The sequence below is a fragment of the Ptychodera flava genome, unplaced genomic scaffold (assembly GCF_041260155.1).
Source record: "Ptychodera flava strain L36383 unplaced genomic scaffold, AS_Pfla_20210202 Scaffold_61__1_contigs__length_779756_pilon, whole genome shotgun sequence".
NCBI classification, from domain to species: Eukaryota; Metazoa; Hemichordata; class Enteropneusta; family Ptychoderidae; genus Ptychodera; species Ptychodera flava.
The window spans coordinates 713556-780053 of record NW_027248383.1 but is presented as its reverse complement, the minus strand read 5'-3'; the positions used below and the strand labels follow the sequence as shown (position 1 = coordinate 780053).

At 38.9% G+C, this 66498-nt stretch overlaps 2 protein-coding genes and 1 long non-coding RNA gene across 3 annotated transcripts; 2 read left to right on the top strand and 1 right to left on the bottom strand.

The window, feature by feature from the left end:
• Window positions 1-25299: 25299 nt before the first annotated feature.
• LOC139128621 (uncharacterized) lies at window positions 25300-31731 on the bottom strand. The gene is made up of 3 exons (XM_070694361.1): window positions 31602-31731; window positions 27068-30189; window positions 25300-25812 (listed from the first exon to the last, which is right to left on the bottom strand). Exons 1-3 carry the CDS (start codon window positions 31729-31731, stop codon window positions 25300-25302), a joined length of 3765 nt encoding a protein of 1254 aa, XP_070550462.1.
• Window positions 31732-37298: 5567 nt separating this feature from the next.
• Window positions 37299-38171, top strand: LOC139128614 (uncharacterized). The gene is made up of 2 exons (XR_011551355.1): window positions 37299-37487; window positions 37961-38171. It is a non-coding gene; the product is annotated as an uncharacterized lncRNA (long non-coding RNA).
• A 23512-nt stretch (window positions 38172-61683) lies between these two features.
• LOC139128620 (radixin-like) lies at window positions 61684-62319 on the top strand. Its single transcript, XM_070694360.1, has one exon. The coding sequence runs from the start codon at window positions 61684-61686 to the stop codon at window positions 62317-62319; it is 636 nt and encodes a 211-aa protein (XP_070550461.1).
• The last annotated feature ends 4179 nt before the right edge of the window (window positions 62320-66498 follow it).

The following is a 66498-nucleotide window of genomic DNA, read 5'->3' as shown; positions in this document are numbered from 1 at the left end:
TTCTTTCTCAGAAACATGCTAAATTCGTGAAGTTTTAAACCTTTCACCACCATGGTTTGTCCCAAATCCATTGTTTTCTATGGTAAAGTTGGACCTGTATACAGGGAACTGGGGGTGAAAGGGTTAAGAAACGTTAATTTCTCTACAAGAGTTATATTTTAGCTTGTGTATCCTCAAATTAAAGCGGCCGATTCTCTTTGATTTAGTTATGTGGTTTATCTAAATCTTTGTGGCGGCGTTAGAAAAAAAGTGGAATGAGACTTCAACAGTTCGTTCACCTCAGGAAATCATAGCAAGTACTTCTTGTGCTGGTGCAAACTCTTCAAAATATTATGATGTCAAAGATGTTTGCAAATTTGCAATAATAATACTTTACAAGGTTTCTTGTCTAAATTAGCGGAAATCATCAAGAATATCAAAAAAATACTACACGTAATCATGACTACGTGTAGAAGTGTCGTTTGACGTTCTGAACGTCTGTTCTACACGTACGCGACGTCTGGTTGTCACGTGATAAAGACGCTACGCGTACTGATCGAACGTAATTTCGTGTAACTAAACCTCCATAGGCCAGCGTCACTTCTCAGCGTGGTCTGGTTTTTGAATTGCTCTGAGCTCCGGTCAGTGGGTGGAGATTCCAAACCAAAGCAAGGTCATTCGAACGTAATGTAGAAAAAAATCGACGTGTGTTACCCGGGCAACGTTTGCCGATCGGGTCCGAGCAGAGGTCGGCATATTTTTTCGCGCACAATTCGGGGGAATTCAAAAGAGTTCGTGGGGGATGTCGCCCGATATACTGTCAAATTGTATGACATCGCAACCATTTCCAAAATAAAACGACACTGAAACCCTTGGTGAGGTACGTGGACGTAATCTTTATTCACTGTGATTACGTTCAGATGCATTGAGGAAGGTGCATAATAAGCTTACAACGCGAACTTTACCAAGTTTGACCATGTATAAAACACAATCGATGCATCAGAAAACAGAATGTTCGTTTTTTTGGGCTCCAATTAATAGTTCGGAGCAGGTACAATTTTGGATGTCGGACTTTAGCAGGTATGCAAAATAAAATCAGAAACGGGCATATAATGTATTGTTTCGGCATTATAGGTTGGGATTCTGGGAACAGTTTTTGAATGTCAGACATTGTATTGACCGGCATTATATACCAGAAAAAGTCTCATTCAGAGCAGGATCGAAGAATTTTGAGTGTTGAACTTTGTGGCGTGTCGACTCACATGTAAAATGTTAACAGAATTGGATGTATCTTTTGGGTTTGAGGTAGTAATAGTAAGTTGGATGGAAAACACTGTTGGTTGTCTTATTTCTATTGGTATGGATAAGCTTAGACGTGAAACATACTGGTAAAACACATAGGTTTTAGCCGCAATGCGTTTTGAGCGGAAACACTTCTGTATGTCGAAAACTGACTTATTGGACTAGGCTTCAACAAACATTATTGTTACGGTTTATTGTTGACAGGCGGGAGTAATCCTGGATTTTGGAGAAGCCCAACAACCTCACTATGTAAATTACGCAACGCTGTGTCACTCAAGGGGGATTATGCAAATAGCAATGCAAATGTGTCCACAATGTTTACAAAAGCTCCCCGATTTGACCGGGATAGCCACGTGCATTTGTTTTGATTTTTAAAAATCGTGAATTACACGGAAACCATTACTTATTATGAATTAGTGACACATCTCAATGATGGGCCTGATTTCAAGGCGTATTCTCAGAGAATTTTGAAAATTTGACAGAAAAATGACCAATTTGGTATTTATCTACCTTAAATGACCTACACCAACCCAAGATATGTTGTGAGAGAGTTTCGAAGGCTGTGAACATAATTTTGTCATATTTAATATCAATTTGGAGTAAAATTTGATCCAGAAAACAAAGCTGAGGTAAATTTTTCATTTTGAACCAATTTTTGCAACATTTCCATGTAAGACACACTAGAACTGATGAGAAATTGGGATTGAGGATAATTCCAGATATCGTAATCACCCCCACAGTGGAAGGCATTTCACTATCTGTAACTAATTTAAGTGCTGTTTACATTCAAATGATAACACTCACAGCAGGGATCACTTTGGGCGCGATGACGTGATATTTACGCTCAAAAATCAGAAAAATCGCATTCAAAAAAATCAATTGGGCAAAAAGTCGCGCCGATAATTCAAATGGTGCGTACATGATACATTTACGCGATGTAAATTCATCGGTAATATTTTGCAGGTTTTCAGTACAGAACCACTCATTGTGTCGCAGTAGAGAGCACTATAATTACGCTAGAAAAACGCTGTTGCAGAGTTACCCGTTTGAACAGCATTTGTGATTGGTTGTCAACAGAAAGTTTTTGCGTTCATTGACAAATCATTGGAGTCGATACAGCAAGCATTCATTGATGATGTACAGTGTTTTGTCCTCACTCAAAATGGCGCTTTCGAAGGATATTTGTAGGTATACCACAAGACATGCTACGGCTTCTGAAAGCGCTCAGTGTGTAAGCGTGTGGGAATTTTCGAAGCATTTTTTCTCGTTTAATTTGGCAAATTATGAGCAAATACCTCAATACTTCAATACTTCAAGGTAACCCTCTCTTCTCAATCATTTCCTGGAGTTTCACGAACGAAAATGAGTGAAAAATTTCGATGCAAAAATCATGCAGTGGCCTCCATGTGTTCAACTTGCTATAATTAGACCACTGAGCCTGTGTATACACAGCCTGCTATCGCATTTGGGCGTTAGCGTTAAGAGACTGAAAGTATTCATATATAAATTAGCCCATGATTCGAGCTTTATTTTCGTGTTTTTCGTTGAATTTTGGCCAAATAGTCGTTTTTTAGTAGGTTTGGAATTTTTTAAAGCATCTAAAAACATTAAAATGACTTTTAATTAACAAACGAAAGAAAAAATTAAGAAATTTTATTAGTTATCTACAAAATGAAAATATTTTTGGCAAGCTGAATCATGCAGCTCAAAAGCGAACGATCAATGTTTTGGACGAGTGTGAGCGATTTTCGCGGGGATTCCCCAGACCTCTCGTTCATAGCTGCGGCGCTCGAAAACGCAGTCAGTTTCTGTGAAACGGGATGAAATTTTCTTTCAGGCGAGGCGTTGCAAGTCACTCTTGAGAAAAATGTACTTATTTATCAGTTGTTGTTTCACTGTTTCATGACAGATTTTTTTTGATTCAATCACATTTTAACCTGAAAAACAACGATATTTAGATACTCTTTTTCAACAGACTTACAGTCTGTTAGTAAGTAGCTGCCGGTATGGCTGTCAAAATATCATTTTCAAGTACATTTTGAGTGAACTTTGTAAATTAACACTCTGAACCATAGTGTGATGTTTTGCTTGGAATTTTGTTGCTATTGAGGTTTATTCGTGTTTTAAGCTACTATAGACTATAGTCTATTAGAAGCTATTGGTATCCGTCCGGCGTCCGTCGTCAGTCTGTATGTATGTATCTATGTATGTATGTCCGTTTGTGAGGTGTCCGTCCACTCAAATATCTCGAGAACCGCAGTACTTACTGATTTGATATTTGTTGTGTAGATGAAAAATATGATTTTGAGAAACCACTTTTTTAATTTTTTGATATTTTTGAAAATAGGCAAATTAATGCCAAAAAAGGCGTTTTTGGTAAAAAATCTTCTTCATAACCGCTGGTCAGACAGCTTTGTTATTTGGTATACAGGTCCCTAGGGATAACCCAACTTAGATTTGTTCAAATTGTGATGAAATATGCAAATGTGTATTTTTAAGGAACTTTTTTTGTCATTTTTGTCAAATTTGACTTACATTGTATGTAACTCTTGTACTGTATAAACCCTATCAATTCACCCAGAAAAAAATAATAATATGATTTTAAATAATTGAATTAATTAGGAAATTATCAAAGCCAAAATAATTTTAGTGTAGATTTATCAGAAAGTTCAACTTTTTTGACAGTTCATAGTGAAATGCTTACCATCTTGGAGGATTAAAACATGTAAAGGCAACTTTCCTGAATTCCAACTTTGACATATTCTGAAATGTCATTTATTGTGCCCGGTATGTTATCTAAAAGAAATTGCTCAAAATACCCTACACGATTGAAGTACTTAACCATGCCTGCGCGTTGCCCGTGCGTTTTCAATGGGTCACATTCGCGTTGATAACGTGTCCTGATAACACGTCACGCGGTTACGGATACGCATACACGTCCTAGTCAAACGTGTCCGTTGATATGAACGCGATGTTGCGCGTATTTGTATAATATCATTACACGTTATCAGATTTGCTTTGGCGCCACCTTGAGCCTGACAACTGCATGTGGCGATAGGGAACACGTATCAGCTCCAAGTAGCCTTCTTGCCGCATTGTGCTTGCACAGTGAGTCTAATTAAAGATCATGAAATAATTCACTAGTTCCCAGTCTTTTATGTTCATGAACGGTTTTCTTTGTCTCTGTGAACTCATATTTGTATTTCGCTGAGTTTGGCGTACGCAAAGTCCTCGTAAAATATCTTGTCGAGCGTCTGTAAATTTCACGTTCACGGTATTTTCACCGTAATTACAAGAGTAATATTTTGGCTGATTTCTTTTTTTATTGGGAAGTAAATGTGCCTGTGATAGCCCTGCGTACGATGCTGTGTGTTCCGCTACAGCTAATCGCCCCGCTCACCACAAGCGAGTGGAGCGAAGGTGAGCGGGGCGATTTAGCTGTAGCGGAACACACAGCATCGTACACAGGGCTACTCGACCCACTGCCTTTGACACACGACGACATGTTCATTGATTACAGTGCGAGCAAGGTCAAGCAACTACATTGTGTAACTTATTAAGTAATACCAGCGCTCAGTCAGTTCTGAAGATCTCTTGACGATAATTATAAACATATTCAATGCGTTTCGGTACCGTACATTCACTAGAAATTGACATTGTTGTGTCGGCCGTGAGCGGTCAAGGCATGGAGGTACGTACAAGAAGGGTAATGGTAATCTACAAAATTACCAAAGCAGAACGTGTGTGCATGTAAATTTTTCATCAATTAAACTGATTACCTGACCGCTTAATTTTACTGCACGCTGAAATAATCTTTCTGATGTAGTTCTCTTGGTGTTATACTCAAATAGTAACGAAATTCTGGCACAGTTTACTTTCAAAAGCGAGTAAACTGTCTAACATTGGTGCGTACTGCTGATGCTGTACGCGTTCTACCAAACTTCACAGCCGTGCATCGGATAAACGTCATTGTTTTAGTAAGTCATCAAACAGAAAATTAATAGGCATTAAAGGATCTCTTTCTACTAATAACAGTGTGTGATTACACTTATCTAACGAACTGAACAACATTTCCATGTTAACACGGCCTCCTTTGTTAAAGATACGAACGAACAGTTCTACACATACTTTACTATATAGTATGAGTATACGCCAGTGGTGCTGTGGCGAATATAATCGTGGACGTCCATGGGCGAATCAATCTAGTATGAGGCGAGATTTTCTCACGACCGCGCAATAGCACATTTCGGGCTATTGCCTGCCCTGCAAAAGTTACTGAAAGGGCAAAAATCGTGCTCGAAACACCAACGCGTGCGAAACACCATCTCCGAAACACTGCAAACAAAGACGTCCATCCGAGCGCATGTGCTGCTGTTGTTTCTGGTCTCAATACTCCCTCGGAAAAGACAAAATTACAGCTCTAATTCAGCTTTTGTGACGTGCCTGACGTGGAGTGTACGTATTGAAAAGAACATCCTACAAATACGACAGACCTACGTAGCGTAGTTGCGGTTCAGTCTCCATGGATACAAGTGCAATGTTATGTTAATATTTTGATAGCAGTAAAGTTTGAAGCAGAACTTTGAACACGGATTATGGATAAGGCACACTGCAGTCACGGTTATGGTCGCGATCTCGATCGGAAACGCAATCTTTTGATCACCGAATATTTTCATGGATTTACTGCAAGCTGCGAACGTCAAAATGAACCGGAGATCAACTTTGATAAGCCCAATTTCCCTCGCAGTCTTCCAATATCCCCTGGAAAACACCAAGGTACTTTAGTGTTGCCGATAAACAGGCTAATAAACATACAAGGCGCCTGCTGTGTTATACCGCCATTCGATCTGGCTCCCTTTCCGGAAGAAACTATTTTGAAGCCCAAAGTGGTGGACAAGAAATGAAATAAAGCATGCGCTTTTAAGACCTTTAATTGTAATAATAATTTCAAACTTGATTTTTCACAGAACTTGTTTTGCATAAAGGTTACGTGCGTCGATCCTGATATCGTGAAGTATATGTATTTCCTGTATGCAGTCATGTCACATGACATACTTTACCCAAACTTGAATAGTAAATTCCATGAGCTTGCAAAGCAAACAAATGTCAGCGTGTGAGTGTGAGAGCACATGGATAGGCAATGGCAATGTTTCAAGTACAAGTTGAGTTCCACGATAAAATTAGAAACATTCACACGGAACGACTGAGATACAGCCAGTTAGTATATCTAGTAAAAGACAATGTCGTTGTACTGAGTGAGGCCCTGATTTTACTCTCGGCCGGCCGGTGAATTTCTACTCGTGGAAATGCCCAGGTCTCCGGTATTTCATTACGACATCGTTCACAGTGCTGAGCATGCAATGCATTTCTGCGGCGATACTGGTTTGGGAAACGCCTGTCAACCATTTTTCTACGATGCTATTCTTGCCTAAAAATTCATTGTACAGCAAATCGAAATCGACAGAGAAAAAAATATTCTCACAATTTTATGAACTGGCATACCTTGATTACATCAGGGTCTCTCTATACCCTAATCCAGTGCACATACTGATCGACAACCATAGATAAGACAGCAAAACTCAGCCGAAATTTCGAGATGAACTGACACAGTGTTTTATATCGCTGTTTTAAATCAAACTGATTACACAATCTCTGGATACAAAAATGACATTTTGGTGAAATTCCAGCATCAAAAAAAATCCCAAAACGTGACATGAGGACGTCATGTGCCGATCAACAGCATTAGTCATGGACTAGTGACTGTAGAGCATAGAGAATCTGTCTATGATTGACTGCACGGAAAAGCAGTCTGCATCTTGTGAAACGAACATAGCAGTGAAAATTGTAATAGTGACCAGTAAAAACTCTTCACAGATGAAAGAATAATTGCTCCAAACTAAGAAACTTCATGTTCAGAGGATGGAAACTTTTATATCGTAGTCTTTGAATGAAAATAAACAATTCTTGACCGCGGAGTTACGTCACTTTCACCTCACGCACGCGAGTGAGGTGAATTGGGATTTGACTATACAGGACAGTGAACAATGCAGAAATTATGTTACAAAGGACAGAACTTAGTGTTTATCATTGACATAATGTTGAAACTTTGAATACTGGTGTAAAGGTTGAAAAATCCACACTTCAATATTTTGTTCTCACGGCAGTGTGACGCAAAAATGACGTGAAAAACCGCAAGTTCCCGGATGTCCGCGGTCAAGAATGGCAGATCATAGACCCTCGAGAAAGGGTCTATGGGCAGACGTAACCGTGTAATGAACTATACTATTTAAGTGACGGGGGGGAAGGGTCAAAGGATTAAGAAAGGACTGGGAAAACGTGTCATTTTCCTAACGATACGTTTCGGGAACTCCAGCGTCCCATTGTTTTGTAGTATATAACAAATGTGCCATGAGCTTCGTTGAATTTACTGATATCAAACAGCCATAGCTGTAATGGCGCAAAATGGTTTGATCCATGCAGAAGCTTGCATAGGAAGATCGAATGGAGATAGCACACCAGGCGCGCCGCATGTTCACTGACCAAACTACCTTGGTGTTTTCCACCGGATATTGGAAGATTGCGAGGGAAATTGATAGGGGCTTATCAAAGTTGACTACTAAATTCGGACCAAATCGTGTTCTAGGGAACAAAATAATGTCAAATTCTGAGTCAGGGAAACCTGCAGAGAGTGACAAATTTACAGGAGATGGAGAGCAGCCGAGCACATCGCAAGCTTGCTGCGGATCCGTAGCCCTACCATTCCCTTTGCTGGTTGTGTTGGGGACAACACCTGTCAACCATTTTCTACGATGCTCTTCTTGCCTAAAAATTCATTGTACAGCAAATCGAAATCGACAGAGAAAAAAATATTCTTACAATCTTACGTAGCCCTACCACTCCCCCAACACAACCAGCAAAGGGAGTGGTAGGGCTACGGATCCGCAGCAAATCGCAAGCTAGCTCTGCGTGGCGGGGCTGTGTGTTACCGGCGTTATAAGGGTGGGAGGTTATCACGATTGATAGGTTGCTGCATGCGACAAAGACAACACAACTGAACTGGGTGACGACCGATCGTAATGATGTTGGGAAGCGCTTCCCGGAAGGCAAATCAACATCAACACTACTGCTCCCTACAAATGTCAAGCCTGCCTCCTAATTTTGATGAATGGGGCACTTTTCAATGAACATGCAGAGAAAACACTGACGATGTATGCTAATAGTGATGTAACACAAGAATATATATCCGAACAGTTAAAAACAACTCTAGTTACTAAAACATCGTAGTGAAGCCATAAATTTGAGATCTGCGACCTCCCAAATATTACCGCCAACATCACCATGTAGGCTAAAATTAAGTTTTATGTAAAAAAGACTCGTTTGTGGGTTTTTTTTCATGAAAACGGGACTGTGGCGATGACCCCAACTTGAATGACCCGAGCGTGTTCGATATAGGCCACAAGTACCGCTGCGATATCACAGCTAGCAAATGCAGTTACGTTGTGTGTCGGTCAACGAACTTTTCAGGGAGGCAACGAACTTTATGTAGTAATAAAAGTTCAATATATTTTAATTTCAGAGAATATAATATTGCCCCATACTATTGTCTTTTCGGATAAATCCCATACATTTGGTGTAATTTTCCATGTTCAACGAACCCTGCTGATACATGTGAAGAGAACATCGTCAGTCTGCCGTTTGTATGTTCGACAGATGTGTCATGACGTTACCTCAAACATGGTGAGGAAGGAATGTGGACAATGCTATCGTCGAGACCGGCATGTGTCACAGTGAATGGAGATTCTGCTGCGATATCACAGCTTGGGGTTCAGGGCGATCAAACACTGGCCACATTTCCAGAAAAAAATATATCATACATATAAAAGGAATAAAACATAAAAGACGTCCTCGTTCAATCAAAAATCAAATGCCAGGTAACGAACATGTGATTTTACTGTTATTTTCTTTCTTTTTTTTACTTTCGTATTTACGTAGCTCTAAAAAGTTCAGGGTCGGCAGGCAAAAAAAGGGTAGGTCGGGTTATCGGAACAGCACAGTTTTTTTCCCTTTGGCCTTAAACTAGAGTCTGAACACAGCGTATTGCAGGCAATATTCGTCTAGGAGTTAATGTCATTCATGTATTAAAGTTTTTTCATGGCTTACCAGTATCGTGTCGGTGCCTATCACTTTAACCTCACTATCTTTGTACAGTATTTTCAAGATTTAACAGTACACATCTGGTCATTGCCCTCCCTAATCCCCTTATTTTGTTCTACCGATCACCAACGCGAGGCTCACTGCCTTGAGCAGTCCCTGATAGTTATCTTGTTAGCAGGTAAAAAGTAAAAAACTCTCTCTCTCTCTCTCTCTCTCTCTCACACACACACACACACACAGCTACCCTACCCTTTTTGTTGTTTTGTCGACATTAATATACCGGTTTGCGTTCGCTGCTCGATGTTCACATGTCGCGAATATCAGCTGCAGATATACGCCCGTTTATTCTCATACTCAGACAATCAAAACTTGGACGACAATGGTAATATTGCAGCTTGAGTCTCAAGGCAGGATAAACATCATATTGAGAAAATGTAACGGTTTGGAGTAAGCCATTAGCATAGTTGGCAAATATTGTTCCGCTTCCTAAGGCACTTTTTAAAATGTACAGGCAATTTATTGAATCACCATAGTGAAAGTTGTATGAATATCCCTATAGCACTAAAGCTGGTCGTGCTGCCAGTAATGGACGTGATGGAGTGATGCAGCGAACCACAGAAAAGACATAATTTTTTCATCACTTCCCCCGACAAAAGTGAGTCATACAAATTTTACATTCTGTTTTGAATTTAACTAACCGGACCGGTGTGCTAATGTAAATGCAAGAACATTTTTGTAGTCTCATTTTTAAACATTTTAACCCGGCATATTCGAACTTCGGAACCTCAATGTTACTAGTCCGCAGCTCTGAGACTGTTCGTGAATATCGGTAAACTCAAGGGCGGGTGACCCATAGTAACTATGGAAACTGGTGGTTCTTTCCGAGAACTGCATGCAACATACTGCATATTGTTCCCTTTGGCGTTGGTCATCAGTTTGACTCAGCAGCAAATAGAGTTTGTACTCGAGCGCTCTCAGAGAGTACGTGTAAACTATAGACATGTAACAAAATTCAAAGTATGAGAGTGTTCCCCTGTTGTGTTTATCGGCATTTAAACTAAAACTTTGTGGGCATATTACGGGGCATTCACGCAATATCGTTGGAAATATGTGATAGACTGTGTGTAACATTAGCTTTTCTTCTTTGCTTTAATTCACGAGCCACCAAAACGACGACTACTTACGAATTTCATCATTTATAGCATGTTTTTTGAGATTCGAGAAAAGCGGCTCTTTAGGCAACGGAATTCATAATTGCATTGTTTTACCGTTGAATACATGGTCCTGATCAATAGAGAATAACTTATGAACGCCTATTAGTGAATCAGTGAAAACAGAGGCCTGAATGTCACATGGGATGAACTGCCACCTTTAAAAAAAACTGGTTTTGGATCCGAAAGATTTGTACTTCTGTACTGTCAGATTTACACCCGTCCTTGATCGTAGAAATCAATGGTTTTGTTTGTATTCAAAGTTATCGCTCCCATGCCCTAGTAAATATAATATTGGCATTCACATACAACATGTACACAGGGGTTTCATTAAGAGCCGCAGCCGGCGAAATTGACCGGTTACTCTCACGATTTCACCGGCTACTTTTCGGAAAATTTGAACTCTTTCATAGCTAAAATATGTGTTACCTTCTGAAATGATACGGAAAAGTTTCACAAGCTGTGTAATCAAACTTTTCAACGGCTTTTGTGTGAAACAAAATTTAGAAGACGAGCGACTATTACGATCGCCTTGTACTACGATGCAGCACGGTGTTGAGTATACTGCCTCAATACAAATCGGAATTGCAACGGACGATTCTATTGGCTACCTGAATTGCTGATTCCTATGTGGTGACCTTTTTATACGGCAACGAAAACGTGCATACTACACCTGTCGGCTGTCGTTAGCTCAACTCAAAATGGTCGATGAACAAATGAAGACGGAAGCGATCGCAAGGTCAAGCTTCGCTATACGATCTTTGATTTTGAAGTGGACCAAGAAACAAACGAAGGATAATTACGTGGATTTAAACTGTTTTCGAAGGCAATGACCTGATTTTTTAATCAAGAAAAAACTTCCCGATTACAGTTCAATTTTAGTAAGCCGACGTGCGTAAATGTGAAGGTATATAACCAGCTGGACGTATGATATGTACTGCTTTTCGGTCTATCGACGCCAATAAGAATGTCGCCCAGAGTGGTTTAAAATACGATCAGACCTCTAAATTCACTTCAAAAACGGTCGTCAGGTTAAATCCAAATGTGAGCTTCTGAACGTACAAATTTTCATATCCTATATCAAGGTTCTTACTTTGCATACCCATATAGTCAGATAACTTTGAGGGTCTTTGATTCTATTTGCGAAATATGGTAATGATGGTCATTTTTTATCATTATTGTGATACAAATTATCCTTTTTACCTCCCCACTAGTGGTATAAAAGTCCTTCATCTACAGATTTCAATACCAAACATCAGGGTTCTTAATTTTAAGCATAACATTATACATTAATGAAAAGTTTCTCATTTACTGTGCTTAAAATATGAGTGTTTCATCCAGGATGGCATCAACAAGGGGGATTTTACCCCTTTACCAGAAATTTCAGGGACATTTCATCAGTTCATGTGTTCTACTTGTACCTCTAAGGTGTGACTGGCACCATTTCATTGGGGGTGGTCCCCTATGACAAATTGGGGGTGCCAACATTTCAACAGAGGGGGAATCCCCTATCCCCCTGTCTAGATGTAACACTGTATAATATCATCTACATATCAAATTTATATCATTAATAATAGTGAATTATTATAGTTTACCTCCTAAAAGCATAGAGGCTCTAAAGACTTCAGTTTTCTTTGTTCAAAATATCGTCAACATTACCACATTTTATCATTTTTAATTATGAATTATCATATTTAGGCCTAATCTCCCAGGAAAATGGCTTTTATGATATGAACACAAATTGCCCTTGACAATTCTCCTGAAAATACTAGAAATTCAAGTGACTGTGAGCTGTAAAAAGTGAATTTTAGCTCATTTATCAGGGTTTCCGGCCTTCGGCCGGGAGGGGGAATACCCCCTCTCGGACCCTCCCCCGACGACGACCGCTTTGTGGTCATGGCAGCTGCAAGCCGCCTACTTTTCCATTCTGGCCCCCTACTTCAAAACTTAATGAAACCCCTGGTACAACGATTAGCTCTGCATGGCCGCGAAGCTCAGTGTTCTGTGCACATTGGCTAGCATTGGCTATAGGCAACGTTTCGAGCACCCATGATTCTGTCGTGTTCGGTGAGTGTACTATCGAGTAATACGTTGTGCGATAACGCGAACAAAGTAAACTGCACGGTATTCTCGAGTTGTCTTATTACGCCGCGGCAGTGCCCTGGCATTCAAACAGCATATCAAATACAACTAGTTTTATTGTGTTGGTAAATAAGAAGGCTGTGACATGTAGCTAACATTGGATATGTGGCAGGTATTGCTTTTTTAATAGTTTTATTTACAATGAGTTCGCGATCTCTTAATTACAGACATTATGATCACCCTGCAAAATCTGCCCAGAACAAATGCCATAAGTACACACATATCCACCACTTGCAGGGGACTGTGTTGATCGGGTTGCGAGTGAGACACTACTGCAAGACTCACAGATTGAGAAGGATGAAATGAGGGACTTCAAACTGGTTGTATAATGCCAACAATGAACGTGACAGAGCGATAAGATAGCCCTGCGTACGATGCTGTGTGTTCCGCTGTGGTGAGCGGGGCTATTAGCTGTAGCGGAACACACAGCATCGTATGCAGGGCTAAGCGATAAGACTGACCCGAGTCCAGGGACTGCGTGTAATGCTTTGATCGCTAATGCTGGCGAGTCATCAGTTGAAATACACACTGGTTTTGGCTTTACATTCCTTAAGTTATCTCTGTTTGCAAAGTCAAGACAAAAAAAATTGAGCATCCTACTTATATCAAGAAGCATTTTAACACAGAATATTAAGATATCTAAACCTACAGTTGTAAAGTTATTCTCGGTATTTGTCAAAGACGCGTGGTGTAAAATAACTCGCATTCCTTAATCAGAAAGCATGTATTGGCCTGCATATTGCTCCTTTGAGCCTTGGATTTCAATGGCCCGCCCGTAAACGTCAATTAGCTACCAACCTGAAGATAGTTCAGCGACGTTAATCTTGTCATTTTGATACAGTATAATCTATCAATCATTAAACTCAGCATCAGATTGCATCAACAAAGTTCGCAGTTTTATGCCCCTCTCCATGTATTTTTTAAATCAAACACGTTTCCAGGAAAACTGGCCCACCAGCGAGACAGCGCACTGAGCCCGAAAGCCACGCAAGAAATGCTATATCGAATCGGTGCCAGCGCCCGTCACGTTTCCCATGCACACATTTCTATTGGTCATACAATCCAAGTTTCCTCTCCGGCTTCTCGTCAAACCGTATTTGAAGATGCTCTCTAGATGGGGCCGGGACCCAATGATGATGAAGTGCACAAACCATGCGCATGGGAAATTGCCTGAGAGTACTTTCTGACATTTCAAAGAGAGTCAATGTCCAAAAGAGTGTTGTTTTTATGTGTGGACATCGCCTTTCGGAAATACCATGCCATCAATATCTCCCCAGCATAAATCGACCTTGTTAGGCGCCGTAGTGCTGACAATATTTGTTGACTATTTCTCATAACATCTTGTCAACTATCCGCGCTAGTACACGGACCACGTCGTTACATGTATAGGTTGGCGTTTCCCTAATGACAGTACCCATAGGTTCGGTATTAATCTGTCAATTTAGGATGGATGTTTAATATGACAATACTTTGATTTATCAACTGATAGAGTGGAAAGGATCACTAAATTTTAGGCAATGGAAGATGACAATATTCCGATTGATTCACATCATAAGAAAGACTGACAGTAATTTCGGGAGTCGTTTTTCTTTCCAAATACAGGATGAGAAAATCCTTATTTAACAAGTTGACATTGTGACGTCTTTTGAGTGGAAGGACACTGTAGAAGGGGAAGATGCGACTCTTCAAAATGTAAAGTGTTTCAACTCAAAACGAATATCTGATCAGCAAAAAGAAAAGAATGCCGATATAAACCCAAGCTGAAAAACCTGTAAAAACCGAAATTTTGGCATGCATTACACAACAACAGCGTTTTGTCACAATAACTGACCGACGTTAAGACGTATCGCGCTATCAAAAGTCTTTCACCTTTGTTTATCGATGTACCTTTGTTTATCGATGTAAAGCAGAATGATTTTGAAAGAAACTAAAACACCTAGCGGCATTTTGTTCCGATACACGATAATCATTCACTGCTGGAAGGATGTTCATGTCTTACCGGAGCACAGCGGTCGCATACTTTCATTTTCCCATACAGAAGCAAAAAAGGGGTCAGTCGGAAGGACACTCTACATAAAAAACTCACCCTTAAACCATGTTGATGGGCTTTTTTCCCATTAATTACGTGCATTTACAAAATTCTGGGATTCGAAACTGCATGGTGATTATGAATACGACATTTTCACCTGTTAACGATTTCAACTACGACGACAACTCAATTTCCGAGCGTCTAACGAGTTGCTTTCGAGTCAGCGCGAACTGTGAAACCTTGACGCCAAAAGAGTAATTCGACAAAACTCTGCCGTATTCCAAACCCATCATTCTAATGTTTTGCGTTTCAACACTTTTGACTCAATTTGCAATTATTTTCCAATATCATTCCGAGACTTGGTACAGAGACTTGAACACGCACTGTACCGTGTGACTCGCGCGTCCTGTCACTGGTAAGAGAGACTAAAATGTCATCGGAGAGCGAAACATATTTGTGCAGTACCACAGTGGAAGATCTATGTCACAGGTTTTGATGTCATATTATTAGCATCCACTTATTAACGATAACCCATGTTTGACGAAATAATTTTGGTGACAGAAAATAAAACAGGTAGGAGTTTGGAGGAACCGGTAATTACAAAATTACTAAAAAACGTTTCCTCGGCTGCTGATTTTCCTTTTTGACCACTTCTGAAGTAGGAGAGAAAAACAGAATGTACAAGGTCTATATTCAGAAAAGAGTGTGTGAACATGGAGACACGTTCATATAGTTTTTAACGACTGATACGTGTAACCCTTGGCTATGCGTCTTTTTTATTAAATAGAAACAAAAATATCGATACTTATTGTCATGATTGAAAGCATTAACCTTGACAATGTGAGGAAGGAGAGAACTTCAACTATATGGCAAGTTAACTTTGTATACCGGTATGCTGCACTGGAGACGTGGATGTGGATACATCGCCCGGCGAAACTCGATAGTACGCGTGTAGAACATGTCCAGAGGCCTGGCGATGCAAATCGTCAGTAAAGAGAGGCACTTGTTTTCCGTGGCGATCTCATTCATGCTTAGACTTGGTTCCAGTCGATGAATTTAAAAAAAAGAAAATCATTTGTAATAGTTTCTCTTCTGTCTCTCGCATCTCATACAAATTTATTTGGAATTTGGCAGTCCAGGCCATGATTCCTAGCGATTGAATGCATTAACTTCGAGTATGCGCAGTATAGTAAGTTTTCTGCCGGATTCACCTATATGATTTGGGGAGAAACTCCCCTGTATATAGCGTTCACCCCACTCACGCGTTTTCACATGAAACATAACACAAATCATCACGTTAACCCCATTCAACATTCACAAATCACCGACTTGCACCAAGTCTAATTCACACTGTACAATACAGACATCATCTGAAGAGAGGCACGTCACAAGGCGTCTGACATAAGCCCGACCACAGTCCCTCTGTGCCTCGACATACTTTTGACGGCAGTGGCTCAAAAGCCGCTATGTAAGTGGTAATAAGCAAAGTCCCAAATCATCACGTTAACCCCATTCAACATTCACAAATCACCGACTTGCACCAAGTCTAATTCACACTGTACAATACAGACATTGTCTGAAGAGAGGCACGTCACAAGGCGTCTGACATAAGCCCGACCACAGTCCCTCTGTGCCTCGACATACTTTTGACGGCAATCAAAAGTGGCTATGTAAGTGGTAATAAGCAAAGTCCCTCCCTTGACACAATACTGAACAGAAATAAATCGGGACCTTTAAATTATGACATGGCACAAAAATACGTTGCGAATGGTAAGATATCAGTTTATTATTGTCTGAAAAGTATGAGGGGTTACCACAAAAGTTTAATTTATAGAAAATAACTTGGTTTGTGACTTTGGCTTCAACCCCACTAACCATTTGTATTATTTAATTTGAGTCATAGAAACACTATAATGAGATTAAAGTCATTGAGATTGCTAACACAATTAACAAATGTCCCCATCGAGCACAACAACAACAACACCATCGTCATGATCAACAACGACAGATTTTATAATTTTAATAACAGGTACCAAGCAAAAACCGCAAACCTCCTTTTTTACTTTTGCATGCTCCACCAATACAAGGAGAAATTACCCAAAGCGCAGGTTCTAAGCGCATATAAAGTATTAAATATCAAAACACTATGATCAGGGTAGGAAAGTCGACCTTGAATTTGGCAAGGAAGGCAGCGGCATAGTGTCAAAAGTATGTGCCGTAAAGCTTATGGCTTTTCAAGTTTTAGAAAACGTAGCTAGAGAGCATCATGGAGGTCTCTTCCTACCTCAATGGAGCGAGTAAGGCACTCCTTGACAGCGAAAATGTTCGTGGTGTATTGCTGCCACAAGAAAATATCTTTGCTGACAGTTAGGGATAGGAATTTTGTGAATCAGCTCTGTTAAAGTAAAATTCGCGAGTATTTTCGGTGTATTGTACATTGTCAACAAACCAGATCGAGAAGACGCTCATATCCAATCGAGTCTGTGTACTTCCGCATTCATATGTTTCAAATAACACGCAACTCTTATCGCGATAATTTCGGATTATGAGCATTTAACTTGATCGTCAGTGAAATAAAAAAGTTGTCTCTCCATATCAACAGGGTGTACATACGATAGTTTATGGGTCCGTTTACATAATAGACGTGAACATTTGGATTCATGATCCCGTGCCCGGGATCCCGTGGCATGACTCACTGACGTCTTTTAGTGTATGACCCCTGACCCGAGCGCTACCCGAAGACGCGCGCGTGAGCATCGCCTACTAAATTCAAGCGTAAATCTAATGTATAAGCGTTGGAAATCAACCATATTTAACTTAAAATCGAAAGTCTAATTGCACATATTTTTCATGTCTGAGAGTATTTTGCTTTTGAACTTGCTGAACCAGACTTTTGTGCTGTTGTCTACAGCGCTGATCGCGATTTCAGGTTTGTTACTATAACTGCACACGCTCGACTTTGTTGGTTGTGCGGCTCCGCGACAAACACGAGTATACGATGACGTCAAACAGAAAAATAGCATGGGATTATATATTTATCACATGAACAGTCCTACTGTTCATTTGACGTAGTGGATCAAAGTTATTGTAACAAACTGCATGAATTTCGTCGCGATTTGTGTTTTACTTATGCGGATTACTCTCATTTAACGAGTAAGGTGTAAACTCGGAGATACGTCATAAAACCCACCAAGCTGAAATTTCGATAAATCGAATGGTATCTCCACCACCAGACGTACGAATTCGGTCACGTGGACGAGTAAATCAGTTATTTAGAATATTTAAAAATAGATTGATGAAGTAAAGGCAACGACACAATCGAAACAGTATTTCTCATTCTCAGAGATGCCGTAGTGAAAATATCATACAAGTTTACGACCTTGGCGAGCGCAAAATTCCACTCGATGACACACAGAGTGTACTGGTCCTTACATGTTTATGCCTACAACGGTGCCGTCACCGGTCTCTGCTGGTGTCAGCTCGTCCGATCCCGATCTCGGTCCTCAACGATTTCGTCTTACGGACTTTGATGTTATCTCGCCGATGAATACATCCTTGATTTGTTACTTGACGGAAACTCTGTTTTAAGTGTTGTCTGAGTCAACTTTCAAAGTACATCGGATTCCACAGCGCTGCACTGCTTAGCCCCACAGTGCTGCACTGCTTAGCCCTACAGCTCGACAGAGCAAGTATGTCTTCGCTGCAGCCTTTACTACGCCGTGCTGCAGGTTTGATTCCTCGAGCGAGAATTCAGGAATTTTTAGTGTGATGAAAGAAATTTATGCTTGTAGCTCCAAAGTCACTTTCCCGAAGATTATACTGTACTTATTTATAGTATTCAGTTGAACTTAAGCTGAGGTGTAGATTTCGGGTTTATCGGCAACCGGGATCGCCCATCGTCGTAAACCACGCGCCTCTTTACGGCAACAGCTCAGCGCTACCCGTCAAGATTTTTGCGTAGGTCAGCGGAGCGGAAATTATTGCTCTGGCTTGCGAGAATGGGATCGCCAGGTACGATATCCACATATTTATCGAGCCTCACGACTCGACTGGAGCTTAGCCGCGACGTTACTGAGCCATTAAAATAAAACGATCGACGGTATGCCCATTTGATTCTCAGGAAAAGCTATAGTTTTAGCAACTCAAAATGTCATGGACAAATACATGTGAACTGGCCCGAATCGCCCCCTGTGTGACATAGAACAGGACGGATAAGAAATCTGAATTACTCCATGCAGTTCCCGGCCCCATCCACGTCATACCGTTGATACATGCAGGTTGCGACACATACCGATTTGTTGTAATCGATGCCGTGCTAGCTCTAATGACGTTTTTACAAAAAGGTGACCCGATAAATCCAGACATGGAAACATAGGAGCATATTTCTGAGAAAGCTCTAGGTGCAATCATGGAGCTAGAAACGGAATGAACTGAACGCGGAAGTACTATCCGAGAGAAGCGTGGATCGGCATATGACTAAAAATGAACTAGTAGTAGTATTTTATTCTTGTTTTACCACTTTGCTGGGATAAAAATCCATTTCGCCACTTCAGTTTTCAATTCACATTGGTGAACGTGACGAATGTTCAGCGCTAGTATCACATTGTACTGCATACCAAAAGACACACATCACACATCACGGTCCGGCACACGTGTACGTACATATTCATAGGTTTTCATTCTATCGGCACAACAAATATCTGTCAAATACTTACGTTTATTCCCATTCTTATATCTTTAAAAATGTCGGTATTTACTGAGATTTGTCAGCGCAAAGGGCAATTGGCAATTACAATACAATGTCCATTAGTCGAAATATCATTATAAACTGAAAAAAATATTACCGTAAATAGTTTTCATTAGAGCCGTTCAGGCAATTCAGTCCAGTCGGCCGTATGAATGTTCACGTCACCTAATCCCTGTGGAAAACGATCAACTAGTATACCGTGGGACGTATACCGGGTAACACCTTTCTGAAAATGACATCTTCCATTATAATTCCCTCTATCTAGGTCACATTCCCGGGCCTGGTTATGCCAAAGTTTGGCGAAACAAGAACTTCGTCACTGGCCCTGACTCTTGTAAATTTGTCTTACCACGACAGCTGCTGGCTTTCCATTCAGGCCTTGCACTTGCAGAAAGCAGGAAGCGAAAATCTAACAGCACGTGCAATTCCATGCATAGTTATTCATGAAAATGTCATGGACTTAATAAATTAAACCGCGACGACACGCAAAGAGACACGGTGTAAGCTCAGCAAGGTCGGTTAAATATTTACTTCAGCCCTAGGCCCTGGACAACCGTGCGCCATGCTTACCGTTCCAGTTAAATATTGGACGGCAGAAAATATTAAACCCCTCTCGTGTAGAGACATCTCACTGTCACCTCGCTGCAGTACAGTAGCTCGAGGTTTTGCCTGGGTATTTGGGTCGGACGGCAAATATATGGTTTTGCCGTCCGACCCAAATACCCAGGCAAAACCTTGAGCTACTGTACTGCAGCTAACTGTCACCGTGACTTCCCCTGGGGATTTCACACAGACTGTCTGTACTTGTCGTGAACACACATTATTACTGCCAATGTCATAGTGAGCGGAGGTAACAAAATTACGTCCATGCATAGTGAAAACTGAACGCAATAAACAGACCGTCTTTTAGTACGGCACTACGCGCGGCATTACTGTTTATTTTTCCCCACTTCTGTCAAAACACGCAAACAGTAATAACAGCAATATACAAGGGATAAGCTATTGCTTCACAGTGAATTATTCCATGGTAAAACTAGTGAAACAATTACACCCAAAATTGTTGCTTTTGTTACAGCGGGTGGAGGAAGTTTTTAGGCTGCTAGAGCTAACACACACAGCATCGTATGCAAGGCTAGCGAGAGAGTTTGCCGACATCGACGGTTATTTACGAGAAGTGAATAAAGACTGGCATTTTTGGAAGCGATCGAGTAGCTGAGGTAGGCAGGGATACGACTTGAGCGCAATAAACGCTGAATTTCTGCAGTAATTTGGCTTTTTACGTCAAGTCCAACAATGGATTTGAAGTCACCGCCCTACGTACGGGTCTTTGCAGGGCTGTGGTGAGCGGGGCGATTAGCTGTAGCGGAACACACAGCATCGTACGCAGGGCTATGGTTCGACCATGAGCGTTGAGGGCGCAGTCAAATAAAATCTGGAGAACAATAAACAGACATATACGCGAGGGTCAAAGTACACAATGTTAACTTTTGAGCGAACCGACCCGCGCGTGTCCGTCTTATCACACAAGCGCGTATACGCTCGCGTTGCACTGATATTTTGGATAAGAAACCGCGCGTACAGGTAAAAAACTTCAATCACGTAGGGTAGTCAATAGAGATAGAGATAGAGATAGAGAAAGTTCTAATTTCCATTTATGGTTGACTTGGTAAGGATAAAATAAAATTACTTTTTGAGGAAAAAATAGAGTGGTCAATTAAAAGAGTGGTCAAAGTGATAGGTTTTTATGGTAAAGCTGGGCTGTAAGATTCCTCATGTGCTATTTATAGCAATTATGCAATCTGTGTAAACAGTGCAATGAAGTTACATGATTCCTTATAATGCTTTTGATGACCTTGAACTTCTTAAGTTTCAAACATTTGTCTCTTCAGTGTGCTTTCTCTGAGAATGTACAGTCTCAACTTATTCGACAGAACTTACTTACAATGTTAATTTGAAAGTTAAAATGTGCTTGGTTAATAGGATGAAATTAGTCTGATAAAGGTAACCAACTTAAGATTCTTTATAACCTGACAGATATGCTGTTTTTTTATGACGTAAATCTTGATTTAAGCAAGTCGTGTTTGCGTTAATTAGAATGTAATTAACTCTCGTTTATTAGCTACTATAGACTATAGACTAATATAGTCTGTAGAAGCTATTGGGATGGGTATCCGTCCAGCGTGCACCGTAAGTCTGTTTGTATGTATGTATGTATGTATGCAAATTAGCGCCAAAAAGGCGTTTTTGGTAAAAAATCTTCTTCATAACCACTGGTCAGACAGCTTTGTTATTTGGTATACAGGTCCCTAGGATAACCCAACTTAGATTTGTTAAAATATGCAACTCTGAATTTTTACGGATTTTTTTCCATTTTTGGTCAGGCCATCCTGAAATGAGCTATCAAAGATATCCACCTTCTTCATCAATACATGTGTCACAAAAGGTTATTCTCTACATAACACAGCAGAGCTCTGTCAACTGTTGAGTTGCTTGTTTTTTCAAAACCGCTGGTCAGACAGCTTTAACACTTTCACCGCGGGAGGGCGCATTCTTCGCCAACGGCCAGACTGCGGGAGGCGCGTAAACGCGCCAAGAACGTACGCGTTTATTTGCGTTCGATATACGTTGGCTTTGTTTGATCTACATCATGTTTGTTGACTATTTCCTCAAGCCTAGCGTAGTATACGAGGTAGAGGTCAAACCTAAATGAGCATGCGCGCCAAATTTGTAAACAATGCCGCCATATTCGGTCATTTCTCGGCCGTGATTTGTAAGGATCGTGTGTTTTTCTCTCAGAGGGTATTTAAAAATGGCGATGCGGGCACAGTTTAACACCGACAAAGCCCTTGAGCATGTTTTTCTAGACACTAATAGTGGAATTGTCACTGATCTTGAAACTGAACTCGACGAGATGGCGGAAGTCAAATTTCAAATTATAACTCTAATACAGAACTTGAATATGATCCCAAACCAGTTGAGCAAACACAGAGATCGCAAGCAAGACACTGACAGGAAGGTAGGCAATCTGAGCATGCGACAAAGTGCGACAAAGGACCGATGACTGACATCACAAACGTTGATGGGGTATCCTGTGGATGTTGTACGACATCAGTCTACTAATGACAATTACACATCGGACTGGCTACCAGTATATAAGCTTAAATAGAACATAGCTCTCTTTTGAATGTCAGATGATACCTGTTGTTCGAAGATAAACCTGTAATAAATATGCATATTAATCTCATTTACGTGGAATATGTTTTAGCGTATGTGTTCCTCCTACTGAATTTAAGTTGATAAAACGTAGGTGGTAATTTTTAAAGTGTTACGCCGAGAAAATACATTTATATATTGAAATAACAAAAATGCAACATTTTTTTGAATTTTTTTTGTAAAATCCAATATGGCCGCCATGATCACGTGATCTTCAAGGCGTGTCACATGACCTTTTGTGCATTTTTATGATGCTCTGTCATATTGCAATACTCACTGAAAAAATTGTCCCGAATACTCAAATAATTACAAAGATATAGCACATGCATGTAAATCAATATTTATAAGGCCATATACCCATAGAAAACTACGCACAGGAATGCACGTATAAAATTAATTACGCAGTGAAAGTGTTAATATTTGGTTTATAAGTCCCTAGGATGACCTATAGTGAGATAATTTCATACAGTCAGGAAATACTTAATTTTGTATCCATGTCTATAGTAGCTTCAGGGACTTTGGCCTTATGTTTTATAATGATTGTTTAAGTTAGTTATTTTTTGTGTTCCTTTCCATCATCAAACATCAACAAGTATAAAACTAGCCCTAATCACTTAAATGAGAATTATGTGTTACTTTCTGGTTTTGTAATATGTAAAGAAATAAATATGTTGATTTCTTTTGATCCTTTCCACTTATAGGTATTTTTTCCTGGTTGAAAATTTACTAATATCCTTAACCCTTAGTCTCTACAATCTTAGAAAAAATGAAACGACTGATAATAAATAAAACTTTATTGTGACACAGTTCAGTCATTTTCATAACTCTGAAGTTCAAAATTCAGTGTGCTTTACTCATATCTTGGCAGTGCTGAACTCTTCTGCCGTAGTATCTGCAATTGAAACTACTTCACATAGAGTAATTAAAAGCATTTCATCAACATTTTTCAAAGTCCACTTACTTTCAATTTGAATATCCCAACAACCAAAAATATAGTGGATCATACTGAGATTAAAACTTCACGTATTCTAAGGTACAGTAATATCTAATTACATGATTTGGGGTGTTCCAAAAAAAATGTTCAGGAAATTATGAAAATGTAATCAGAGCTGTTGAAGATCATTTAATTTTCAGGTTGTTGCCAAATCATGTGTGTATATAAGTATGTCTGGATCTGAGATGAGCTGTATTGGCATACAAAATGAATTTGTTGATAACTGACAATTTAATTAAAATAATGGTTGCCATGGCAACACTTGATGTAGGTTATTTTTGCTAAAGTGGATATTCCTTCATCAAAATTTTATGAACTTCATAAACTTTTCAAAAATTTCTTAAATTTTCGTAGCCTGTGGTTAACTAACAAAAGTACATTCATGCAGGCTCTCAGTAGGGGGGTCACATGAAATTTTTAGAAGATAGATGTGGATATTGTATTGTTATTTCCTGTTAGATCTTACAAAAAGAAACAGAAAGCTTTTTGTTTGATCAAAATTGACCCAGAAATGGCCGAGATATCGCCAATTGAAAGTGAAAAAAGTTGTGAATTATTTTGCGTAAAGTGTAGTAAAAATGCTAATTTGCATAAATTAACATATTTAGGCCGCTCTTGTTTCGAGAGGAATTTAAAAATTTCTGATATAACATCAAAATCACATTCAATTTTCTCCATATTTTCAAATTCCAAAATGATATTTGTTCACTGAGACACACTTTTCTCGTTAAAAAACTCTGAAATTCATAAAAATTGATAAAATCCACCATGGGCAAATGCTGAAAACTTAGGATATGGTAGCTTGCCATTGGTCAATTTAAAATTCTTAACAGTTTCTTCATATTTTAACCAAAACAAAGGATTTTCCACACATTAAGGTTTCTTGGGGTGCTCTTTACAATGGTGGTATCAGAATTTGTCAATAATGCCAAATTATACGATTTCTATGGAAACGTTATATTATAAATTGGTTTCCATGGCAACAAATACTGGTTTGATGTAAAACTTTCAAATATTCATATTAAAAGCAAAAACAATGTTCAATTGAGTTATTTTGTTTGAATATCATTGAGAGAATGTTTTTATGTAATTATAGGTGTTTCTTATCACCATGACAACAGAAATGACATTATTAAAGAGCCATAGTATTTGCCATTTTTCAGTGATTTCTTAACCGTTGCTGTGAGTGTCAGTAGGCCTACTCTGGAATCAATTTGTTGTGTGCAGACTACTGTAGTGTTCCATTGAAAATGTACGCGGAAGAAGTCATGTGATAGGGTACAAACAAAAAACATGTGAGTGAGCATGTACACAGGAATACACATATGTCTATGGTCGCTTTAGGCTACATAGGTTTGTTTGTACCAAGGTTACTGTAAGCATGCGCGCCTTAGAATTCCCTTCACTGGGTCAGCCATCATGAAGTTCTTTTGGAAATACATAAAACTTGTCCAAGAAGTATTAAAGTGTAATAAAATAAACAAATTATTGTACATGTTTCTTTTTTTATCACTCTGACACTCACCATCTACTTTTTCTTTTGTAACTGCTTATTACTTAAAGCAAAATATTTGTTCCAATATCTGTTATAAGCTTTCTCTATGCGTTCTATGTCAGTTACACAGAAATAGCGCAGATTGTTTCCTGGGACAACCTCCACATCTCGGCACAATACGAATTTCACATCAGTGTCAGCGACATCATCTTTCCTTGGCCAGATGAAATGATTTGTCTGTGACTGGCATCTTTCCATGTAGTTAACTGTAACTGTGTTGTCCTTGGTGTTTCTCACTTGACCTACATACCAACTGTTATCGAATGCAACAGCCACCATTTCACCGGTATTTACAGTCAGCTGACCTGTCAAAGAAACTCTCATTTTCTTTATTTTAGGTTCACAAGATTCATGACTTGAATCTGAATCACTGCCATATTCCATACTACTATCCTCCTCTTCCTCCTCCTCCTCCTCCTCCTCCTCATCATCATCATCATGGCTGTCATCGTTGTCAGTGTCATTGGTTTTCCTTTCCGTCTTGCTCTTTTCATTTGCATTTTGTGTGGCTTTGTGTTTAGGGACTGGTCAGTTTCTTCGGCCTGGGGGGGGGGGGGGGGGCGGTGATTCATGGGGGGGGGGTCACCCTGTTTTTGACTTTGGTGATGGGGGGGTCACACTGTTTTTGAAATGCCTAATAGGGGGGTCAGTGTGTTTTTGAATTTCGACACAGGCTAATCATTGCCTAAATTGCATCGTGTCAGCCACAAATTTCATCCAGTTGCATTTTTCGGCGCGCCCTTCGGGCGCTTAACTTTAATAATCAGACATATTTTTCAGCACGCCCAACTTTAACATATCAGGCATACATATATCAGAGGTATATGTATGTTCAATATTTTTCAGCGTGCTCTCGAGCACATTAATATAATATCAGACATTTTTCACACCCTTCCTGTGCATTACTTTAATGTACAAGACATATATATCAGAGATATCAGGATGTTTCATATTTTTCTCCGCGCCCTTCGGGCGCCATACTTTAATATATCAGAGATATATACCAGAGATATCTTGATGTTTGTTAAGTGAAAGTGTACTATTATGAAATCTGCATTTCATATGAAAAGCATGGCAAATTCCTGATACTTTTCTGTTCTCTCTATGAGAATTCAGTATGAGAAAGTAACATGCACAAGTATCAATGTTACAAGAAAAGGTCATCTCAGACACTGCACAGATCAGATTTGGCTAAAATGCCTGTCTATGGCTCCTCAGGAGATTTAATTGGATGGCTGGCAAGTCTTAACACGCATCAAAATTTTTGATTTACATCTTTTTCCTGTTTGATATTAATGATTGACATCCATTTCAGTACAACAGTTCAGGACATCTGGTTATAAGCATAGAAAGTGTGAAATACATTCACAGCTCATTCAAAATGTACTGTATTCAAACTTTAAGATTGACACTTTGAAATTCCTATCTTACAACTGACATGCCAACAATTTCATTAAAACACTTAATGACTTAAAATATAAATGTATGTAAAATATATATATATATATATATATATATATATATATATATATATGTATTACAGTATTACCGGTATATTTAACATATTACATATTACAGTTGTCGCGTGCAGGGGGGGGGGGGGGGGGGGTCACCCTGTTTTCAAACTTTGGAATAGGGGGGTCACCCTGTTTTCAAAATTTGGAATAGGGGTGGTCAGCCACTTTTTGACGTCGGCAAAAAATAATCCACCGCCCCCCCCCCCCAGGCCGAAGAAACTGACCAGTCCCTTAGATGTTGTGTTACGTGACTGTTGACTTTGTCTTGCCTCTACTACATGTTTTGCATACTGAGCCTTTATTCTGTCTATCATGTCCTGTACGTCTTCACTATCAGCTGCATCATTTTCATTATCATTCTCTGCCTTTCTGTCATATGTTTTGCCATCATCTGCCAGGACAGTTTTCAGGTTTTCTTTCAGTTCGTCAACACTCAGATTGATGCCACTTTTAGAAAATTTAAACAGGTGAGCTGCATAATCTGCATTTGCTGTGCATTTAGCCCTTGTGTATACCAGGTGAGCTCGAAGACCTTTTATCTGATTGGTTTTTGTTTTCAATGACTGGCAGAACTTATCTACATCATCCGCAGTACGGCAGGGACCACCATGGTTTTGTATAAGTTTCAGCCGATCTGCTTGCTGTTGCAATTTTCTTTGTTGTTGAATTTCATACTCCTGTGCTTGTATTTTCATTCTCTCTTCTTTCTTCTGGTCATTTTCTTCCTGCCACTGTTTATATTTTACTTCCCACTTCTTCCTTTCTCTTCTGGCTTGATTGAGAACTCTCTGAAATTCTGTTGGCTCATTTATTGACAGTGCATCCAACCATGCACTTGTGTTGTTGCACTTGTACATTGTTGCTCCCTCGGCACTAAACATACCAATAGAAGGCTTTACTTGCTTCAGGTAGGACCAGTACCCAAAGTCATTCTCTCCTCTCCTATTTGACTTCTCTGTATGTTTCAGTTCTGTTCTTCTTTGCTCTGATGTATTGTTCTTGTATTTTCCATGAAGTTGATCTTGAAACCGTCTTTCGAAAACAACCATTAGTCCACAGCACACGGTTTCGAGTGCCTGCTTAGTGAGAAGGTTGACTTCATCAGTATGACTATCATACAGGGCGTCAAAGACATGGTCTCTCACGGCTTGAATTGGTTTCCCATCAGGTAAAGAGAATATGCTTGGTAAGTTGCTATCAAGGAGAGGTGTGGCGTCTCTACTCCAGGGTTCAAGCTTGGTGTATGCTGCTTGAACTTGAGCAGACATATCCAAGATATGTACCTGCTTATTCTCAACGAGTGACCAAAATGGTGTTGTAAGTTGTTTGTAGAGGATGCCAAGTGCTCTGCAACCAGCCAACAGGGGAGTGGACTGTATATCTGCCCAAACAGCACGTAACAACTTGTTGCTTGCTTTGATGTACCCATCATTGAACATAGCAGCTATATGTAGCCTATGGTAGTACACTCCTGCAGCACACTCAAACAGGACATTAAACCTATTTGCCCGGAATGCCTTCACTTCACATCGCTGAATACCATTGATACTGCAGTATGTTTTGAAATGCCCTATGACACCAGCTTGTTGATTTCCACCAGGAGCAATAGCATCACACACAGTGCGAATTAGTCGTTGAGTGGCTGAATCACCATGCTTCCATGCATACTGCCCATTTCGGTCTTGAAATTCGCGGACATTTTCAGCACCAAGTTTTCCATATTTTGACCGCCACACTTCTTCAAGTAGCTTCAATGCAGAGTCTCCATATGTTGCACAGCCAATGAGGGCATGGAGGTTACAGAACATGTGGTTCATCGATAACATCTCACTTTTTGTTTCTTCATTGAGCTGATCCCAGTTTTTCACGACTTCGGGTACCACCTCTGCTCTGAATTTTTCCAGTTGTTCATTGAAGCTCTTCTGAGTTGCAGCCTGATCTCCCATAGTATTCTTAATTTTGCTGATAAACTGTTTGGAAAATGTGTCTTCAACAGCATCAGGTTTGGTGTGATCTACATGGAGCTCTGCAAGCTTATTCATCACAAATTTAAATGCATGGAGTTGAGTAGCAGCATCCCCCGCATGCACTTCTAAGAGTCCTGATGTCCTGGTATCTCCGTCTCTAACAGTCACTTCAAAGTCAACAACTTTAACACCATCTCTGGATGTCCCATCACTATGCTGGGTCACATAGGTTGACTGCTCAAGTTCAGTGGCCACCTGGATTGAAGAAACTATGTTTGCTTCTGCAGGAATTAATTTACAGAATGTTTCAGCAGGCAAATCACTCTCCTGGATGTCAAACTTTCCGAGAGTTTTCAGTACCGTGGCTGCAACTTTGGACATATTTTTAGCTGACACTCCAAGACTAGACAGTGACATGTAACAAAATCTGACATCATTTGAATATTGGCCAGTTGCACTGTCTAGATCTTTTAGGTGTAGCTGTCTGCCTTCTTTCACTTGCTCTTCCAGGTTTTCTATTACTGAGTTCATAGAAGTCACCTTGGCTTCAAATATCTTTTCATTCTCTCTGGCTCTGGTAATATCTGTTGACATTTCTGTTCGCTTAGTAAGTTCCTTACTCTTAAAATAATGTCTGGATGCTCTAAGTTGTTCTGTTTTGAGTTTTAATTGTTCATTCTTTCTCTCTGCAAGTACGAGTTTGTCTTTCATTTCAGTAAGAGTATTTGTCAAAGTTTGTATTGTACTGTCTCTCCTCTCTTCTCTTCGATCTACATTTCTTGGTTTGTATCTCTCCAGTCTATCACTTAGTATTTCCTCTTTCGCTCTCAAATTTTTCTGTAACCTCTGAATATTCTTCATTTCTTTCTCTGACTGTCCTCTTATATACTCAAGCTGTAATTCTGTTTTTCTGCATTCAATGTATGCTTTGGTTAGAGCATCATCTTTATCTACAAGCATTTCTTTCAATTTTTTGTTTTGTTTCAGCATTGGTGTAAGTAGTTTACTTGTTGTGTTTCCACTGGATGATGGTTCTCTTTTAATTGGTAGATAGTATTTTTGTTGTTTCATCTGCTCTATGCATGCATCATTATGGTTTCTTTTTGCTTTGTCTCTTTTTGCCTTCATACTCTGGAAAGAAGTTCGCAGTGACTGTTGAAGGATGTTTTGCTCTCCATACAAATTGTCAATCCAATTGCAGACTCTCTTCCACTCTATCCCTTCTTTGGCTCTATAAATCTCCAGCTCAGCTACAACCATTTCAGTTATATTTTCTACAGCACAAACACCATTTCCTTCCAGTATCTCTCTTGTAATCCCTTTTCTGTCACACTCTTCTCCAATTACATATATTTTTCTTGGTTTATCTTTGTCATGACCTTCAAGCAAAAATAAAAAAAAATATATCATATTTTTATCTTTCAATACTCGTAATGATTACTATATTTCATTTCATAGATTGCATCATGCCATACCAGAGATTGGTAATCATCAGAAATTACCATACTTTTTTTACAGAAACGAATATTTTTGTTGTTGTTGTCATCATCATCATCATCATCATCATCATCATCATCACTATTCATCATCATCATCATTGTTATTATTGTTATTATTATTATCATTATTATTTAGATATAAGTATTTACAAACAGGATAACTATTACAAATAAAATATCTGAATGCTAGCTTCATATTCATCAGTACAGCAGTGAGTAATAGTCGCAATACATAGTAAACATTTAAACTCAATGAGCCACAGAGGGTTTAAGCAGAATGTAAGCATGACCCTATTGGTCGGTCTTCATGTTATAAGCGATACAAGATCGTCATGAATTCAATTTTATGTCATCAAAATATTAAATACGGCTTGATCATTTCATTACTGCTTCATACTGTTGAATTTTATCATTTAGAAATGAAAAACACCGAGCGTTCGCATTGCGACACCACGGATGTATAAACCGGAAGTTCCGCACAGATGTCTACAGTAGCTATTTTTAGATCGCCCAGCTGATTCATGCTAACTTGACCACTGTGAGTCTTCCAGCTCCGACATTTAGTTGCTTTACGTACACGTTTATCTGACATCGACAGAATAAACGGTGAAAAGTGTAAACTAAACTGCTCTGTACTGGGAATTTAGTTCAAGAAAGTAAATCTGCAGTTGCGATGTTACCGTCCGCGATGTAAACTGTATTGCGACACCGCCGTCTCGATCATTCATGTTTACATTCATAATTCAGTCACGGTAAATTTTATTTTCGCGCGGTTTGGCAAACGAGAATTTCAAATTCTTCGATAGTACATTTTTGCCGAGTGGAACTTCTTTTTAAATTGAAATCATGACAAAAATCGCAGTTACATAGATTTTACATTCCCTATTCTGAACGCTCGCTCGGACCCCGACCTATGTTACCGGTACTTCCGGGATCAAATTGACGGATACATCTGAACGGTACGAGGAAAACGCGAATCGCAAATTTTCCCGCAGTCCAGTGGACGAACACACAGCAGCTACAACGTAAAACTTGGCTACCAAATATTTATTTCAACATTTTATAACTTACAAACATGTATGACAATCATTTGAACGCCGCTGATCGAAGTCCCGGGACTTCAGCACACACGTAGTGAGAATTTAAAATCGTTCGATTCGACAACGCGATGTCAACAAACTGAAAAAGATCGTAACATGACAACAAGTACAGAAAAGAATGAACATTCTAATTTCGAACTAAAAATCAGATCGAAACAAAAAAAAACAGTTAAAAAGCTTATTTTGACTTACCTGAAAACTTTCCCGAAACTTTATCTTTGTGAGAACTTGAAATATTTGCATATGAATCAGCCGAGGCTCCATTTGAGGTCAGAAAACTCTTGGGCGCCGGGTCGGCGTCATTGTTCGAACGACCCGCCATGACAACTTGCACTGATTACGCTCTGTCACAGAAAGTATTTTGTAATTTCCGGAGACCATGTTCACTCGAATCCGTAAAATTTGTATATCATTAGAAAGCTGAAATTTCAAATTTTCATGAACTGGCTCCGTATACTATGAATCATACGGAAGAAAAAAAGGAAAATCAAGTTTTAAATCTTTATTTTGATGTATTTTTGCGGTCATTTGGCCGATTTTCGATACGTAACCACCATCATGTAGGTCGAATTTTGGTCTATAAAATAAGACATATAGGGTTTTTCTACCTAGAAACGACGCAACGACGTAAATCAATGCGCCGTTTTTTAGCGCGCGTCAGCCGGAACCAAATTTCGCTGATTTTTCAGCGGAGAAAACCATTGCTCAAAATAAAAATTGAAGAACAGAAAAGAACACACACAAAGTTTGTAAATAATTTTATTTTATTACACTTTTTTTTTCTTCTTGAACGACGACTTCACCCTCTTCATGATGACACTTTTTCATGCGTATTTCAATGAGCACACCCCAGTGAAGGAATTCAATTGAGCGCGCGACCCCCCTAATAGAAGATTGATGAGGTAGCGTTACTTTTTTACCAGATCCCTTGTACATTTTTTCCCACTCTTTATTTTTTCCCCACTCTCCAACCTTTTCTTTTTGTCAAGCTTCACTGGCTAATTTTTTTGTTGACATTTGCGTATGTATTTAGGATCTGCTTGTCCATTGCTATAGAAGTTGATATGCATGTTCCTAAAGATGACCTTATTTGCTTTTGTCATTCTTGTTTTTCAGGTTTAAATATTTCTTGAATTTACCAATTCAAACTGAATGTGAGCACACTGTCCTTGACGGTATTAATTTTTTTATTTGAAGCAAGCATATTTTTCATAGAAATACCAACAACCCTCCCAAGCAAGTTGTATAACTATTATATATTTAATATTGTGAAAGGTGACAATGTCGAAGTGAATCTTGTACCGGGGCTTGGTCCAGGTGACCACAACCATGACACCAGTATACTTTGGTCAAAACAGACAGGGCAGTTTACCAGCCCTGCGTACGATGCTGTGTCGTACATTCCGAAATTGGACGAAGTACAAAACTGAACAATTTCGAGGGGACAACAAATATCCAAGTTGTAAAATAAACAAATTGATTAACAACGCCGGGAGCATACAGCTACAGCATCGTAGCCAGGGCTGTAGTTACCTGCTAGTGCAGGAGCAGCGGGCCTTACGACGAGCACAAAACAGGGGACCATACATCTCTGCATAAAACTCATAAGTCACCATGTTTAAAAGTAAAGTTCATGTCTTGATCACTTCATTTATTACGTTTTCTATTACTAGTAATACATATGATGACTCTTATCGTCCTCGACGTATTGTCGATGCAAATTGGAGGCCCTCTAAGCTGTATGATCAGCCTAATCATCTACGTCTTCAATTGTTTAAGTCCGATAATTAATGCAGAGTAATTTAACACAAAAATTAGGTAAACAGCGAAATCCAACCAAGAGGCGAGTTTGCTATTGGACTTGCCAGCTCGATGCATACGGATAAAGTTTTTTCGTTTTGCCTGTGGTACGTACTGTGATCACTGCACATTATGGAAGCTGGCTTAGGTTCGGTGGTTGCAATGTAGCGAGGCTACGCCGGCCGGCTGAAATCTGTAAGTCTTGCGTGGACATCATTGAGGTAAATGTACTTGGTACGTTTTACCATTGACGTCTTTCTTACCGTCCGTAGTTCTACCTTTATGTAAGAGATCCGATTCAGCTTCCGCATGGCATGGCTGTGTGCTGGCTATGCCACACGGCTTGCGGGGCAGCCGGTAATAGTAACTCAGTCCCTTCAAATCTTACTGTCTGGTTCAGAGATTTTTTTGCACATGAAAAGTACAGGGGATCTTCAACAGGCCTTCCCCACGCCCGGGTCGCTAGAATCATATTGAAATGACAATTACAAGGCAATAATCTCCACTTGCAAAGTTCAAACTAACTCACATATACATATAAACTCCTATTCTCCGTGTATGCTTGACTGACAAACTCCAAATGCTGTGTTTTCGACCAGTGTAGAGGGGTTGATCATGATCATTGCAAGTAGTACCAAGTAGTTGCAATGCAATGTACATTTAGTTTTGCTGATGAGGGCGCATTGTGCACGGGATTTATAAAAGTTAACTCGAAAATTACCCTAGAGGGAAATGCCCGGTAAAGGCATGGTCGAGTAAAACATCCGCAGGTTCGTGTGAAGGCGCGCGCATACATGGGTCGAGTACTCAAATTTGCCATGCAAGCGAAGGTTAAGTTTCCCGATTCTGGTAGGGTAGGCACCACTAACCAGAATGAGCATAATGTCAACAGTGGTGAACCCACTCTCCCGATGGAGAAACTGGAACAGGTTTGTGTCAAATGATGTCTTGCAAAGGTTGGCTGCCATATGGCACCTGTTGTTTTGTGCTTGGAAGGCAGATCCTTCTACCAGTATTTGCTCCTGCGCTACATAAACCAACAAGAAGACCATTGAAGTAAATCTTGTTCAATCAAATCTGGTAATATCTTGCAAAACTGAATTAAAGTGTATGTCCCGCATAAATTCCAAGTTAATTTTTTTTAAAATGAGCCATGCTATATGATTTTGCCATCCCTACGTTATCAAGTAAATGCATCATACAAAGCAAACAACTCAATTAAACATCATAAAAATGCGATATTTTGTGCGATTTTGAAGTTGGCTGCCATTCAGGTTGTTTCGGAATTCGCGGGCATTGCCACTGGCAATGACGTTTCTAATTGAACATTCGAGTGAGCGTGTTCACTACGGCCATAGCGAATGCTTACCGCAGTGGCTTCAACATGATGAGAAGTAATCCTTTTGGTGGCTGAAGTAACCGGAGCCATTGCCAGTTGAACATGCAGTTTAGGATGCCGTATAGCTGTATTTGCCAAAATTACAAGGAAAGGTCAGAAAAGAGGCATTCAGACAAACGTTTTCTGCGGTGCACATTCAAGTGCCTCACATGCAGTGCCCTGGTCTTGTCACTTGTGACTTCGCATCAAATAAACACGATTCGGAAGCCAGATGTACGGTAAGATAGAATTTAATTCCTGGAGCTACTACATCGATTATGTGATCGCAATGCTGTACCAGTACAACCATTGTCACCAGAAAGCATTCGTGTGTATCATCATGAACTGTGGACAAGAGCGAGAACAGCAGCAAGACTGCAACAGGTTGCCAAAAACATGTCGAGGGGATGCGGGACCCGGAGAAGTATATGGCCGTGTTTACATCCACCAGTACTGAACACTGATTGAGCTGCTTTACAAAAGTGATTGTAAATAAAAAAACACAGGTACTACATCTCATGTATGTGTTACTCTATAATTAGTAACATTGGGAAATATCTAACTTATTCCTGATTGACTGACTCTTTGCGAGACTGAACGATAGGCAGCACGGCGCTGCCAGTAACAGTAACACAAAGTGTAGCACAGAAATTCCTAAAATATTTTAGCATCTTTGAGAATTTCACAGTCATGAAACAATGAACACTGCTTTATATCGCTGACACTTAATCAAGAAAATAACCTTGGGAGCATAGCTGATCACTCCTGTCCATGGTGTAGTACTACCCATTGTTTCCGTTAACGCAAAATCCTGCGTATTTTACGCAAAATTGTTCGGAAATACGCAAAAAAATAGCGTCAATGACACTGTAGCTCCCATCCTGGACTATTTAGTGTTTGTTCTCTGGTCAGATATTTGAACATGTGTGAAAGGCATAAAGTGCATGAAGTGAAAATACTTAAATGAAATGTACTGGAGACAGTGAAATATGTTTAATGTAATTATTCAGAATATAAAATGGAAAAATACAGAATTAGATATATCGAATACTGTGATACAACCATTAACTCAACAAGTCATTTACAATGACATAGTCCCCACTTGTAATAGGAGTATTAGTCTTGATGGGGCAGGAAATGTGGTCATTAAGAAGTATCACTGGAGTGTATATGTTGAGATCTATGGGCACATAGGTCTATGTCGTTGTTCCCAATTTGAAACACATGAGGCATGTCTAAGTCATGGTTCTAAATCGGGAAAAAGATCAGACCTCTAGCAGTATTGGCCAGCCAAGAAATACATATGCGCATTATAAATGAGGTACAAGATGTGACATCTTATGGTCTAATATCCTATCAAATTGGAGGGTATAGAACTTGTGGTTACTGAAATATGCATATATATGTATAATCAAGGTCAAGGTCATCGAGGTCACATGACATTTTGAAAAAAAAATTATATTCCTAATTAATCCCTATATGCCAAAAAATCAGATCTCCAGCTCTATTCGCTTGCCCAGAATTAGATGTGTACATAATTAATGAGGTAAAGCGTGTGTTGTCATAAGGTCTCCCATCCTACTAAATACAAAGGACATAGCACTTGTGGTTACTTATTTATTGACATAAACATATATTTTAGGTAAAAGGTCATCGAGGTCACATGACATTTGGTCAAAAAATTGTATTGCTAAGTTATCCCTATATACCAAAAATCAGACATCCAGCTCTATTGGCTCGCTCAGAATGAGATATGCGCATAATTATTGAGGTACAGTATGTGGAGTCATCAGGTGTCCCATCATACCAAACATGAAGGGTGTAGCACTTGTGGTTACCGAGTTATGGAAAAATATGTATATTTGAGGTCAAAGGTCACCCAGGTCACGTGACATTTTGTCAAAAAAATTGTTTTGCTAAGTTATCCCTATATACCAAAAATCAGACCTCTAGCTCTATTGGCTCGCTCAAAATTAGATATGTGCATAATTAATGAGGTACAATATGTGGCGTCATAAGGTGTCCCATCATACCATACATGAAGGCTGTAGCACTTGTGGTTACTGAGTTATGGACAAATATGTATATTTGAGGTCAAAGGTCACCGAGGTCACGTGACATTTTGTCAAAAAAATTGTATTGCTAAGTTATCCCTATATACCCAAAATCAGACCTCTAGCTCTATTGGCTAGCTCAAAATTAGATATGCGCATAATTAATGAGGTACAATATGTGGCGTCATAAGGTGTCCCATTATACCATACATGAAGGCTGTAGCACTTGTGGTTACTGAGTTATGGACAAATATGTATATTTGAGGTCAAAGGTCACCCAGGTCACGTGACATTTTGTCAAAAAAATTGTATTGCTAAGTTATCCCTATATACCAAAAATCAGACCTCTAGCTCTATTGGCTCGCTCAAAATTAGATATGCGCATAATTAATGAGGTATAATATGTGGCGTCATAAGGTGTCCCATCATACCATACATGAAGGCTGTAGCACTTGTGGTTACTGAGTTATGGACAAATATGTATATTTGAGGTCAAAGGTCACCGAGGTCACATGACATTTGGTCAAAAAAATTGTATTGCTAAGTTATCCCTATATACCAAAAATCAGACCTCTAGCTCTATTGGCTCGCTCAAAATTAGATATGTGCATAATTAATGAGGTATAATACGTGGCGTCATAAGGTGTCCCATCACAGTCTGAACGCTAGGGGTGCAATTTGCATATGCAAATGCCATTTCCTTTCGAACGGCACTCAGCAACTCAGTCTACACTGTGACCGTTGGCTGGCTAACACAGTTTTTCAGTCGCTCCCAAATCCTCATTTTTTCGCCGATAATTATCATTGGAGACCAACTTCATCTCTTCAATTGGATTTTCTGAGAAGGTAAGTGACTTTTCGGGGCTCTGTTTGAAAAATTAAAGTGAATTTTGCGATTTCAGCGATTTTTCATAGTACGATGTTATATGTCGAGCGCGGACTTGTGTTGCTGTACCAACTACGGTAGCATGAAATTAAGGCCCAAATCAAGCATAGTTCGTGGAATTATACTATAAATTAGCTTTTTACCGCAGAATTTTGTCTGTTCATGCCAGGAATTTGATGTTGGGCGGCAAAGTTCGCCGCTGTGTTTTGCCGCTAAAATCCAATATGGCGCCAAATCAACATTAGTGTACTGTACGTTTACACGTACACTGCGTACGCACATACGCTCATAGTGAAATAAATCCCCAAATGTGCGTATTTTTAGGTCAAATGTTACTTTTTTGGGGAAACTATCATCAAGTGACACTTTTAGGTTGTAATACGTAAAATTCGTGTCACAGTTGTTTTAATTATTTTCCTCTTTTTTTTTTCAGGGTCATCACAGTCCGAGGATGGCTTCGAAGCTTCCAGCCGGGGCTTCCCATAGAAAAACTTGTGCATGTGACCTCATGGTTGTTCACTTTTAACTTTTTTGACGTAATTTTCGCGTCTGATTTGTCTCAGTTTGTTGCAGTCAAGTCTCTGAGGCTTAAGTATTGATCAAACTTCAGGTTTATTTAGAATAAAGCTGTTGTATTTGCAGTATATTGAATTCAGAACTTATTAATTTTCTTTTTAATTTAACCAACACAAAACCAACCGACACGTTCCAAATTTATTGAGAAATTCGTGTCACCCGAGCGGCACTTTCAAAGGCTTCATTAAAGGTGAACTTCTCCGATATGCTTGCACATGCAACAACGACATGGACTTCATTGAAAAGGTCACTTTCTCACACGCAAACTTCAACAACAAGATTATAGAAAAAAAGATATATCTTGTATAAAGAAAGATGTTAATCTCACCAACCATCGACGATACCTCACCGATAAAGATAAGAGGAATATGACATAAGAACAAAACTGGTTTACACAACGACCTTCAGTCCATTCATCAAAACCAGGCAATCAAACAATGTCTAACAAAAAATTGGAAATAATAGAAGCCGATCAAACACTGGTCAAAGTTTTTCCAGAAAAACCTATCATAGCATACAAAAGGAATAAAACTTAAGAGACATCCTCGTTCAGGCACAAATCAAGCACGAGGATAAAAATGAACACGAATGGTCCGACCAACAAACCACTCAAAGTTCAGACCACAACATAACACCATACTAGCATCTCTATTTGATGAACAATCGCTACTATCAAATTAACATGTGGGATAAATAACTCCCGGGGACCCAGATCACATGACCAGGGTCAAAGCACTATCGATTCACCGGTGTCTCGCCATGTTTCTCCATATCATTAACCCTTTCACCCCCAGTTCCCTGTATACAGGTCCAACTTTACCATAGAAAACAATGGATTTTGGACAAACCATGGTGGTGAAAGGGTTAAACCACATTGATCGAATCAATATACCGCATCACTATCTAAGGTAGAAAACGATGTGTAAAGTTGCTCTCATTTTCCTATATATAGAAACAGACTTCAAGATACATAAAACAATTTATAAATTCTAAAATTCTGAGAAAAAAATATACCAAAAGAACTGTAGTTGTAGTTAACATAAAATTATTCTCGTTTGTAGAGGCCATCTAATCTGTGGTGAATGTATAATGCCCACTGTAACAAGTACTAGAAAACGGCATTCATAGGTGAAATTTTTAGACGAAGTTTCACCAAGGGTCTATTGAAAAGTGTACCATTTCCAGTAAAATAGCTCTGTGAAGTTAAAAATTGGTATACACAATCAATTGTTACTGAAAAAGACACTGCTGAAATTTGATCGGTGTTCAAGACCCGGAAGACCATTTACTAGCCCCGTTTCTCCTTCATAGACAGACCCAAATCGTGTTATGCAACAGAAACTACTCAGTATACACATCGACAATCTTTTGAAGGTAGGTTTATTTTTACATGACAAACTGTTTATATCAGAAACAAATTCCTAAAAAACACATATTACCTATAACATTCACTCAGGTCCGCGGTATAGCGTGAATGTAGGCATGTTTAGGCGACCCATGCTTGTGTGACCCCTGCGTACTACTGCGACCTTTGTTTTGAAATGAAAACGAGGCTATTTTTCTGAGGGCGCTGTTCAAATTACACCCCCAGCATTCAGACTGATCATACCATACATGAAGGCTGTAGCACTTGTGGTTACTGAGTTATGGACAAACATGTATATTTGAGGTCAAAGGTCACCGGGTCATGTGACATTTTGTCAAAAAAATTGTATTGCTAAGTTATCCCTATATACCAAAAATCAGACCTCTAGCTCTATTGGCTCGCTCAAAATTAGATATGCACATAATTAATGAGGTACAATATGTGGCGTCATAAGGTGTCCCATCATACCATACATGAAGGCTGTAGCACTTGTGGTTACTGAGTTATGGACAAATATGTATATTTGAGGTCAAAGGTCACCGAGGTCACGTGACATTTGTCAAAAAAATTGTTTTGCTAAGTTATCCCTATATACCAAAAATCAGACCTCTAGCTCTATTGGCTCGCTCAAAATTAGATATGTGCATAATTAATGAGGTACAATATGTGGCGTCATAAGCTGTCCCATCATACCATATATGAAGGGTGGTAGCACTTGTGGTTACTGAGTTATGGACAAATATGTATATTTGAGATCAAAGGTCATCAAGGTCATATGACATTTTGTCAAAATATCCGAGATATCTGTGTGAACGGATGGACTCATGGATGGACGAACAGACGGACATGACCCAATCTATAAGCTCCTGGACTTCATCCATGGGGACTAAAAATTGTGTCACTGCATCCTTTTTGCAATATGAATACGATGAGAAACTAAATTTTTATTTTTCGTGGCCTTATACATGGGAGTCTATGGAGATCTGCCTTATACATGGGAGTCCATGGACGTGTAAACTAAAAATATGCAAATTTCACCACGATTTGCCCAAATTTGGCAAAGGTCACTCCTATGCACTTCCATACCAAGTTTCAAATCAATCGGACTTGTGGTTTCAGAGCAGGAGATTTTTTGACCAAAAATGGGAGAAAATTACAAAAAAATTCATGAAAAATAGCAAGTCCAAGATACTGACCCAAGATGTGCACAATCATTTCATGTCAGCCCAAAGTACTTACATGCTAATTTTTCATGTAATCTGCTCAGTGGTTATTGAGTTTTTTCAATTTTGACTGTTTTTATATTTTTTCACTTAATTTGCATATTTTTGGCAATGACAACTTCATTTGAACAAAATCTCATCTACAGCCCATCATCCATGTACACACCAAATATCAAGATGAAATGTACAGCGGTTTTGGAGTTTTTGATGTTGACGGACAGACATACAGACATACAGACATACAGACACACAGACATACAGACATACAGACATACATACATACAGACATTTCCCTAGCCTATAAGAATAGCTTCCATTGCCATATATACATATGGCTATGGGAGCTAAAAAATCATGACTGCGTAAACAAATACGCATTGAGAAATGCCGCCCAATGACACGACGTACTTGGCCCGCACTACATTGCCTGAACGTGGTTCAATACAGGACAAAAATAGAACATATGCACCTGCTTGCAAGTGACATTTCCCTTTATCATGATATTTCAACATTTTAGACTTTAGCAGACCGCAGCACTTTATGCAACATTGTATTTCATCATCACAAAACGTCATGTCAATCAGTTCTGTACAGACAATGGCACTAAAGATGCAAAAAATTCGAGAATCGATCGAGTCTACGTTGTTGGTAACACAATACAGTTAATGGTCATTACGTCGCATGTTATTTGGAAAGTGTTTACGGGTGACCATTTAGACTCTGTCGGGTTGCATTCTTGAGAGGTCCCGCTGGACTTTGAACAGTATCTGCTTTTTGTTGGCCCTTTGAAACACTAATTTCGTAGTCAGAAGGTATTTTCTTTGAACATGAATTCATTGGGCTGCTCAACGATCATATACGGGACATGCATCACGGCATGGCAAACGTTCAGCTACACCTTGAAGCCCCCCAGGTTGTTGTTTTTTGTTAATAGAGCATGCGCATTACAGGAACCCCCCCCCCCCCCTGAGTTCTACAGAAAAGACTGCCCAGCTCACTTCAGATACTGCTTCCTACTGTACGCATTTTGAATACATTTTACGCAAATAAAAACTCAGTTGCGTAAAATCGTACGCAAGTTTTGAAATTGTAACGGAAACGCTGACTACCTCCATGCTCGGTCACAGAAATGGCCAGCTGAGCCGTCCGGCCTCGGGTGCCAGTGTGCTCGTATTTACATCTTATCAACTTTAATTTATCTCTTCCGAGAATTTGGCTGGACATGGTTTTAAAAGTGCCAAACTTCATGTGAGGTTTTATAACGCCAAACTGAAGATTTTGTGGTGAGAATACTACTTTGTTTGTTATGCTAACATGACCCTCAGCTAGTTCCACTTCCAGCTGTGGATCGACACTCGTCATGGTGTAATTCAAATTTTTGTAAACAGATTTTGAACGAGGCAATTTATATTGAGAAGTAATAATGAGGTGGGATGGCAACTCCAGACTTTTATTAGCTCCGCTGTCAGCGGCGCGGAGCTTATCAAATCGGTTGATTTTCCGTCGTCGTCCGTCGTCGTCCGTCGTCCGTCAACAATTGCCTTCTCCTCTGAAACCGCAAGTCTAATTGCTTTGAAATTTTATATGCAGTTCACTTGGGGTGACCTCACTTAAGTTTGTTCAAATCGTGGTGAAATTTGCATATTTGTATTTTTGGGGTATTTTTGGTGTTTTTGGTAAAAAAATCTTCTTCTCTGAAACCGCTTGTTCGATTGCTTTTAAATTTGATATGCAGTTTACTGAGGGTGACTTCAGTCAGATTTGTTCAAATCGTGGTGAAATTTGCATATTTGTATTTTTAAGGCAATTTTTGTCATTTTTGGTAAAAAAATCTTTAAAAATCTTCTTCTTCAAAACTACAGATCAGATAGCTTTGATATTTGGTACATATGTCCTTAGGGATGATCTATTTTAGATTTGTTCAAATTGTGCAGAAATATGCAAATTTGCATTTTTAAGGCAATTTTTGCCATTTTTGGTCAAAAATGTGTATTTCAAAAAGTACTGGTCTGATAGTTTTGAAATTTAGTATACAGGTTCCTGTAGTTGAACTTAGTAATATGTATTGAATTTCTGATGAAATCTGTAATTTTGTATTTTTGGGGCAATTTTTGCCATTTTTGGTCAAAAAATGTGTATTTCCAAATCTGCTCATCTGATAGCTTTGAAATTTGGTATACAGGTTCCTACAGATGAACTTAATGATATTTATTGAAATTATGATGAAATCTGCAATTTTGTAATTTTGGGTTAATTTTTTTCCATTTTTGGTCAAAAAATGTGTATTTCCAAAACTGCTCATCTGATAGCTTTGAAATTTGGTATACAGGTTCCTACAGATGAACTTAATGATATTTATTGAAATTATGATGAAATCTGCAATTTTGTAATTTTGGGGCAATTTTTGCCATTTTTGGTCAAAATGTGTTTCTCAAAAAGTACTGTTCTGATAGCTTTGAAATTTGGTATACAGGTTTCTACAGATGAGCTAAGTAATATATATTGAATTTCTGATGAAATCTGTAATTTTGTATTTTTAGGGCAATGTTGCCATTTTTGGTCAGAAAGTTTCAGTCTTAAAAAACTACTCATCGGATAGCTTTGGTTGACATGTTCTTAGGGATGATCCGATGTGATATATTCAAAGTATGATGAAATTGTGTATTTTTGCAGCTTATTTTAGCCACTTTTTTCTGGCCATTGCATTGAGCTATCAAAGATTTCCACCTTCTTCATCAACATGTGTCAAAAATAGTTACTCTCTACATAAACACAGCGGAGCTATATCGGCCGCTAGGTCGCTTGTTCATATTTTGGTAGCTTGCGGTTGTGTGTACGGTAGTACACTGGTGTGTTTGACTGTGGTCAGGGTGGCCTCGTCATAGACGGTCAACAAGAGTTCTGCTCTTGGTCTCGTTTATGTTAAGGTCCCGACTGTTAAAATTTGCAGGCCTTGAAATTCTGATCATATTTGTCATATCTTCTGTGATGATGACATTCTCAGCTGCACAGCTTTCACTCATGAAATTATTACTATCTCCATAGTCAATGCACTGAGTCACCATCGCGTGTCCTATTAGTAACGTCACAGCTACTTACGCCAAAACGGGGTGAGCTCTGCTATTTCCAGGAAATGTTGCCATGATTGAAGTCAAAACATGCAACTTTTCCCGCCTTTTTGTTGAAATAACACAATTCAACCGTCAAAAAACCACTCAAATAAGCTTCAGTTAGTGTGTTAATGTTTGTCTCATTAATATCGATTATATTGACAACAAGAACTAGAGTGTATGCCTCAAGTCAAACGAAAAAGTCTCAAATGTGGCGGGACTCACACTTTAAGCTTGGAGTGTCACACAGACAGACCAATGCTTTCAGAAGAATCTTTGAAATCCTCAGATAATTACTTGGGATGCATGTCAAGTTGCTGAGGTGAAATATTTTATACTGATAAAAATTTGGTGTGATGTATCTATCTAGTAACTATGTCCTTGGTAAAACTTGCAAGTAAAATACTCTGCTTGAGAGCCCTTTTTAGTCCCCACGGACACTGTCCGGGGACTTATAGGTTTGGTCATATCCTTGTGTGCGTCCGTCTGTCCGTCTGTTCACGCAGATATCTCAGACATGCCCTGGTCAATTTCTTTCAAACTTTGCACAAGGTTAGTACCTTACCCCATACAGATGCTCGCACTCTATCTATTTCTTTCTTAAGGGATTTAGTGTCACGAACTGTCAACTCGGGATCTAATGCTTGCAAAAAATGCATCAAGTGGGTAACAGTGAGCTTCTCAGCATGGAAAAACTCGGAGAGTTCTAGCACTAATCCATTTGTCACGTGGCATTCCCTGGCTAATGATGGTAATTCACTAAAATCATGCACATGTCTTCGTTGAAGCCCTAAGCTTGCTGAAAACTTGCCTATGTAGTTGACATCTATTGCTATCTGATCATAGAATTCCACTCTAGACTTGTCTGATAGACTGACTGCCCTATCTACTGCATTCCTGATGTGTAACTGAAAGCGATGACGAGGGTACAGATAAAGTATCGCTCAAAGCTTCGCTTTTTTAGCCTCATTATCGTTTCCGTATCGTTTCCGCATCGCCCAACCCCCAATCAAACATTGCTCACTTGGTTGTTTCGTATCGTTTCCGCATCGTTTCGTATCATTTCCGTGTCGTTTCACTAGCGCATCGCCTCATTCCCGCCCATAAAGGTGTGTCTTGCGGATATGACATCAAAAAGGACTCTTCTATTAGGGAAGAGGACCGAGGATTAAAAATACCACAAATAAGTTTGGTTTTACTTGCAGTTCCATCACTTGAACTTCCATTCTCCATTACTTGGTTATCCTTTATTGCTTTCTTTCATCAGTAAGGTAATCTATCAAACGTAATGGGTTTGTAAATGTTCGTGATATTTCCTAACCCCTTTCAACAAATAGTGCGCTCATCATGACGGTCCATGCTTTTGAATACAACACATGCATGTGGGAGTCAACCACCATCGTCGCATCGGACACTTCTATCGCATGACATGCTACTTTGTGTGTGCTTTGTTGTTGTTGCTGTTGATGTAATTTCATTATTTCCACAATTATTACATGGGTATCAAGGAGCAGAATGCTTCCAATGCATAGGGTTATTGTATTCACAGAGAAATTCACATGGAGCTCCAGTGGTTGTAGGAAAGCACAAAACAAAAGCATAGTATTGTTATCATATCAGGTACTGCAAAGTTACATCATGTGTAAATGGTCATGCTCTACGCTAAAAAAAATGACTGATTCGTATCTTCAAAGACAGGGAGAAAAAAGTCTGTGGTATTTTGCTATAGTTTTTGGTACACAATTTTCGTAAATTTAAGTAAAAAATCCTTATGTCAGACGAAATTTTTCCCTCACATTTGCAGCTGGAGAGTAGGCAGTGTAACCACAAGTCACAGGCAGGCCAGTGGAATCTGGCGGGGCTAGCAATTTCTTTGTCTTCTTGCCCGGGGACAAGTGAGTTTATGACTAAAAATGATTTGCTCATGAAATGTGTTTAGAAATGTTCCATGACGTCCAACATTCTTTACTTTGAATAACAGAGTCACATCAGTTGCACATCTTTATGTTTTTAGTAAAATATTTGCGTGGCTAATCAATTTTTGCTGTGGCTAATGTTTTTTTTGCATGAATTAGCCACGCTAGCAGACCTAGGCTAATTCGAAAAAAAAATCCTAGCGCGAACACTGCTGCTGTGTCATGTACTTATCTCAACAACGATATTTAGAAATGTGGAGACATGGCACAGTGCATTTTTGTAAGAAAGATGTAATAAATGCAATGATTTTGTTGAAAGTTCTGAAAAAAATCTGAGCACAGGGGTCGACACGAGGTCGCGGCCATGTCGACCGACTCAATTTCTGCTTGGCTGCACGGAACTCAAAGACATCGGATATGAGCATGAAAAATCGATGTCATTTCATCAAAAGTCAGTGAAAATTGAGAATATAGACAATATTTCATCTAGTTGAAGGTAAAAAATCGGTTAATAATTTATGACTTTGAATGTCTCGGACGATGTGGGTACGTGATTTACAGTGATCGGCGTGGCGGGACACATGTAGGCCTACTCAGATTTATACCGTATTCACACGGTGCGATAGTTTGCCTAAAATTAATTTTATTTTTGATGGATAATTGGTTGCGGAGTGTAACTCTATAGTATGAATTGTGTAGCAATTATTGAAACACTTGGAAGTTCCCGTTATCAGACTGTTATCAAATCAATGTGTTGTGACTAAAGGTCATGGACTTCCTTCTACGTCATAATTTATTCACTTCAATCGAGTTTAAAGGTCACTGTGAAAAGCGTTAGGAGAATTCATGGCGGCATCAGTGTATGTTTTAACCTAGTATATGATACACTGCAGTTATTATTTTAGCAATTCTCCTTACTTTGTACGGCCAGGTTTTTCTTGTGCGCTTTCACTGACGTACATCTACATGTATTTACGCGTAAAATACTGATTTCAGTCATATAAAATGGTCATCCGCAGACAGTACCACACATTTTTGGGTTTCTAGTCAGCGGAAAAGTTGTCCCACGTCATTTTTTGACACTTGTCTCATCGGGCAACCGGTACTGGTGTTTCAGTTGCAGTTGCCCGAACGCGACTTTCACTTGCAACCGTTAATATCTGTCCCTGGCAGAGTGCTATCTTGTTACAAAAATGTTCGCAAATAAAACGGTATACAAACTTCATATCAAATAAAAGCAATTTGCAAAAGTAGTGAATTATAATCACAATTGTTTCAACTTTGTTCCCATTTTTGTGTGTTGAAGCAACATTTCATGAATGGATAATGTCGGACACATGTATTTGATCTTTCATTTTGTATACCTTTACTCTCAAAAACATCGGCAATGCCAGGCGGCGAAATTTCCGAAGACGGCAACTTTGCTGTTGCATTTTTGAGTGAATATACCGTGGCCAATTGGGACCATGAAATTGACTTGATACGATGCAGCGGCGATGTTTAGGCTGATACGATGCGGAAGCGATGCAAGGCTGATACGGAGGCGGTAATGAAACGATATAGAAAATAAACAAACTGAGGCGACAGCGATGTCGGAAACGATACGGAGGCGATCTAGCAGCGATGCGGAGGCGATCAGAGGCGAAGGCTTATGCCATACTTTATCTGTACATTGGAAATAGCATTCCAAGCCAAGTGCATGCTTTGTCCCAAGATGAACCAGACTGTGTCATCAAGGCATAAACTTGCAGAAGAAGCCGATTAGTAAGCGGCAAATCTGGAAGTTTTGGGCGCCTACCTCTACCCCTAGCTAGGAAAACAGTCCTAAGATTAAGCATTGTCTCATCAGCTGAAATGTAATAAAAAAATTATTAAAACTATGCCATTAATCCAAAGGACCAAGTACAGATAAAATTTCAACAAGACAGAAACTGTCAATACAGAGGCCAATTTCAAAGAAGTGTTGTGGGAGTGGGAGCACACAGCTACTCCAGTCATCCTATTACAAGAGTTCTGGTTGCAGGATGCATATTTTGTATCAGTTTCTAAAATATCAAATGCATGTTTAATTAATCTAATTTGGTAATAATCTTTCACAAGTATGTCCAGGATGTCCATGTCTCGAATAGTTTAATAATTATACTTTCAAAATTAATTTTTTGTAACATGGGGAAATCAATTTAAACTTCCAAGCTTTCACTATTTTTTTCTCTATTCTCAAAATATTGACCGATGTCTTCGAAAAAGGCAGTGAAAATATGATTGCACTTTTTGGCCATCGCATCGTGTGATTCGATTCTGTTGTCAAGTTGACTGATGAACGCCATCTTTGATATGTCAGAGATAACATATATCCGATGAAAATCACGCATTTGTAGAAAGAGTCGATAAATAGAGTTAAAGATAGCTCACACTACGTCTTGGCATCACTTCTAATTTTTTTCCGGATGATATTCAACTTACTATCGTATATATGCTCCCCGGTACTCGAGCCCGCTCAACTCAGATCGGCCGACAACATAGCCAATTAATCAATGAGTGCATGACAACATACACACAGATCTTACAGAGGTAAAAATTGTTTCACATTAGCGCTCCTAAATCAGAAATTATTACAGAAAAATACCATAACATATCTTCGAAACTCTTTATTTCATAAAATACTCGCATATTTCGGAAAACTGTGTCGTTAACAGACCCATTTTAGGCGGTGACTCGCAATGGCGATCGCTTTCTCTTGCCCCGCTGGTTTCCGCCATCTTTGACTCAAATAGTCTCACATACATAGCACCCTTTTTGGCAATGGCACTGCGTGTTGATCGTAGTTTGTAAAAAAACGAAGTTCATAATTGAAAAGGTCACTTCATGAACTTTTTAAATATATTTTTTCCCTTGGATGTAGTAAATTGTGGACGATTTGCGGACGTTTTGAAATTTTTGAATCGATTTTTAGCCATGAAATCGTCAGTGTTGAAAGGAAAAAAACACACGAATCGGCAGCTCTGAATTCTGTGAAACTGGGCTTCCGCTGCCGCTCGCAAATTAGTAAATTGAGAAAAAAAATCTGCCGTTTACGAAATATTTTCACACCGCATTCGTATTTTTACGAGAAAAAATACAGGCTTAGGACATATGAGGATTCGCGTCATAACGTACAGCGATATTCTCGAAGGAGCCGATTGAGACAACCTATATATGAGAATGACGTCATTCAAAATAAGAGTCTTTATAACAAATATTTTGACTGGTCGTGAATGTGGACTATTCACATTATCAGCCAATCATATCATCTCTGAGTCATGCTCCTTCCGCTGTAAATGCACAGCCATGTTTTTGGCTGGGACATCCCAACGCAGACAAGCATACGTCTTGTATACCATCCAAAATGCCACCTATATTCTCCCTGTACTCTTAACTATAATGTTAGGATTCTCCGTTGAAAGTAAAGATATGACTTTTACTCTACCGGTAGTTGGATTGTCATGTAAATAAATAGGTAATAAATCTCTTCGAAGTGTTGTATAAAGTTATGGTTGAGCTTACGTTCACAAAGCTAAAAATCATTGCCTGATGAACTAGACAAGGTTTTCCTGTCACACAATCTCTAGGTCTGTACAATCGAAAGAATGAGACAAACTAAAGGTGTTTGCTTTGTATTATGAACGTTTATAACACTATAAAAAGAAAGTACGGCAGCGAAAATCAGCACAAAAAATGAGACTTTTACTAAAACGTACTCTTCAACCGTTCAATGCAGAAAGTTTATGAAATATTTCCAAACCTGTGTACGTTAGTCAAAATTGGTCTGATATTGCCAACAAACACTGCTGCTTGTGAAATGGGCTTTTCCAGGTACAACAGAATAAAAACGAATCCAGGGCTAGGCCGAAAGTTAGCATACTTAGTTTAATTATGACAATTGCAAGAGAGGCGCCATCTCTGAGGAACATTGATAAATTTAAGTGCAAGAAGGCATTTGCAGTGTGGTGTTCACTAAAACAAAGGAGAATTATTGGCTCAAAATCTACATGTATTGGTATGTCCAGCAGTAGCACATCCAGTCTTTGCACTGTCTTGGAGAAGCTCATTGACCCTGCCCAAAGACTGGTAAACCACCGAAATAGCATTTACTAATATTTCATCAAATTTACTAATAATTCAAACAAGGATTTGTAAATTTACTATTATTTTTTAAAATTCAGAGGAAACCCAGTAAACATGGTAATGATAACCGCTGTTTGCCAATCCAACACCGAGCGCAAAGGTGATACAGAACATCGTTGCAATCCTTGATTTTGTAGAGTGCCTTCAGTTTGCTGTCCCGCACGCGTACGTGCGTGATCATGGGGATAAAGTTAATTTTTTTTAAATTTTCATTTCGTTAACATAATAACCACTCATATCAACAGAAAGCTGAGATAATTGTCTTTCATCTAAAACTAATTTCATAGAAAACATCAAAAATATAAATAAGTTGTGAGGGTTTAAAAATCTGACATTTTTTATTTTTTCATCAGTGGCTACATTGTACACCTCTTTCCACTATGCCTTTGGGATACCCAATAAAAGCCTGTCGATTTGATGCATTTTGCACGATCAGGACTCTGCCTCAGCCGATTTTCAGTGCAGTGGCGTTCCAACGCATAGGGCGATACTATTCGTTAAGGGGCAGAAATCAGCACGTGTTGCAATAAAAAGCCACTAAAATTAGAAATGTCATATGGACATTCCCATAGAACAAAGAGAATTTTCCCCACTCCAGACATGCCGCATATCAGATCTCGGGGGAATACTGTTGTTGCAATTCAAACTGGATTAAGTAAGCAAAGATAGAGTGCGTATCGTTAACTTCAGTTATCACGGTAAATACAGGGGAATGTTGATAACAACACCAAGCGGTCGTCTACATGAATGCTGCTCTCTTCCCTTTCAGTCCATTGAACATTATGGAATACGATTTTCATTATCTCTGGTTTGTGAGGCCGGAAATATTTCTACTCTATTTTTGTCTCGAGTAGACTATTTTGTGTTCTAAATTTTAGCATGGCTGGTAAGATTAGTGCTTGTGACAGAAAATCCATGGCTTCAAATAAAGCCATGCTGATGGTTTGTAGTATTCCACAGAATATGCAGCGTTTTGTGACGCAACTCGCAACATTGCGCCAAAGGCGGGAAAATAGAGAAAAACTAAAATTATCAGCCAATAGTATTTCACTTTGTCTTTTCGTCATCGACTTTGAGTGTGAATTGCTTCCGACCTAGCGATCACGTGAACGGATAGCGTATCCCGTATGTCTCCATCTGTAGCCAACTTTTCTACCTACACGCTGTGTTATTACCGTAACATTTGTTGTTCCGCATTACTTCAATTTACTTTCTGGTAATGAAAACAATTACTGACACCCTTTCCCAAATATCACTGTGATTCACCATCAGTTTGTCACAAAGATTGCGAAGGTTTTGCGACAAAATGCACAATTGTACCAGTCATTACATGCCAATAAGTTTCAATGAGAACACGGCCGTAGGCAAACTTCTCCGCTTTGCGACAACTCGGCTCCGAGACAAAGTTGGCCTCTCTGTATGTAGGGGTGTTGAAATTGGTCAAATTCTAAAGACTTTATTCCATCTAATTAATTTCAATCCCCGACTTATGTAAGTTTGGCGAAACAAAGGTAGTGTTGAGATGGGTATTATGGTGTTGCCTGAATATACTGTGGGCATGTATACACTAACGCAATTCCTAGATTCCGTATACTCTGTTTCATCAGGCCCATCCTCCCTCCCTATAATTTCTCACGAGTCCCTGGCACGCGGCACGCGGCATGTGGCACGTGAATTAGGCTTACCCTTTTATTTGCAAACAATTCTGTTGAATTACAACCTGCTTAATAAAGATCATACTCTGAACCATAATCATCACTGGAGTACTCATCTAAGCCCAAGGCTTGTATGGCATTACCAGCTGACAATACCTCAATATTGTATGATTCTCAGGCTGATGAAACAGTAGCTTCAGAAACTACATTTGCAAAAACTATTTCTTCAGATGTAGCTTCAGAAACTACACCTGCAGAAACTATTTCTTAGGAAACAACATCTGAAGAAAGTAATTCAATAATTGTAATACGTTCCCATTAAAAAAAGCTAATCGTAATTTAAAAAATCATGTCGTACCGACAAAAATTTCTGATCAACGTCTGGCTGATACTGCTGAAATTTCAGTTTGTCTGTTTCAAGACCTCTCCTCAGAGTTACCGACTATCAATTCCCAGTGTGAAACTTTAATAGGGTAAATAGAAGACCTTTAGAGACAATTTGAGTAGACGCTACATCATACAAATAATTACATACTCTTTACATCCGCAAATGAAATTGCGTGGATTTGTTGTCCGTCAGCCTCTCAATCAAAAAGATTGAGAATACGGTGATTTATTTACGTAGTAAATCTTTGTGCGTGAAAGTTAACAATCAAATCTTTTCTCCTGATGAATATTTTGTTCTGATATCCCTCACAGTAGTCAGAGTTTTATTGAAACCCACACCGGCCAAGTGGGTACGCTCACTACATGCATGATATATCCATATTCAAAACATGATTTATCCCCGTACGTACGTGCACGATGCCGCAAAAGTAAAGCCTAGCTAAATTTTGTGATTGTCTTAAACTTTAAAAAATGTTGGTCTTGGTAAATGATTTTGAAGGATCAGATTAACGATGTATCAAACTTCAATACTCGGCCTTCGAAACAACCACAATACACATCATATGGTAAGTATTTTCATAGAACGGCGGGCTGGTGCAAACAAATTCAGTGGCAGTGAAACTCCACAAAAAATTGTCAACCCCAACAAAGTTTTTTTTTGCACTGAGTAAACAATTCTTACTCATCGTAAAGACTGTTCAAATTCACGATCTGCAAAAGGGAAAACAAATCAAAATTCCAATCACTACACGTAATGCTATGGCACTTTGCTCAGACACAGCATGTAATCTACAATGCATTGTTTTATTGCAGCAAATACCGAGGCAACATGTTTGTGGGAACTCACTAATGCCTCAAAATATGAGGCACCAGCAATGTGGCAACACACTGACAACTCAAATGGCACATTAACACCCTTGTGTGATTGCATCTATTTTTCTAAATGTTGATGTTGCTGTTCTAAATGTACCAATTGTGATCAACTGTGAGCGAGACCGTATCATTGGCGGTATTTTTTTCAGTTTTAGTCAGAAAATCATCTTCTCAGAAATGGCTTGTCCGATGGCTTTGAAAGGTTGAATTCATGTTCGTTGGGATGACGTCAGTCAAGTTTGTACAAATTGTAGTGATATTTTCATATTTGTAATTTTGGGGTAATCTCTCCAATTTTTAGTCAAAACTCTTTTTTCTCCCAAACCTACTCACCTGATAGCTTAGCAACCTAATCCTGCCAGATCTGTACTGTAGATAACCAGGATATATAACAAATCACACCATGAAAAATATCTATTAACTATAAGAACTCTTATATGTATGCAAAAATACCTGAATTAGGTTGTGGAGTTTTACTTGAAATGTTTGTAAAACCTTCGAAAAAGGAAGCCTCTTCTTGTGATGTTCTGAGATATGAGAAAAAATTGAGTAGAGTCCTAAATACAGGATGGAAGGTGATGTTTTAGTGATAAAATGCCTGTAAAACACACATATGTTCAAAATATCATAAAGTGTCCACCTTTTACAACAGGATCCTCTGCATTGATGTTACATCCATCTATGCGCATGTTGACATCAGAAACTGTCAAGGCTGGATTATCAAACCCTTCTCTAGAATTCTGAATGGTATGCCTGATTTAGAGGAAGCATTTAATATATATTGATTCATCTCAAGATTTTTGAAATTCTATCATTTTATATTAATCTTCAATGTGAAGCATATTCAGAATCATATGTGCAAACCAAACCAAACATTCAGCTAAAAGGTTTAATAAAAGGGTATAAATAATAGGGTATAAAGGGTTAATCATAGACGTATCTGAAAGCAAAGGTTATCTTAAATTTTCCTGTTGTGTAAACAATAATATTATAAAACACATGACTCATTGTGTGAGTTTTTTTACTGTCACTTGCTCATATGCCTCTGCATGCTCTTTTTTTCTCCAAAACATAGAGGTAAATGACACAGAGACCTATGCAAAACCAGTTGAGAGCAGCAGACACCTTTAAGGTGATACTGAAGTATTCAAAGCACGCCTTGGTTGCTATCGTTGACAACGTTCAAAATGCGCACTTTTGCATGTGCAAATCTTACCGTTCCATTGTTTTCTGTGGATTTTCGACTCCCGGTATTTTGAAAATGCTCAAAATCTTTTAACTCTCTCAATTGTATTTACCAATTTAGCTGACTTTTGGTAGGATTATTGAAGTCATACATAAGAATATAGATAAGCATGCGTTTCTAAAATTCCGGACTGTTTATGACCTATCACTGTAAAACCCTTCAAAATTTCACAAAATGACACAGTAGATATTTTCCTGTTTAAAAGTCTTTTGTACTTGAACAGATAACCAAATCCATGCTACGGGCTCCAAACAGGTGTCTCATGTGTTACATTCTAAATTTTGGAAAATGTGATCCAAATTTGTAGGAGCTGAAATGTTTTAAAGTAGAGCTGTGAAATTTGTATATGTGTGACATCACTGACCAATCGCGTGACAAACCTTCGTCTTTTGGAATCGTATGATTCTGTAAATATTTATTATGCAAAGAAAACCATGTAAGCTTTGCTTTTGATTGATTTTAGAAATTACCCTTAGCAACCATTGCTTAGCAATTTGAATCCTTTGGTATCGCCTTAACTTATCTTAAAGAGGCACTACCACTTGGTAACATTTTTAAAACACATTTTTTTAATGCCAACGGTCGATATTTGATGTGGAGACTGCGCGCGGATTGCGAGATATCGATAAAACATGTCATTTCCCGAGCGTATTTTTCACATCCCGAAATTTTACGATCATTTCTGATTTTGACCCGAAATCCCCCAAAGGTTTGTTTTGTGCTGATTGACGATATTCTAGGGAGTCTATAATAACTTTGAACGACGCATTAATTTACCTCCCACTGCGAAGACTTTATATACAGCATTATGCCATTCGGCTACCTCAGGTAAGTTTTGTAAAACTTCTCCTTAGTTTTTGTCGTTTTCATTGTTGTAAATCAGTTGTACTATATTTTTAACCAATACCACATAAACATCAGTGTTTACGAGTCAAAAGTAGCTGCATCTGATGACTACATTTTGTCGTCTGCCACACAGTACGCCGTGCGCGTGGTATGCATAGACGGCAGCCGCTATGTATCAACCGTACGTAACTGTGCAGGTCACCTATGCAAATTCTGGTGAAATAAAACTTTGTTTTCCGTTTTTTCTCAGAGTCAGCAAGACTCGCCTTTCCCCCGGGAGCATGACCAATCACCAACGCGAGTGGGTACTGTGGCGTACATCAGCCTTAGCGTAGACTCGTACTCCATAGCTTAGTTGACAAAGGCCCCAGTGCCGAACGTTCGAAGTTCGAAGCTGAATTTAGGTGGGCCACCGGAATTCAAACTTTTACTTTTTTGAGGACATGTTTTATCGATATCTCGTGATCCGCGCGCAGTCGCCACGTCAAATATCGACCGTTGGCATAAAAAAATGTGCTTTACAAATGTTACCAAGTGGGAGTGCCACTTTAAGAAAGCCCCAGACAATAGACTTTTATGTCACCACCGTGTACATATCTCTATCAATATAAGCGTACTCCCGCTCAACCAGCAAGTGAAAGTAAATAAAGGTGATTCAGTGTTTTCTCCAGGATGAGTGATTGCGTGAATTCCTTTCTTTATCAAACTCCCTTTCAAATAAGAGATTATGATTTACACTTCATATTTATAGGTAGTGTTTCCCTTTATGATAACTGCCAATGAGGTATCATCATAACGTTGATTATCTGTTGCCACAGTAGAGTGGTTCCAGCTCATATGTGCAGAATGATGTAATACAGCAGAAAAATTATCAACTAAAGTTTGCCTCCAGATTATAAAATTCAGTTTGAACTGAAGTGAATAAAATGCAAATAATATGTGTAGGCTTGTAATTTATTTGGAGAGAAAAGAAAGAAACATGAATATATTTTATCTGATTTTTGATCAATGCTATAACTTTATTTTGCCAAATCTGTGAAACATATCTTGCATAATTCATATTGGGGGGGGGGGGTTTGTGATTCATTTACTCTAGCAAGAGAAACCTGGAGAAAACACTTGTGATATAAGTCTACCACTGCCATAGCCTCTTTATAAAATTCCAAAACGCTGCACATGCAGCAATACGTATTTGATAAAGTTTTTAAACTACTTACCCAAATCCCTTTTTAGCAATTTCTGTAAGAGAGTAAGATACTAAAAATTAGATTAAATGACAAATATACAACTCCTCGTGCCAATCGAATTAAGGTATTTAGGTAATACACAGTCTAGTACATTAGTGAACACAACATTTTTATCCTGTACTACCATCTCATATCACCAGAAGGTGCTAAGGTAATGATCAGACTTAAGTGTGATGTGAAACCAAATTTGCTCTCATGTAGGAAATATTGTATGTAAATATCAATGATAATGAGGGCAAATGAAAAAAGGCTTCAGTGACACTTGCTTGCTATATCATTACGGGGCCATAAAATGCAATAAATCTTAGATGATTTTTGTGCATATAGTGCAAAACAGAAGCAAAGCTTGCAACAATTTAATCATATCAGAACAAATCATCTCCAGGTAGCGTCAAATCAAGTTTGAAACTGTCTGAATGGTACATTGGCAGAAAAATGTGTTGTAACCCTTTGCAGCCCATAGCACCCTCAAAACCATGTGTTTTCGGGTGCTTTGGCAGCACTCTCAAAGTGGTTGACAACGTTATTGCGTGTTCCCCAAGTGGTCCAGTCAGTTAAACCCCCACCTGCCTCCACCAGTTGACAGGTGATAGACAGGACCAATAAGCAAGCCCAACCAAATATCACTGTTCATCGTCAATCAGTACTCACTTCATTGTAGGTGATCCTAACGGATAAAATGCATTCATTAAGGGAGTGTGCTGTCGCAGTTTAATTGACACTGGCTCTAAGGTAACAACAGTTGCTGGTTGGTGAATTATTCGACATAAACAATATGATGCAGGGTTCTCAAATTTTTGAAGGAGGTGGAAATTTTAGAAAGTAGGTGGTTAGCTTCTGTGCGCAACCAGATTCCCTTGGCGGTGGGGGGGGGGGAGTGTTACGTATTTTTTAAAATTTGAATACATTTCTGAGCAATTTTACACAGTGTGTGAGAGGCTTTTCCAACATACACAAAGGGGAGGGTGTCAGGGAGGACATCCCCCTCCCTCTGCAGGGGTTTCATTAAGATCCAGCAGCCGGCGAAATTGACCGGTTACTCTCACGATTTTGCCGGCTACTTTTACTGAAAATTTGAACTCTTTCATCGCTAAAATATTTTTTACCTTCTGAAATGATACGGACAAGTTTCTCAAGCTGCGTCATCAAACTTTCCAACGGCTTTAACATGACACTAAATTTAGAAGACGAGCGATACTACGATCGCCTCGTACAGTTGTACTACGATGTAGCACGGTCTTGGGTTAGCTGCAGTACAGTAGCTCGAGGTTTTGCATGGGTATTTGGGTCGGGAGTTGCAAAACTAGACCTAGGCAAAACCTCGAGCTGCTGTACTGCAGCTAGGTCTTGGGTATACTGCCTCAATAAAAATCAGAATTGCAACGTACGATTCTATTGGCTACCTGAATTGCCGATTCCTATGAGGTGACCTATATATATACGCATCGTACGTACTACACCTGTCGGCCGTCGTTAGCTCAATTCAAAATGGTTGATGAACAAATGAAGACGGAAGCGATCGCAGGTCAAGCTTCTCAAAAACTACTTGTCTGATGCCTTTGATAATTGGTATACAGGTTCCTGGGGGTTCTCTTAGTGTGATATGGTGAAATTTGATGAAATCTTCAATTTTTGTATGTTTGGGTCAGTTTTTTGCCGTTTGGGTCAAAATATTTGTTTCTCAAAAGTTACTCATGTGATAGCTTTGATATTTGGTATACATTTTTATACATAATTATGATGAAATCATCAATTTTGTATTTTTGCAGCTAATTTTGCCATTTTAGGTCAGGCCATCCTGAAATGAGCTATCAAAGATCTCAACCTTCTTCATCAATACATATGTCACAAAAAGTTGCTCTCTACATAACACAGCAGAGCTCTGTCGACCATTGGGTCGCTTGTTAGCTCCCATAGCCATATGTATATATGTTTACAAGTTTACATTTTATTGAAAATCTCAATAGCCACTGCGCAGATTAGATGAAAATTAGCATGTAAGTACTTTGGGCTGACCTGAAATGATTGTGCACATCTTGGGTCAGTATCTTGGACTTGCTATTTTTCATGATTTTTTTTGTAATTTTCTCCCATTTTTGGTCAAAAAATCTTCTTCTCTGAAACCACAAGTCCGATTGATTTGAAACTTGGTATGGAAGTGCATAGGAGTGACCTTTCCAAAATCTGGGCAAATCGTGGTGAAATTTGCATATTTGAATTTTTGGGCTATTTTTTTCATTTTTGATCAAAACAATTTTTTGGACACGTCATGTGGCCTCGGTGACCTTTCACCTTAAATATACGTATTTGTCCATAACTCAGTAACCACAAGTGCTACACCCTTCATATATGGTATGATGGGACACCTTATGACGCCACATATTGTACCTCATTAATTATGCGCATAGCTAAGTTTGAGCGAGCCAATAGAGCTAAAGGTTTGATTTTTGGTATGTAGGGACAACTTAGCAATACAAATTTTTTTGACAAAATGTCATGTGACCTTGGTGACCTTTGACCTCAAATATACATATTTGTCCATAACTCAGTAACCACAAGTGCTACACCCTTCATATACCGGTATGGTATAATGGGACACCTTATGACACCACATATTGTACATCATTAATTATGTGCACATCTGAGTTTGAGCGAGCCAATAGAGCTAGAGGTCTGATTTTTTGGTATATAGGGTTAACTTCGCAAAACAATTTTTTGGACACGTCATGTGACCTCGGAGACCTTATGACGCCACATACTGTACCTCATTAATTATGTGCATATCTTATTCTGAGCAAACCAAGACGGCTGGATGTCTGATTTTGGTAAATAGGGATAATTATAGGATAGATATATTTTGACAAAATGTCATGTGACCTCGATGACCTTATACCTAAATATACGTTTATGTCAATAAATAAGTAACCACAAGTGCTATGTCCTTTATATTTAGTAGGATGGGAGACCTTATGACAACACACGCTTTACCTCATTAATTATGCACATATCTAATTCTGGGCAAGCGAATAGAGCTAGAGGTCTGATTTTTGGCATATAGGGATTAATTAGCAATACATTTTTTTTTTAAATGTCACGTGACCTTGATGACCTTTGACCTTGATTATACATATATATGCATAACTTAGTAACCACAAGTTCTATACCCTTCAATTTTGATAGGATATTAGACCTTAAGATGTCACATCTTTTACCTCATTTATTATGTGCATATGTATTTCTTGGCTGGCCAATACAGCTAGAGGTCTGATCTTTTTTCCTGATTTAGAACCATAACTTAGACATGCCTCATGTGTTTCATATTGGGAACAATGACATAGACCTATGTGCCATAGATCTCAACATATACCCTCCAGTGATACTTCTTAATGACCACATTTCCCTGCCCCATCGAGACTAATACTGCTATTACAAGTGGGGACTATATCATTGTCAATGACTTGTTCTCTATATACATGTCCCTTTTCTCACAAAAACGGGCTTAAAATTGCAATGTGAAAAATAGTGTTTCAGCTATATGTTGCACATTGCCTTCATGGTCTGTCTAATGCACAGTGAGTGGGGTTGCTGATAAATGCCGATAATACTAGGCGGTCATTATGTCCAAGCGCCATTTGCAGTAATTTTTCTTATTACGTCTAAAAGAAACAATTGTGAGACTAAGAGCTTCCTCCCCAGAACTCTGATTCACTCCCGGGAATAGGTTTCAACCCAGGCTTTGTCCTACAAAAATGTTCTGCTGCTCACTCTCCATGGCAGGGCTGTGTGTTTAACACCGGCTATAGGCCTCCAGTAGTTATGCATGTCCAGTGGAATCAGTCTTGTGGTTTAAGCTGTACCGGCGAACACAAATTGTGCAAATAAAGATAGACTTGCTTCAAGTCTGTGGGCATATAGGGAGGACCTAGGATCAAAACTGAAGGACTAATCATCAGCAGATCGACGAACTAATGGTAGACTGTTGCGTAGTCATGGGGCAAACGCCTTGCTTGACCAGCTACAGTAATTCAGCTGCTGAGGAAAGCCAGGCAACATGGATCAAGTCTAAGATAAAGGTTCAAACGATATGTTTCTGTTCGTGGCATGGTATTCACAGCAATTACATGTAGTGATCAAGGCCGATTTCCTATAAGCAGATAAGCGGCTATGTTTTTTTGTTTAACAGTCAGGCAAACCACTATCAGTCAGTGCAGCAAACGCTGTAAAAACTGCCATGCCATGCGAGTGACCGGAAGACAAGGGCGAGTGCTGCTAATTAAAGTCACGGTCTTTGCCATCCATTTACTCAGTTGTGGCTCGAAATACAGTTCAACTGTAACAAATAATTACATGAGGCACAGAGAAATCCCCCGTTCAATAACATTCGCACAGATTTTGTGTGTCAAGAGGTAACCAACGATCGATAGTACTCGGCGGTTCCACGATGTCACCGACGTTCATTCGCACCTCCGGGTGCGATGTTTCAATGTTCGATCATCTGGATCATGCCATGTTTGAAAAAAACATGGAATGGCAGAAAAATGCCCTAAGTAAAAGTCTACGAAGATGCAGGTTTATGATCAAGATTTGCTCACCATAAAATGCAAAGAAAATGTATGACTCTGTAACTGTTTCACTATCAGTATCACGAACACACGGTAGCAATCTTACATGGTTTTAGTTTTATCATAGAACAATTGGGTCCATGGTATTATTTCTGTTTCACAGTCCGTGTCATTCGATAAATAGTTAAGCTTACGAGCAAAGTCCCTTTTACATGTAAGTTTCACTATTTCACAGTAGTTCATTTTGGCGTGTGTTCGTCGTTATCCATTGTACTGAAGATTGTATGAAGGTTACAGGCCACTCACGCACTCTTCCAAACAATGATCTGAAGTAGTGTGTGCATTAATTTATTGTGTGTTGGGGTTCAACCATGGCAGTTTATTCAAATGCCCGGACACCCAGGCAAGCATTGAACATTTCTGTAAAGAGCAACAAGGCGCTTTTATATATCCTTTAAGCCATCTATAGTCACTATGTGGGTCTAATATTGATTTGACTGAGGAATTTTGCTACCGAAAAATTTGTAGAAAATGGGTGACTTTGTCCCTTTAAAGCGACAGGAAGCAAAATTTCACATAATGTGTTACTCTTATGGCTGAAACAGTTCACACCAGTTGATGTCGATGGACGTACTTCAAAGCAAATGCAGACAAAAGCAAGCAATGTTCAATGTAAATATGAAAAGTTGGTCCAGTCATACAACAAAAGTAGGTCACATCCAAGTTCTGAACTTATACTGCAGTCTATCCGGCAATTCTTAAAGAGACCATTTGAATGGTCGCGTTGTCAGAGTATACCTATGCAGAATACTGAGAAGACTGTTCAAGAGTTTCCTTTGAATTCAGACATTCAACCACCTAGTTATGCAGAGGCTATGAGTACGCCTACTGTGCTATATCAGCCATTCCTTCAACTGCCAACTTACAATGAAACTTTTGTGGTATAGTTTCCGCGGACTTCCCACCAGCTGCACTTCCTGAAACCATGAAAATACCTCTCTCAAACACACCTTCTCAACCTTCATCAACAAAGTGGTCCCGTGAAGGTAGTATATCAACACATCAAATATTGCGAAGTGGGCTGCCAGTCAACAAATCCCCATCAAAAACGCAACTGAAAGAAGACAAGCAAGCAGCAGGAAAGAGAGCTAGGTTAGCAAAGCAGAAACTTAAGTCTGTGACCAGTGAGAAAGAAAAACTAACAAGTCTTGTTGGAGTGAGGGTAAGAAGTATAATGCGAGAAAAAGAGGAGTTGTTAAAAACAGCAAAACAAGTAACCCTCAAAGCAATATCAGCAGCAACCAAAGACGCACAAAGGGAAAAAAGTATACTTCAGCTAAAGTTGGAAACAAAAACAAAAGGGGCTGATTCCTGGAAAGCAATAAATGAAATGATGGATGTTGCAAACACAAATGAAATGAAAGCAAAGAAAGCTGCAAAGAGCATGGTTACCCTTGGAACTTTGAAGAAGCAAAATGAAAATCTGAAGAAAAAACTGCAAAGACGAGAGAAGCGCATTGATAATTTGAAAGGCAGAATAAAGAGTGCAGAAGAAAAAATGGATGAGCTTGAAGACCAAGAAACTGCAGCAGTTGTCTTCTTTGAGGGAATTGTCGATTAACTAGAGAAAGAACTAGGTATGAGAGATGACAAAGAAAGCTCTTGAAACAGAAGATCTCAGCATTGGAAAAACTAGAGACTCAAGACTGTGGAATCTACAAACCGGAAGTACGTCTGACATACTACCATCTACTAACATTAGGAGTTTCATCAAATATAATTGAACCTGTTGTGAGATCTGTTCTGAAAAATCTTACTAGCATTAATACAGAAGAACTTGCTTTGCCAAAAAGAACCACTGCCCAGAGGATGAAAATTGAAGCAGGACACTTGGCAACAATAAAAGGACTAATCAACTGGTCAAAGACAGCTGATAAACACATCGCATACCAAAGTGACCACACAACTAAGGGCCAACTACACTGGTTGTCACATAAAGTCATCCTCAGTCCAAGTGCTAGTGAAACAAAGAACAGGGTATTTTCACTTTCAATGACTCCTGTTTGTAATGAAACAGCTGAAGAGACAGTAGCGAACTTGGCAAAGCATTTGTCGGACTTGCATGCCGTAGCCCAGGATGTAGGAGTTGATGCAGAGTTTGTGCACTTTGGCCAGATCAAATCACATATGAAAGATGCAAATGTTGAAACCAAAGTAACAAGACTGTTAACAGAGAGGAAGAAGAAAGACTTAGAAGACTTTGACCCAAATTGGGTAAATTTGTTAGCTGCAGAGAAAGGAAAACAAAGTAAAATCTTTGCTTTTACGTGTGCTGCTCATAAGTGTCAAAACGTTGCTTCAGCCATGAGCAAATCGGCAGTAAACTTTCTCAATTACACACAACAAGCAAACAGAAGAGGTATGGTTGGTGCACAAGCCCATATATATGCCACAGACAAGCTACTGTGTACAGAGAGTAGGAAGGAGTATGCCCAGGGAAAATAATTTAGGGGTTTTTCTTTAGCCCATGATGAGCTCAGTGAAGATGGACAAAAACTGTTCCAACCAATAGTTGGCAATAGATTTCTTGCATTCTTCCATAATGCAATACCATGTTATATTGGAAAAGACATGATACAGCTGTATCTCACAGATAAACGAGAGCAGAAGGGTGCCTTGAATAGACTTGAAGCAGCTGTTCACAATGGATACTTCGATGAAAATGTAATGGCAGAAGAGCGAGCCTATGGTATATTGTACTATGAGGTATGTTTACCCCTCATGAATATGGCCCTCAAGGTGAACACCCACTTGAAATGAATACATACTACCAACACTGTTTGATAAGCTAATGGTGTGGGGTGAAAATTCATCGATGCTAATTGATGGATCAGACAGTATGTGGCCTAATGTAGAAAGGAGTGAAAAACTCACAAAATACATGGAGGCTGTAAGGCAGCCAGTTGGCACAAATCAGTATGTTGTTGAGCTTTTGCAAGTGATGTGTAAAGCTGGAGCAGCAAAACTAAAGGACCACGCAAAAGAACATCTAACAGGTGGAGAATATTCAGAGCCTACAACAGAACATGTGACAGCAGCTAACCTAGTTGGAGATGCCACAAATTTGCGTATAGAGCAAGATTTCGGCATGCTTGCACAGCAACAGCACTTTGCTCCAGCATCAAACCCATTAACTTTACAGTCTATGGTACGTGCCAAACAAGATCATCCAGCGCTATGGCTTCAGCACCATTCAAAGGAAGAACAGAAGAAGCTTTGTGCAGTGGCACGAAAGGGTGCTTCAAAATTACGAAGGGAATGGGCACAAAAGAGTCACAGTTGAGAAGGCTGTATGAACAGGAAAGACCACGTAGAGAAGAACATAAGAGAAAGCAGGCTGAAGGAGCACAGAGGAAAGCAGAGAGGAAGAGACAAATAATGCAAAAACTGAAAGACGGAGAATTTGTTACTAGCACAAGGAAAGTTACCAAGATGACATCAGCTGCTGTCTCTAACCAGCTACAACTTTGGGCAAGCCTTGGAGAGTTGGGCGTTGATGTGGACGCAGCAAACTCAATTCAGCGGAAAGAAAAGTCTACTGAAAGACATGATCCAGACTAATCCAAATGTTCTTATGAAATAGAGAACTCACTCCCATTGAGCTTGTATGCATCCAGTGAGAGACGTAGTCAGTCTAATAGTGAGTCAAGTTCTTCATCAAATGAAGACTTGCCATTAAGTGCCATTGCCCAGCACGGTAACAATGGTGAAGCGTCCAGCGATTCATTTGATGAAAACCTAGTACTTTATCTGTGTATACAGTGCATACTGTGCAACGTAACCAGGACAATGAATCAACCAGTCATCTGATGAGAACTTACCATTGATTGTGCATGCACAGCGCGTTAACTATAATGACAATGAATCCAGTGGGTCATCTGAAGAGGACCTCCAAACAACTTGGTGACTGATTTGATTTGATGAGGTGACTAAATCTAAGCCGGGCAAAATCTCTTGCTCTTTGACTTACTTGGCACTGCTTGTCATAGCTGATGTGAAATAATGTATTAATGTTTCAAAACTTAAGTAGCTGTAACTTTGAATGAATTTCTTATTAATTTTGTTATGTATATCAACTGCAGTTTCTTGTTCTACTCCCTAAACCCTACGGAGACACCCTATATCGAACCTATCAATACAACGTATGTATGTGCAAATTGCATTGTTCCCTATAATAACATAGTTATGTATTAGCCAGCATAAATATGCTATGTTGACATGCTGAACAATGGGTGTTTCAGTATTGTTTCGGGAGTAGAACAAGAAACTGTAGTTAAAATAAAAAACACAAAGTATAATGAAAAAATTATCCAAAGTTACAGCTACCATGGCTTGATTATGTCACAGATAAAACTCAGGCATATTTGATCTATCAATTTGCCATTTATATTAAAAATTAACTTCTATGGAAACATTAATTTTCTTGCAAAATTTTGTGTTCTAATTGTGGGCTTTATATTATATATCTGCATACATGTACCTTCAATAATTTTGGTACAAAACACACAATATATTGAAACCTTTGAAAACGGCAATGTTAAAAAATTAACTTGAAAGTAGTACAAAAAAGTGACGAAAAAAACCACTTTTGCCTCTTTTATCAAATTTTAATGTTCTTCTAACTTGAATCTCGGTCAGAATGGATTGCATTGGTATGTTTTACAATATTTGTATGCCTTTGTGCAGGGTAAGTCTCATTTAACTCTTTTGACAAGCCTGCAGAATCCGTTAACAACAAATTTCTGTCTGCATTGTTGATATCAGGGTCAAAGGTCCTCTGATTACAAAATCGAATTTTTCAAGTTTCCAACCAAAAAATATCATTCATATTCACTTGAAATAAGTGTTTTTTTTATCAATCCTTTTATCATTATATACTCTATGATACCTTTTATTGTACACAGCTAAATTTACAGTAATATTTCATTACAAAGTTGGATAAAATGTTTGTGAAAACTACAATTTTTCTCACCAAAATTGTAAAATTGTCAATTTTGCTATATTTTGACTCAAAACTCAAAGTTTTAATCAACTTAATATTTGTGGAAATTGTCAATTTCATAGAGAATAAACAATTGGAAATACATCTTGTGAATATCAACTTTCTGTACAGTAATTTGAGGAATCTATAGTTGTCAAAACTTTGCTTTACCTTCATTGAATCTAAAATAATATGTAGAAATTGACATTTTTGAGTTTTTGGACCCAATTTAATCATCCATTTTCACTTCAAGTGATTAAAATCATTAACTATTTTTGTCTATGTACAGTATGCAACATTATATATTCAACAAAACTAATTTTGCAGTTTAGTTTCCAGAGAAAGCATACCTAAAATATGGATTTTTTGGTAAATTAATGTAATTCTTAGAAGACAAAATTTGCATAAACTTGCATAATGAGGTATAATATGTGAAATAAAGGCAAGGTATAATCTTTTCAACCTAAAACATATCTTTCTTGACAAGTTTCACATTTCTAAGATGGATATTTATATAAATGCTATTTTTTACCCGTATTTGAGGTTTTCGACAGGTAAAAATAGCAAAAATCATTATTTTTACCCCATTATTTTGACAATCTAACGGGTATTCATCGTTTATGAGTTTTTGTTCCTGCTCAAAAGTACCAAGACCTACACTTTAGCAAATTTCAGCGTTTTGCATGGATTTGTTCAAATTTTATAAGCATTTAAAAACTCAAACTCCTATATTTACTTAAATATATCCATATGGGCCTC

Excerpts from the sequence above, each read along its gene's own strand:
- LOC139128621 (XM_070694361.1), bottom strand. The coding sequence starts at position 31,731 with ATGGCGGGTCGTTCGAACAATGACGCCGACCCGGCGCCCAAGAGTTTT. Across the intron at positions 30,190-31,601 it reads AGTTTCGGGAAAGTTTTCAG|GTCATGACAAAGATAAACCA; the intron begins GTAAGTCAAAAT and ends TTTTGCTTGAAG. Across the intron at positions 25,813-27,067 it reads ACACAACATCTAAGGGACTG|AGCAAGACGGAAAGGAAAAC; the intron begins GTCAGTTTCTTC and ends GCAAATGAAAAG.
- LOC139128620 (XM_070694360.1), top strand. The coding sequence starts at position 61,684 with ATGAAAATACCTCTCTCAAACACACCTTCTCAACCTTCATCAACAAAG.